Here is a 71,433-nt window from a genome sequence, read left to right as displayed (position 1 = left end):
ACCGCCCACTCCTATCCATGAATGTTTCATCAATATGCCCTTGCCTTTAATCCTTCCGTCCCTTGCCCTTGACCCAGCAAGCGAGGGCTGCATTTAATAAAATCAACGAAGAAAAGCGCCTCTCTTAACGTGCTTCCTAACTAATGCTTTTCGGAGCTGTTCGTAATTTTGCGATTTGTGCCTTTACTATTTGCGATGAAATGAAGCGACTACGCAACACCTGTGCTAAGCGCGTTCTGTCGGGTGCTCTCTCGTGACTGCCTCCTGGCGACTAACCACGGGATACTGACGTCACTCTCACGTGATGAAGCGCACAGTAACGTGGTCACGTGGTATGTTATGCCAGTGGCGCACTAGTGAGCTGCTAACAGCTTCGCTGTATAGAAGAGACTACGGCTTACTTTTGCAGGCCTCGGCTGTAGTTCTCACTGATGTAGGGCGTGCTCACTTCGATCTCCCGGCAGAAGCTGGATATCCCGCGCCACATGTCCGTCTCTATGGGCTCCGGGCAGAGGCAGCTCACCTTGACGCCCGTGCGAGAGTAGTACAGGTCGCTCTGGAACAAAGCACCCACATATGACACACAGCTTTCATAATGGGGCGACACATCTCTTTAACGAACTACGAATGGGCATTCAGTAGTGACTCACTTAATCACCGTCATCATCACAAATGTCACTACCACCATGATCTACGCTGAGTCACGTCCTATCAACCTTTGTTCTCATGTTCTTCAGAGTTGCCCTCATAATGGTGAGCAGGATCAGAACTTGTCGCACACAGAATCACAAGTTGCATAGGCAGAGCGCAAAAGCACAGCACTGTGAGTCTTGATTGCGACAAGATGAGAACACTGAAAGGTATTTGTAAATCTGTAAAGTTTGAATTGGTTTATATGGGTTTAACGTCCCAAATCGAATCAGGCTATAAGAGACGCCGTAGTGAAGGGCTCCGGAAATTTCGGCCACCTGGGGTTCTTTAACGTGCACTGACATCGCAGAGTACACGGGCCTCTAGAATTCCGCCTCCATCGAAATTCGACTGCCGCGGCCGGGATCGAACCCACGTTTTCCGGGCCAGCAGCCGAGCGCCATAACCACTGAGCCACCGCTGTGGCGCTAAATCTGTAAAATTTGTAATGCTATCTGTAAATTGTAGGGTCTACGGAGTGTTTTAAACTTTTACTCGAACACTCAGAAAGACCACCTCTACAGATTTGTTGTACTAAATATGAGCATAAAAATCATTTTAGGATCCCTTTAAATAGTTATGAGAGGCTGTAAGCGAAGAAATTTTTGTGTTTAAATTCATGCGCACGACTTTCCTGCAAATGCCTAGTGCAAGTTCCAGCCATTAACACTGGGACAGGAGTCAGCTCACGTTCGTGTTTATAGGAATATTCTGTCACGTGCGTGAATATTTATTGTGACTTCCAGATCTGTTTTCTCTTAATAGGCTTTGACGTTCGAAAGAAACACTTCGGGGCCATGAAGCAGATTGTAGTGCAGAAATGCTGACTACCTTTTGCCAAAAAAGAAAAAAAAGAACTTTCTTAATTCACCGTGAACAGAACTTTTTGTACACGACCGTTTCCCCATTCTGCCACCATCGAAATGCGGTCGCGACGTCCGTGCGACTGCAGATACTGAAGCACACGGTCTAGAATACAGGAACTTGCTTCATAGTGTGTAGTGAAAGGTGAGTGCGGCTGACCTACAGGCATTAAGGTAAAATTACTTTCAACCAACCTTGCTCACAGGTGGTGTGGTGTCCGACATTCGTGACAGCTCAGCGCGACTCGCTAACAATGCGATCACAGCGCCGCCTGGAACGATAGGCCTTAGTTTGTCGCCTAAATAAAATGAGCTGTTCGTCAATCTGCAAGGAATTAACCAAAAATGGACAGGAGGTCTGCCTTGTAAAGTGCTTGAATAAAGGGCGTAGTTCTCCGGCAGACATTGCGAGCAATTGTGCTCAGCTTTTTGCGAAATCTAAACATTTAGGCCTTAAAGTGTGGTTTTGGTGAGAAAGTCGCTTCTCGAATTGTAATAAAGCGAGGAGTAATGAATCACAAATATATAGTCTTGCCGATATTTCTGTTTTTGTAGAATTTTTTATCTCTAGGGCATTGAACACTTTGCAGCACAAGCATTCCATGGTCATTACTGGCCGCAAAAGTAAGGCACTGCAATTTTGACCTCTAAAATGCCCATTGAAACAATACGCTTGCAGCTGCTGCTCCGGTGGAAGAGTAAAACGAGTCTCGGTTAAGTGTCTAAGTGTGCTGCACATGAATTCCTTGCACGGCTATTGCTGGATATACTTACCCCGAAGGCTCTCGTCAGTCCTATTACTCCGTACTTGGACGCGTTGTATGCTGGGATTGCGGGACAGGCAACCAAACCTAAAATGCAAGGATTATTGTTACTCGTAGCCACACAGTAGTAAGCGATAATTGAGGGCCATATTTTTTTGTAAGTACCACTAGACTAGAGCCAGCACAATTCGGTCACAGTGCCAGTATTTGGCAAGCGCAGGAACAGCCATCGACGTCCGAAACTTCAAGAAGGAAAACGGGTAAAAAAGATTAACTTGCAGCGTGATGAAGGTGTTTTTATGCTCTAATACCACTCTTTACAGCCTGACAGAGCTTTAGCAGTGAGTGCGCTGAGTGACTGTCAACGCAAAACCTCCTGGTAACGAAGCTTACGCAGGTAAGGATGATGGGTGCAGGATGCATAAAAAATCATGCCTGTCAGATTCGTAGGCGAGAATTCTTGAAGTGACGTTGTGGTGGCAGCTCTAAGCTTTCCATGGCTTGAAGAAATTAAGTGCACCCTTCAGAAGACTGAAGTCTTCTGGAGCAAGAAGGCACTGGGATTGTCGTTGCAATCTAAACCCAAATACGCCTATATGACAGTATAAAGGGAGTAAGCGGTCCTCTAGCGCCCTCTATATTATAAAAGAGAGTGCTGCAGAGCACAGCTTACTCCCTGTATACTCATTTATGCTTAGAGTGTAGGTACCTTAGACGTGATCTTTCTAAACAGTGACGTCCTAAAGAAGTCAATCTTATCTTAATCTGCAAAACAAACTGACCTAGCTTCCAGCTTTATCAGATTCGCCGCTGGGCACAATCCATTTATTTTCGTAAAGGCAGACCTGTTGCTTGTTGATAACATGCTCAATGTTTTCAATGCTCGCAAGACATATCCCGAAAGGAGTGTGGCGGTTGCTTGACGGGCTTTAGTGTTAACAGCATGAAATAAGTGAAGGAGTTTGGATACCTTTGCACTATATGAAGCGTTTGAGCTGATTGATTGCTTAGGTCGAAATGCAGCCTCACATGCGGTATCTGCCAAAGTGGCGTACCTGCTATAGAGGCGATGTTGATCACGTGTCCTCCTTCGCCACCTCGGTCCTTACCCATGTACTTCAGTGCCAGGAGGGTTCCAAAATACACGGCCATCTGCGGGGTGAGCGGATGCCAATAATCAAATGATGAATAAATACAAATACAAATAACAACATTGAGGATGTTAGGATCTTACCCGAAAAGCCTATGAATGGCTTTACAGAGGCGTTCACCCCTGCATTCTGATAAATCGCGGCTAGATTATTAAGAATTAATTATTTATCAATATATGCGCTGTTTAGGTAGGCATAAATAGAGTTTGAGCAATGCCTCTTGAAAAAAAAAAAAACTTGAGAGGACACTTAAGGTCCTCCTTCCGTGGATGACGCGATAGCGTTTATGGGTCTCTTCAGCGGCCTGAGGTCGTCTTTACGGATCACTTCGCAGACATGGTCACTCTGCATTTATAGATCGTGGGGAGTTCTGATACCACTCTTGGCGCAGTGGTGCAGGTGGCCGTTTCAATTACAGCCACTGGTGGGGCTTGGTGAGGCCCAGGTTGTTCTCCGCGGGCAACCACTCGCGGCCAATCATTAAATTAACTGCAACCTGCCACAGTGGGCAGTTTCCTAACAATCCGGGGTGCAGGTTGCCATCTGTCACGATGGGCAGGTTGCGATCACGTCACAAAGTCACGTGGCAAGCGGGCCGCCTGGTTTTTCGCTCACAACACCGACGCGGGGGATTTTGTGCAGAACGGGAGACTTAACGATGTTGAGTTAAAAAAAAAAGAAACCGACAGAGAGTCGCTATCGGCAGTTCCAGCTTAGAAGAGTGGAGCAGCACAGAGGCGAAAGTTGGTGCTAAAAAGCTTGATAGAAATTGAATAATACTAAAGCGGCATGCCTTACCGTATTAATCTCGAACACCCTCCTCCATCGCTCTTCGCCAGCGAGTCCAGCGTTGTTAACCACGATGTCCAGGCGTCCGAATTTCTTCTTCACTCTCACGAAACAGTCTTCAATAAAGAGAGAAGATGACTTATCACGGTGTAGCACCCATGTCGGTTGTAATGTCTGTCCAAACACGACAGCTACCAACTTTACATTTTGTGTAAATGTCTGCTGAAGTTCGTGGTCAAGATTTTGTGGTCAAGATGGTCAAGGCCTCTCAGACAGAGAGAAAGATCAGCTTGTTTTAAAACGAAAGGCACAACCATTTTCTTTTAGTGTGTAGCCAGTATAACAGCAAGGCTCTCGGCCGATAGGAGAGATAGTGAAGCTGAATCTTCCAATGCGTCTTGCCGATAGATGGGGCCCCTGACCCGGCGTTTTGGTATCATCCCTTTTTAGTCCATAAAGGCCAAACGGCGCTGAAATTGACCGCGTCAGTGTTCCTTTCCGTCTCGTAAGCGTTGGTTGGTTGGTAATGGCTTTATTTAGACCCACTTCAGTGGAGCAGGTGCTAGTCTGCACCTGTGCGTTTGTGGTCTCGTTTGTGCGATCTTCCAGTGCGCTATGCTATTTACAAAATGCAACAACATTCGCTACTTTTCCTCGGTATTCAGCACTGGCTACAAGTGTGGGAATTAGGGTTTCAGGGCTAATAAGGAGGTATTGCTGAGGCGCGGAATTCATTTATTTATAAAACACCGAAATAGAGAAGGCGTTCGATGACGTTGGGGACGTCAGTCCGGAAGTTTGTGACATGGTGCACGACACGTGGTTTCTGGCATGCAGTTCGCTGATACACCTATGTTTCACACCCATAAGCTTGGAACCAGTATGGTCATTCGCGGAAATATTTGCCTTAAGCATGCGTGAAATTGCTTTCGACCGTACTTTCGAAACGACGCAGGAGAATGTTGGTCAGCTTTCTGCAAAACGGAGAAGAAACTGTGGAATTGGTGTATCAAACGCAATGCAGCGGTGCCGCTAAGAAATCACGCCAGCTTTGCTTACTTTCAGCAGATTCTCTGCTAAAGAAACTTTGATAGTGGTGCTGGTGCCGTTAAATCTTTCCCAGAGCACGTATCGAGCAACATTCACCGAACAAAATATAGTCACGGCATTGCAATAAATTAGGATTCTTTCGTCTGTGTCGCCTTAATACTTCTCTCATGAAACACTGCTGATCACACCGCAGGTCACAAATGGGTTGCCTGTGATTGTTTTTGCTCCAAAAGCTTACGCCAACAATTAAAGGAAATAGTTTAAGGGATGTTACCATAAGGGTTGATAATTGGGCGAGTTGGTGCGAATCCATTGTCAATTGTCATTGTCATTGACAACAAACTGTCAGTTCATAGCGAGCACTTGAGTTGTCGTCACTCCGTCTACATCCTTTTCCTTGTGGTGCCACAGAATTATGGATATTACCATAATCTTGTATGCGTTTCAGCGTAAACTGGTTAGGGGTTCATTGGGTCTCATGACCCGTCAATGTGGTCATGTACGCTACAAATGAGAATGAATCATGCGACCTCGGTTCGTGGTAATGTCATTTCATGGAGACGATATCAAAGAAAGGGGACGGGGGTGGCGCAAGTTTCATAAATGGACTGTAAAGATTTTTCTGACACGCAAAGACAAATTCTAAGCCTTCCTTCACCCTAATCGTTGAGCTGCATTATCGGGGGTTCATTTTTCATGTTAACATTTATTTGAGCACAAAATCAGTGGCAATCTATAACTCAGAGAGTAAAATTACTTCCTCGTAAGGCTAAGATTAAGTAGCAAAGGACTCACCCTCAAACGCTCCATCATCAGTGATGTCACATTTTATAAACATCAGCCGATCTCCAGGGAACTTGCTCTTCAAGCAATGCTCTGTTCTTATCCCAACAGATTCGTTCAAGTCTGCAAACGCAACCTGTAAAATATTCGTTGCCGGATTTAGTGTCATGGACGATGAAGTGGCGTAATATGCCGCTGCGCTGTAAACATAATTTGGGCTTGAAAACCAGCCTACCACGACAAGATCCTTAACTGACCCCACCATGAGTGCCTCACATGTGCCAGTGCATTCTCATCCTACCTATAAAGCCCTAATTGAACTGAAACTAATCCGCTCGAGCTAGATAACCGTAATGCGGGCCCCTTCATAGAAGCCTTTTTGCTATGTGAGAACCTCGTAACACAGAGAAGCCTATTTTCGAAGAAATACAGCCACCTGTCAGGTGTTGATTCCTTCAAATGTAGATTTTAATCCGGTAACCATACCACTCATTTAAAGAGTAGATGACTATTCAATCTTTTACCGGTTACTTTGAATACAGCTTGTTGGGAATATTCATTCTTCCGTGCATCATGGCAATTATTACCACTGTTCTGAAGGTTACACGATATCATGGTGGCCTTGGTGCTTTTGTTTTACCATAGTCTTCAGGTATCGCATTGCCGTCTGCTTTATCCATCGGGCCCTTACCCTTGATTAGCTTATCTTGTAAAATAAAGGTAGATTTTGCAAGGACTTATTCCTGCAACAGCTTAACAGAATGATCAACAAGATAGAAAGCAATATAGGAGAGGATATACATGCAGAAATATAGAAACGAAGGAACTCTGCAGCACGGTCTTAATACAATGACCTTTAGAATTATGTCATTTCTTAATCAGTAAATTTAAACCGGATAATAGTTTTGCACTGGGGTCTTGAGTTATGAATTTGTTGCTTTGTGAACAAATATTTGGGTGCTAAACTTCCTTTGAGTTACAAAACAGTTTACAAGAATTGTGCTTGCGATCGGTTTAGCCGACTTTGCGAAGTTGTGTCCACGAGTATTTATATCACTAAACTTACTTCAATAAAACCCTCCATAAACAAAACAAATGATATCATTAGTATGCTTATCTTACACGTATAATTCCTTTCTTTATTTTTAACAGCTGGTTTGGTGTTGTACCCCTGTCAAGCGCACAAGTACACTTGCGGGGAGAGCGCTTCGGCATCCCGAGTGACACTTAAGGCTACGCGGTGCTAAACGGGAAAGCAAAGTGCACTCGTAGCAAAGAAAAAGTGGCGACACGAAATGGGCGAAATTTTTCAAGAGGTCGATGGAAAAGAAAAAAAAAGCTTACAAATAAAGATAAGGAAAGTGCAGAGGGAAAGGCGCACACAACCCTTGCACTGTGAGTGGCTTGTGCAAAAGTCCCTGTCGCGTCACAGAAGTTCATAGAAAAAGAAGGCTTTGGACTCTGGGCAGGCTCACGAGTACACGTGAGACACAGCATATAGGGCACGTTGTTTCTTTCCGAATGGTCAGAAGACTAAATGAAGAAGCCATGCTGAATTATTTTAATTTTTTTTAAAGAACAGGTGTGGTATGTTTCCATATACTTGCTTTTTTGAATGGCGTGCTGTATTGACTCTTCTTAATGAGGTTCTATTGTTACTGCTGCTTTTTGTATTTGTGTTATCTTCATTGATTATGCAATAAAGATAATCATTTTAATTTGGCTATTTTTTAAGTACGAAAGTTAGAAACAGCTCAAGCTGCATTGAAAAGCTTTCGCCTTAACTCCTTTGTAATGAGCAATGAACGAGTAAAAATACAAACATATAAAAGCAAAGACCAGCCAAGACTATCCAGAATTTTGAGTTGCATCTGATCGCGTTTCTTTTGTTGTGTTGCTTCGCTTGCAGCTATAACAAAGAAATATTTTTAAAAAAGTGTTATAGCAGGTAAAGTAAACTTCTGAGCACTTTTAGTGCGCCATACATATTGTGCCTTTACAGTCGCTGCTACCGAGGTTACGCACTCGGCCCTCCAACCGCTCCAACGGGAGTGCACTCTTCTGCGAGTCACTTGCGACGGTTACATTTTACAAAGTGCACTTACAGCGAGCGACACTCTCCGTAAGTGCACTCAACTTTCCCGCTTGAGGGGGTATTATTTACAGCCTCTCAAACACGGTAAAATAACGTTGCGCTGACACAACTCGTGCATGTAGAAACAGCGCCATATTTAGGCGCGTTCCTTATCAGCAGTGTCAGATAAGTCGAGCTGCAAGCCATTACGTGTCTGTTTGCTAAGCGTGCTTATCGCGGACACGTACACACGAAAAAAGTACAGCCTGAATGAGGACGTAAATGGACTAAAATGTTGCAACAAATGCGGACACACAGCAGCATTTCAGTAGAGAAAACTGGTCCAAGATAATGTTACTACGGCATCAAGCCGTTCCTTGCTCTCAACGAGACCACATAGAGAACTGAGCAAAAGGATACAATAAGATACAATAAAGGTGGGCTGATTTGATGAAATCAAAAAGTGAACGATGATATGGACCCTGTGTCCAGGCGATATATGAATCCGGATTCCTATATTGCTCAGACACAGGGTCCATATCATCGTTCACTTCTTGATTTCATCAAATTAGCCCACCTTTTTTCATTCATTTAAGCATCTTACTCATCTGTCACTTCATAGTTTTTATGCCCTGATGCAATAAACATCGCTTTAAAAAAAGATACAATATTTTAGTTTTAGAATTAATTTTTGTTAGCGCACTAACCATTGCGCGGAATCTTCACGGAGAGAAAATATCACGCTATTTACACCATAGCAACCAATAATTATCATCGTATTAAGGCACAATTTGTTTCAGCTGAAAATTTATTGAACTGTTTTCTGTGGTACGTGAAGGTGCCGGTGATCCTACAGGTTTTTCATTATATAATGATGAACAGATTAAAAAAAAAAGTCTTCGCAATGATATAAAATTTTCTATACTTCGCCCGCAAGATCTTTGCATCCGTCATTGGTAGCCAACGTCGACGCATGGTGGCCAGGAAGCTGTCGATGAACGCCTAGTCTATATCCCCCCACTCCTGGAGCTGCTGATTGAATTTCTTTACGGCTCTCCTACCTTTCCTTCTTTTGGTATGGCGTGCGAAGCTTATACAAATGTATTTATTTTAATTTTTGTAAACATACCAGCCTGCCACATTAAGACCTCCACTGTCATCTTCTTAATAAGTTTTTCACAAGCGCAGGTGAGTGCTTAGGGTCGCTGTTCTGCTGGAACGCATGTTCTAACCCTCAATTCTTGAGCGTTGAAGAGCCTTTACCTTACCAATAACTCCCTGATAAACCTCTTTTGTAAAGGTACTTTCAATTGGTGAAGGAGGCGGTCTTCACGAACGCAGAATCTGCCCGGTGACATTACGTTCCTGCCCCTACAGTTTAATGTAGGAAGTTGATAACGAGGACCAAATAAAGTTTATTTGAAGCAACGTATATAACGAACCCATCGCTCCCACGGAACAACAACTTCGATGCTTTGTACGAAAAAAACTTTTTTCCTTGGGTCACATGTCCACATCAGGTGTTTGCTTGCATACCTCATCCTGGTAGCAAAATTCTCTTCACTAATATGCAGAGTTTGAGCTGGGTTCTCGGAGTATTGCTGAACGCATTGCACCTGCTTCCTCAGAGTCGGTGGTGCCACTCTACAGCCTGATACAGGGGTTATATTTATGGCAATGGCGATAACAAAAAGTCAAGAGTTTCTCCGTCTTGCCCGAACAATGTGATTGTAGACATTTTGGTTGGTCACTCTGGCTGTTTCAGTAGAGATAAAGAAACCAAACACTCTCTGAATTAATCTTTTCCTAACTTTCAAAGCAGACGACTGTGATAGTCAGAACCAGATGGAAAGCTGGTGGTGTTTCATCGCAGGGTTGAGGTCGCGGATAACCACCACTTGAACAATCTTGGTGGCGTTACGTTAGAAGCAACAGGCGCACTGTTCCTGTTGCTTCTGAATACATGCAGCAACACGTGCAACTGCGGAATCTCTCACTTCAAAATGACAGGAACTAAATAATAATTTAGATTGGAAGGCAAATTAACACAACGGAAAATGAGCAGGAAGAGACGAAAATAAAAAAAAACTGAGAAGGTAAACAGTTACGCCCAAAACAACTCCTGGCGGACAAAGATGTTATAGCATAAAAATATACTAAATAAAGCATAAACCATTTTTACTTTATTACTATTTTGAATTTATTGAATAAATTACAAATATCGTATGTTATGTTCATTACTGTATTCGCGTTATTAAAATTTAGGTAACTAATGACGTAAAGACTGCACCAAGAAAAAGATAATGACCATTACTCGGAACTCAATACACAAGGCTTTATACAAGGTGTAAGTATTTAGTAGAGTCCAGTAGTTCACATATTTAGTTTTTACCCTTGTAGCAACAGAAAAGAATGAAAGTAATTGCTATTCGTGCTATTCGTTTATTATTCTGTTCGCGAATTTTTTTTTTGTTCTCTCGTACCCAGCGATGTAAGTAAAGCCTCGAGGCTGGCTTTTACTATTGTGTACTAAAGGCAAAAACACTACCCAAATCTCTGACAACATTATGCTTCTTTTTGCTGGACCCTTCGGCTTACCGCCACTACTCTCACGTAAATGATACGCCATTAGTTGCATTTTGCAAAGAACAGTCTCAAGCTGAAGGAACGGGGACGCCTGGAGCTGTCCGACACCGAACTCACCTTGCTGCCTTGCTCAAGCAGTTGCTCAGTGATGGCTTTTCCTAGCCCCATGGCACCACCCGTCACCAGGGCAACTTTTCCATCGAGAAGATCACTCATCGTCAAAGACCTTCAATCGTACGTTGATGCAAGGAGAAGCAACACCGTCGGCGGCCGTGGTTTGGGAGCGTGTTCACAGACGTCCCACTTTTAGCAACTCTACACGGACTATCTTAGAGTTGGTCGCAAGCGCGGAGCGGAGGCCCCGCCGAAGGAAGCGCTATCCTTCGGGGCTGATAAGAAGCCAGCGTGGACTCTTGTCTCCAAAGGCGGTTGCGTTTGCACCATGACCCTACGCGTCACGGCACACGGTTGTTATCGCTGTTGTTGGAATCGTCGGCTGCCTTCGGGAAACCCTCGAAGTGAGCCTCACAGAGAGAGGGAGGAGATAGACATTTATTCAAACACAGTGTGTTACGCTACAATGGCTTTCCCAGATGTGAAGCATTGCAAGCTTACTGCGGTATCTCTCCCAAGATGGCTCGATGATATATTGTGTCATTCGGTCGCCCTCTCCTTGCACCATTTGCTACATTATACTTCGCACTTAAGACTGGTCTTTTCAACGGAAGTGCGTTTTCTGCCCAGAAGCCTTTTTATTAGAAGCCTTATTATTTTGGTTTTTGCTGGTATATTATTTACTTTCTCACTCTGTATTAATGTTATTAAATTGAAGCGGTCGTATTGCACAGAATTCGTGTCTCGATAACAAATGCTCTGGCTTCCTTTCTCGTGCGTTAGGTAACGACTTTTCAATAAATGCCTTGTGTTGACAGTACTTTGTAAGATGTGAATGCTTTTCTTCTTTCTAACAAATCCGTATTTTTAAAGCTAACACACCACACTGCTTCCTTTTTCTTCTGAGCGTTAAAATATTAACGACAATGTTTTATATATTTTTTAGACTTTTGATGCTTACACAGTGAATTAGAGAGAAGTTAAGGCAGAAGGAGTTTAATGCAGCTTAAGGTGATTGGAACTTTCGTACTTTAATCGGCAGAGCTTGCAATAAAAGCCAAAATGCAATAATTAGGCATATTGTATAAAAATTGAAGATAAAAGAAATGCACAAAAATCAGCAGTAATATTAAAACGTGACCAAGAAAAGAACAAACAGCATGCCATTAAATTAGCAAACATGTGGATAACATACCACACCTGTTCTTAAAAATAAAGTGTAAACTATTCAGCATGGTTCGCTTTATTTAGTCTTCCATCCTGCCGGGCGGACACAACGGGCTCTGTGCTGTGTCGAGGTTGCCCTCGAGAGCCTGTACAGAGTCCAAAGTCTTTTTTTTCTATGCAATTTTGTAACCCGGCAGGGACTTTTCCACAAGCCATGTTCAATGCAAGGGTTGTGTGCTCCCTTCTCGTCAGCATTTTCCTTATCTTTATTTTTGCTGGTCATTTATTTATTCTGACTCTCCAGTCATTACTAATCTGCCCCTCCCACTACTATCACCCTTTGCCTTTTCTAGTTTATCTCTACGTTCCCTTCGCACTTTCTTTCCCTCTCTTTCATGTCTGCCCTCATGGCCCGATAGCAGTGTCCACTGTGGTTGAGGCCGATAGCACGATACCTACTTCTGTGTAAATTTGTCCGCCTTATATTTTCTTTTTAATTCCAATAAACTGGTTCCGGTTCTGTGTTCTTTCACTCTAACTAAACATTTATACTAATGTGATGTAACTGCACAAGAACAGTGTTCTTGTGGAAGAGTGGTCGACACAGAATCATTCAAATCAGTGGCTCACACGGAGCAATTGCCGACAGGCCGCTGTAAGGCTAATTCCGCTTGTACATTTATACCATCAGCACTATCTCCATGGGAGACCAGTAAAGGAGGACGCGGATGATGAAGAAGAAGAAGAAGAAGAAGAAGAAGAAGAAGAAGAAGAAGAAGAAGAAGAAGAAGAAGAAGAAGAAGAAGAAGAACAAGAAGGGCGCGAGACTAGGACTGCCTCTGTCTCTTACAGTTCTTCTATCGTTCGGTGCGAGTGCCAAGGGATTCCCGTTAAGCAGTGTATGCGGCTACCTTCACGATTACATAAGTGCAACTAATCGATTATCCTGTTAGCTATACACAAATTTCTTTCGCATGTCCAAAAAAGGCTAGATTGATTCTATTCCGGATGCCTCATACCTCTTGAATTCATTTTATTTTTCCCAATTTTTTTTTATCTTGATTCAGTCTTCTGACGTTTCCTTCCCCGCGCAAATGCTTCATTGGCATTCTACCCTATACCTTGGTCAATCCCCCCACGTGGGTATGTGCCATATTACTTGAGGAGAAGAAGAAGAAGAAGAAGGGCGCGAGGGAGCAGCACGGGCACTGTTAGAAGAAGTGAAGAAGATCTTTGCGTTCAGTCGCGTCGTCTACGCTGCCGTACTCCTGCCTAGTCTCATCGCCAGACACAGTTCAGCTCGTCGTACTGTGCAGCCCCGCATCATGGCCCGCGAGTACGATGGCCGGCTGCACCCGGTGGAGTGGGCCATCCTGGAGGCCAACCGGCAGCTGGCGGAGGAGGCCGAGAAGCCGCCGCTGTACCTGCAGGCCTTCCTGGACATGGTGCAGCTCACCATCACCTTCGTCACCTGCTGCGCCGAGGACGACCGTGAGAACAAAGGCCCGCTGCTTTCACCCTTCGCCGCTTACTGTTAGAGCCACTGAGGGCGCATTGAGTGCCCGCTGGCTTTCGCGTAGTTTTTACTTTACGCCGCTGCTAACAGCGTCAGAACACGCCGAAATAGCAAGAAATTATTTCTACTCATTCGATGCAGCCTATGCAGCGTCTCCTTACCTGCTGCTGCATTTCGGTAAGAGAAAGGTTACGTGCTCTTGGAGACAACTACGTGTAGGATTGATTTGAAACAGGTAATTTTCACAGGCGCCCACACAGGCGCCCACAGCAGGAAATGCCATTGCAAGCATGAGAAGGATTACGCAGAAAGGAGAGCAAAAGGTGACCCATTTGCCCAGTCGACTTTTCGATGAAGGAGTGTAAATGCGTGCCTGATTACAAGAACACGCGCATCCTGTTCCGATACAGCGATAAGCTAACATGAGAGATAATGGAGGCCTTCTATATTCACCCCAAGAATACCATGTGTATCAGCAGCCCTTCCATTGCGTTATCCGAGAGGGAATAGAGTTATCTGACCTCCAACATGCCTTTTAGATAACTTTTGTGGTATTGATAAGTAGTTGAATGTCTGTACATATACTCCTTTCGTTCTTCAATAAAAAAAAAGAAACAGTTGGTAGTCAGCGCTTGTTCGTGTTAGTCTTTCGTCTTGTGTACCGTTCTTGTTGCGCTGTGAGCAAAATGATGAGTACAGCGTGAAATCAGGCAGCCATGCTCAGATGTTTCCATGTCTTAAAAAAAATGTTTTCATCTTGACTTCACTTGCGGATTGCTGTTACTTGACGAATTTGCTTTTTCAGCATGAAATTGATGAAGCAGGTGTCTGCGTGGAAAAGAAAGCAGGTCTAGGGCAGCACAGTACACGGCTCAGCGTAAGCTACTCTGCATACACAAGTAGCGTCCATATTTGGGATAGGTCACCAAATATTTACAATACAGCAAAGATAATTACATTGTTGGTTCAGAGTTTTGAATACACGTATAACTTTTTTACTGTATCACGCACTTTTGCACAATTCAGTGTTCAAATGATTACATTTAGTTCTAGTAAACAAAAAACAAGTTCGAGGTATACTTAACCTGCTACTTTCAGGGTATGACGCGGTAGCGTCAATAGGCCCTGTCAGTAAGTCCACTTAATCTCATTAGTATATTACCCGATAATGCGTTCTGCCATTTACAACGAGGTCGCATGAGACGCCAACGTCACGTAACACAAATATAAAGTCGTTCTCGTACGCTAACCTGTCACCAACATGCACTTTTCTTACATGTTTAATCACTACTCCTGCAATTAGTGTCTCTTTAATCACACACACACACTCATTAGCAAACTGTCGTAAGCTGCCACATTACGTGAAAGGCGACATGGCATACATATAATGCTTCGCTTTAACCATGTCGTAAAAACGTGCCTACGTGGCCTAGGAGTAACGAGTCTGACTCATAACCTATTTGCCAGAGTTTCGCTTTGCCACTCAATACCCCAATTTTCTTTTCCGCACTATTCATGTACTGCACATATTTACATGTGGCAGTGACGTTTCAATGATGTTGTGGCCTTGTAATCACAATTTGTGTTATGTTTTAATCACTTTTCAATTCTGCCGCTCAACCTGTGATGTCGATCCTTTTCGACCAATCCGGAGTTTCGCGACACAACGCCGGACTCCCACGGCACGACGTCTACTTTTTCATTGAACGGTAGCCTTGAAGCTATGGCTTTAATGAAGGCTGCCGTACAGCGTGGCAGAACACTCAGGCTCAAGAAAGACTTCCTGTAGTTGGGCAAAGCATGGTTTAACGCCTATAAACTGTAATAGTCGCATACGTTCGAGTTAGAAACTACAGTTAGAACTAGGAAAGCTGCTGGGCGGTTTCCGCTTCATTGTTGTGTACTATGAAAGCTATAGTGCCACCAGCCTGGGACGATGGCCGCACTGCCACATGAAAAGGGTACCACTACCGCAAAATTACTTTCATGGGCCAGTTAAAGGAGTGCGTAAATTTTTTAAAAGCTTGCTGACAAGAGTACGAATTTCCATGAAACTGTTTCTATGGTTGTTCTTTGCAGGTTTTATTCAAGACATCGTCGCCAGCAAGTCAGAAGGCGAAGACGCGTACTATTTTGCCTACTTATCGGCAGTGAGTATAAACGGAGCCTCTAAATATTTTTCTTGAATGCGGTGCAAGAGTAAGCTACCTTAGTCGTGTTAAGCCCCAGGCAATTCGTTTGGAGCGTGTTAAAAGCAGGTGACAAGGCGGATGCACCCCCAGGGGCACAGAGGTAGAGATATTGGAGTCCTTGATACGAAAGCCACTACGAATACAAGTACTTGTAGCGGTCTAAGTAGTAAATCGAACCGGCGCGTGTACGTTATTGATAGGAAAGAATACCGTGAACTAGATGTTATTAGTTGGAACAGCTTGAAAACTCCATTATGGCAGATTTGTTGCTAGGGAACGGGAAAGTATACTGTTTAGAGGTGTTGTTTAGATAGCGGGCGTGCCTTGCATTTTCTAGTAGCGTGAAGATAGGCTGCATAACTTTTGGAGGAAGGAAAGTGACCGAGAAGGAAATCCAGATCTCTGAGGCGGGACGTAATTGTAAGCTGAAAAGGGTAACAGTCTGAGAAATTAGGTGAGCTGTTGAATGTATTTGGTCACAGCCATGTTGGTTGAGGGGTGGCCGCTTTGGACTGTACTGTCTGAAGTCACGTGACTGGAGCGCAGCTTGTTGTGTGCGAGCTCATGGAGGTGGGATATCGCTATCGCTGTCCCTTTCACAGCGCCTGGGGAGCGTGAAGCGTCACATAGTTGTTTGAATGCGTTGCGCTGAAAAACTTGTGCCCAATTCTTGTATCAGGCTGGTGGGATTGTAGGCGCATAAGGTAAGCGATTGAGAAAATGGATATGGGGCGGAGGCTTTCGTTTTATGTGAAATGTTTTACTCATATCTGCTCTTTCTTGCGTCTAAAGCTGTGTAATGCAATGCCCCTAAATTTCCTTATGTAATGCTGCAGAAAAGGGGATCTTTAAGAAAATGTAAATGAAATGAAACAACGTATAGCAAAAAATAAGAGTAGCCCTTTAGTGCCCTTCCATACTTTGTGAAACCAACGTTGGTTGTGTACTCCGTCTATTATCAGGTTGTTAATCTTCTACTTACGCAAGGTTAGAGTAACCACAATTAGAGAGTATGAATGATGAAAAACAACCAGGAAGCTGTTAGCTGTGGGGTATACATCACATTTGATTGTAACCAAAAAATTTCAAAAAGTTCACGCTTGTTGAGTAAACCGCACTTTTAAGCTATATTAATGGCTTCTCATACCGCACCGCCATCGTTGCCCTCACTTGCGGTTCCCGCACATTTTCCGCCCCGCGATGTTCAGGATTCGCTCGCAATACCTTTTCCGCCCTTCGGTTTCGGTGTGGCGCACTGCTGAAGAGCTATCTCCTTCGATATGCAAGAGCAGAGTGACGGAAACCTTAGCTCGCCCACTGTCTATATACAGCCAGCTGTCACCTGATACCGATACACCAACGCCCTTCATGTCAGCATACAAAGCTTCGAGCACTCTTACAACCAGTCGAATGCAGCAATTTTTGTTCATGAGCCTGGAGGAACAGGCTCACTGTTATGTGTTTTGCACCGGAGAATGCCTTCCAATTACCCAGAACAGCAAATAAAACCGCATAGCTTAGCTGTCGAAAGAGTGACAGCGGCTAATTTTTGGCTCATAAATGAACTCGAAAGGATATATTGCTTCTCATATCTCATAGTGAAACTGCTACTCATTGCCCGGCATACCGCAGCTGTTTGAGTACGAGTTCCTGCTGGGCTTCGTGTTTGTTCTGTCGGGGTTCCTCTGCCTGGTCTCGGTCTTCTGCGGCTTCTTCTTCGTGCTCATGCGCATGGTCGGCGCCTTCGGAGGACGCAAGGTGCAGAACATCACGGCCTACTACATGCTCGCCCTGAACCTGCACACGGCCTCCATGACACTCACAACGGGACTCAACGCGTGAGTGAGCAGTTACGGCGCTGTGGCCTCCTTCAGTCCGTACTTCAGTTTTTAATGCGTTCGCATAAGAGCCCATGTCCTAGCACCCTAAGTATACAGTCCGAAGGGTTTGCTACTGGGCCAAGGTTTGCGGATCGTTATTCATTGTATGCGTTTCAGGATCTTCTCAAGGGGAGTAAAACTCTTGTCCTCGACCTGCCGAAAGTTATGACTTCCACAAATGAACCAATAGTCCCCAGACATGAATTAGAAGCAAACCTCTTGGGCGCTTTAGTTTTGAATAAGGCTTTGCGATGCATATTACGGCTATACGTCACATATTCGTCCCCTGGTCGTTAAATGCGGCGCCATAAAGATGAGCCTTCCCGTCTCGTCGAGAATTTCCCCCTACTATCAAAGGAGCTGTACTTTTGTATCCCAATAGAAAGTTTGGCTAATTTCCATGTCGGCATCATTTTGCGCTGGCTCAGTGGTTAGGACGCTCGACTACTGATCCGGACTTCCTGGGTTCGAACCCGACCGCGGCGGCTGCGTTTTTATGGAGGAAAAACGCTAAGGCGCCTGTGTACTGTGCGATGTCAGTGCACGTTAAAGACCCCAGGTGGTCGAAATTATTCCGGAGCCCTCCACTACGGCACCTCTTTCTTCCTTTCGTCTTTCACTCCCTCCTTTATCCCTTCCCTTACGGCGCGGTTCAGGTGTCCAACGATATATGAAACAGATACTGCGCCATTTCCTTTCCCCAACAAACAATTATTATTATTATTATTATTACTATTATTATCATTCCGCCGCCCTTAAGGCTTCGTTAGCCGCCACGGTGGCTCAGTGGTTGTGTTGCTCGGCTGATGACCCCAAAGTTGCGGGTTCAATCCTGCCCGCGGCGGTCGCATTTCGATGGAGGCGAAGTGCTAGGGGCCTGTGTGCTTTACCACGTGAGTGCACTTAAAGAACTAAATGTGATCGAAATTACCTGGAGCCCTCCACTACAGCGTCCTTCATAGACTTAGTCGATCTGGGAGGTTCTAACCGTTAAAACGAAGCCAAACTTAAGGCTTTGGCTCTTTTGATGCGCCATACTTATCAGAGACCACGTTGGAAAACATTCGCTTTGCTGCCGCTCTTCCCTCCTGGCTATTTTAGCGACGATGGTGACATCTACCTCGTCCACAGAGATGTATTTAATGTAGTGTGTAACTCCAACCAAATAGCATACCCTGAACTAAATTATGAAGCGTGCCAAAGACGTGGGCTGCACTCTTGCAATTTTTGCGTTACATTCACTAAAACTGTGCCATTATCAAGTTGTCCACGAGATCTTTCTCACGGTATACGAAGACATGCACCGATTTTTGACATGATGGGCGCGACAGTCAAAATCTTCATTCAATAATAATAATAATAATAATAATAATAATAATAATAATAATAATAATAATAATAATAATAATAATAATAATAATAATAATAATAATAATAATGATGATGATGATGATGATGATGATGATGATGATGATGATTGGTTTTGGGGGAAAGGAAATGACGCAGTGTCTGTCTCATACATCGGCGGACACCTGAACCGCGCCGTAAGGGAAGGGATAAGGAGGGAGTGAAAGAAGAAAGGAAGAAAGAGGTGCCATAGTGGAGGGCTCCGGAATAATTTCGACCACCTGGGGATCTTTAACGTGCACTGACATCGCACAGCACACGGGCGCCTTAGCGTTTTTCCTCCATAAAAATGCAGCCGCAGCCGCCGCGGTCGGGTTCGAACCCGGGAACTCTTCAGTCCATAGGGTTTGGTTTTCGGCTGTGAAGACAATCTTTGCTCTCACGTCTCAACTACATTGCTCTCTAGGAGCGGCGAACAATGCGGTCCGAACACATTTCTCTGAGGTGCTACCGTGCCTACGTGGACCCTCTATTTGCTTCTCGCAGAGTGTCCCTAGCCTGGCTGTACGGCAGCTCCAATCGGCTGCACATGGCACACGACTACAGCGTCAAGGTGATGCACGAGGGTCACGGCATCTTGAAGTCGCACATAACGGATGGCCTCAATGTGAGTTGACCCTGCAACACTCCTCCGTGCGGGGTCGGTCAGAACAATGGCGATTGGCTGCGGTTTTCGCCAGAACCAGACTAAAATCTCTCACAGTTTTTGGGCGGTGACTTAACTTGCCGGATAGCGGACTGCGAGAAGGAAGTGGCTTTCCGCAACGGCTTCTTTTGGCACTTCTCTCTGCGCATGCCTGAGCATGGCTGGGTGAGAGAGTGGTGATGGGAGGAGGAGGAAGGATACAGAGCGGTGCAGTCGTCTGTTTCTGTAGGAAATATTCACTGACGTCACAGCGGCCGCCATTTTGTTGTCTATGGAGCACTGCAATAGCTGCAGACGTGTCTAATGGGATTATCACCGCCTGCTCCGGCGATAATAACAAAATGGCGCCCGTGACGTCACGTGATTTCCCCCTACTAGTGTCACTGTAAGCTCTGGTGTCTAAGGTTGGCGTTTACGGACCGCGTTGCAATGCGGATTCTGACAAAGCGTTTCGCTTCATAGAGCTTACTCGACAACCCGGGCTCAAAGTCGTACTGAATGGAAAACAAAAAACAGAACCGGAAAGAAGAAAACTAAGGTAGTGGCCATTTTCGCGACAAAGAGGCGTCGGCTCAGTTCACCCTACGTGTCGGCGCCAAAAAGGACTGCTCAACGTCACTGGAATGAGTGCTTCTCAGGTCAGCCTACGTAGAAGAGCGCTTATTTTTAAATTTCAGGATAAAAGAAATCAGAATGAAATTGAATCGGAATGAATTCGTTATATCTCCGTTCGCTCTCCGTTGACAACGAAGCATCACATGACTACTCACGCATACTGTAATAAGGCATGCGTACAAACATAATCAGGCACAAAGCGCTCCGCGCTTGAACTGTGCCTGTTAGTCATGTGTGCTCAGCAATGTTTGTTGACAAATACCATCTCGTTATTACTGTAACCGTAACAAGTTTGCTCTTGGCCTAACGTTGGCGGATATGTGTTAACCTGGTAGGTGTTCTCACCATTTTTCCTTTCTTTCGCAATCAGAATCTGAAGAACGCCGTGGAAAATGCTCGATTGACCAGAAAGGAACTCGCCGATTCTGTTGACACTTACCATAAAGGTGAGCGGACTTTCCCGATTTAAGTATACATCAAACGAGGGGGGTAATTAGCTTCATTATCAGCCCGGCTAAATCCGCTGCAGGACAAAGATATGTCATTTTCTAAACGTCGCCCTGTCCTCCGCCAAGCCGTACCATCGCATACTAGTAATGGGGGCTTTTGAATTCATTGTATTTTTTTCTTACGATCTTACGAGATCTGTCTTTGTTCTGGTGTTGAGAACGAATTAAAGAAGAAATTCGCGAACCAGTATTGTTCACTTCAATCCAGCAAATACCATGTATATATCATGGGGCTCGATGGGACTTGGAAGCAGAAAAATGAGCCCTGAAAGAGACTGCAGCCTTCGATGCCGAGAACCGTGCTTCACCTATACTCTTTCGCTGACATGGTGTTGCCTGCCGCTTATTGCGTCTAAAGGAAAGAATAGATTGGCGGCGCTGATACGGTTGCGGCAGCTGAGGAATACAGAGGTGTCGGTAGTACGCTCCCGGCTGATAGCGCTGATGAGAGATAAAGACGAGGATAAATAGGGGAAGTGATCACTGTCTAATTTTAGTTGACTACCACGACGCGGTTTAGTGAAATCTTCACAGCAAAGAGCATTTTTTCTGAGCAGGATGCACACAGGAGTCATCTAAAGACTGAAAACACAAGAAGAGCAGCTGAGAAATAGGATCGCAGTGTTGGGACATCGGCTTCGATTTAGATTATGAAAAAAAAAATCGTACGCCAGCTATTTGGAAGAAACGGTGTTAAATAGAAGCTTGTATAGGTTGAGCCAAGGACAGAAAGGCAAGGGCATCTTTGAAAATTTTGAAGAAATACTTTCTAGTGTGAGAAAACGGAATGCCATCCTCTCCACTGAAAAAGTATGACTCATGATATACACCTTTGCAGAATACTTGAACGACATCCAAAAGCACTCGAGCCTAGTCCTCGAGAAAGCCGGACTTCCTTCGGAGAAGCAGGCCAATGATCTGAATGACTGTACGTAATAAAATGAATTTTTTGCCCTCTTGTCACTTAATGATATTACACGTGGGTTTAATTCTGAGCAGCCTTGCTTATTACTGAAAGACGGTTCGGTCCGCAGTTGTGCAATGTGATTAGCTTATTTTGCAGGCTTGATATAAGGAGGGAGTTTGCTAGAAGTTTGAAAAAAAATTGGTACTTTATAAGTTTTGGAGCCTGAGATATTGCGAACAGTGTCAACCGAAAGGCAAGGTGAGCTCCAGACATGTCATAGATGATAAGAATAAGAAGATCATGATTATAAGCGGATAAGGATTATAACATATGATAAGCATTGGCATTGTGCACTACTTTTCTTTTTTAAGTAATGTTTGGCAGTTCTGCGATTATTATTTTCCTCTGCAACGTTCACTATTACAAGGCAGTGAAATACACTACATTAAGAATCACATCGTCGATTTCTCTCATCTTTTTTTGCTCGAATTGTACCTTTCTTTATTAAGCTTTAATTGACCACAGTAGCATCCACCTCAGGATCAACTCACATTCCATATGACCGACCACGCTGACATCTGTGACCATGCAATAATGTTTAACATTTTTCAACGTCCACTTGTATGGGACCAACTTTGACTTCTCTCTTTCCTTGCAGTCTGCGACAAAGTCAGCCAGGTAAGTTCTATTATTGTGTGCACGTTATCATCGCTTTCCCTACACTGTTACGATTGCCTCTTTTTCTAAAACATTTCATATTGACCACTGTGTTTGTCGAGCCCCGTGAAAAATACTTTCGCGTCTGGCACGACACCTAAGTGCCTAAGCCGCTCCAGTCTTCAGTGGAAGCTCTGACAAATTTTTCTTCGGTGAAACTATAGTTCTTATCCACCCTATAGTAAAGGGTCTGTATGTTCAACCTGATCCCCTTAGAGTGCGATTGGCTTATCCTTTAAGCTCTTACTTGTGCGTAATAGTAGCTATAAAAAAATTCTAAGCTAGGCAAGGCTCCGCTAAAACAATTGGCGTGAGATGGTAACCATTTGGCGGCGACGGGTGCGGTTGCTTTACGCTGGCGCATCCAACGCTCTTGGCCGTTCTTGTTTATATCTCTCTTCTTTCTCTTCTGGTCAGTTCTTTTATCTGTTCTTTCAAGCCCTCTGTCTGGAACAGTTTCCTTCCCCATTTTCTGCCTACTTCCCTTCTGTTTGCCGTCGCCACCCGTCCATTCGTTACGTCACCTTTCTTGACCATTTCAATCGTTGACCTTGGACGGGCTTCATCAACGCGTCGGCTGCGTATAACGGCTCAAACCATTCACTGGTGATCCTAAGGTGCAGCAGGCCTTAGTAACCGATGGCGAACGCTTTCCTTGGCGTTTCAAAAACTGTCGTGGTTTGAACGCCACAGTACGCCTACAAAAAAAGAAAAACAATTTTACGAGAACGCTCGCTTTAGTTTTGTATTTTCGTTTTCTCCGGGCAGTAACGATATTCCCCTGTTATCGTTGTTCTGAGTAGTCGCTACGCTTTTACTGCTGTAGTCAATTTTTATGAATACACGGTGTCTTGAAGGATGACCCAAGATCATGTTGCCTTAAAACCTGCGTGCAGTAATTCAAGATTTTTTATTCGAGTGCATACTCCGTTTCCAAGATACACTTACATTTCTTAATGCAATTCATGAGTCACCCAAATCGCATGAAGAATGTTCTATACCGATACTCAATTTCTCTGCAGGTTGAACAAAATAGGCGTTCTGTTACCGTTCCAATAGCAGCTGTAATGTTTTCTGTAATTTCTGTGACTTTCATTGAGTGCAGCATGTGTGCCACAAGCCGAAAGATCTGATTATCTGTGTGTAATCAGTGAAGGCTAGTTGCGCGCAACACCAAACAACCAGTTTTGTAAGCGATTGGTACCGTTTTAAATGCCCGAACGCAAATAACAACTTTGGTACTTGTTTCCAAAATTTAAAATTTATGCCACCCGCCCCCCCCCCCCCCCCCGCACACACACACACACCTGGAATAGCGGATTCGAGCATATAAATCCCCCATCTTGTATAATTAATTACTATAAAAGAAGTGGAAATGCTTCAAATGTTCTGAATTACGGCGGTTTTGAAGTTAGTATTTCCGTGCGCAAATAACCGCACGGGGTATGTAATTGGTTGTTAGTGTTATTCCCCACATCAATTCTGTCCATCCTTGTAGTTCATGCGGTCGTCGTTTATTTTTTATTTCTTTTTTAGAGTTGGGACTGGTTTATTTTTCTGCGGGTTGTAGTCGAAACACCCAAGGACATGTCTCTGGCCTAATGTGTTACTTCTCAATATTATCGGTCAGGTTCCAACCGTAGTGCTGCGTCTACAAATTACTCGCTTTCGAATGTGTTGCAGGACCAGCAAGTGCCTCAAGAGGACCGCTCAAAGTACAGCTCGTGCGCTACGGCCAGCGCGGATCTCGTGTCGGTAGAGTGGATCACCTTTGTTGGTTATTTATGGACACACGTGTCTACCAAGTGTTCATTTCATACAGCTTGCCTACCAAGTGTTCATTTCATACAGCTTGCTTCCTGTTTAAATGTATTTGGAATGACGACAAAAACCATGTAGGGTTTTCAGCGCACACGTATTAGCCTGCTAATTTAAAATCAATACCTTCTGACTCAAATATCCGTTCGCTTATAGCAAATACCTGTTCCATTCAATTATAGCACACAGATTAGCTTCAAATAGAACTTGAATTGCATTAGCAGGTCTGACGGCATCAGTGTGATTTCGAACCCTGCTATTAGAGTCGTGATGTTATCGTTTGCCTATTTAGGCGCCGCAAATGACTCTGGTTATTTTAGTTTATGAAGTAATCACAAGTCTATATTTTTCCTTTCCTATTTCCGTACATCTTATCCGATCCATCAGAACATGCACCTCAGCTAAATGAGATTGAAGCTATTGTGGATAACAATGCAGATGCAACTTCGAGAGGACAACATTAAAGAACATTGGTGTCTCGGTATGTGTATGTCGTATGCGTGGTCATGTGCAGCTTACAGGGCACACACGATCGTTAGGTAGGAAGGCAGGTTATTCAACTTTTATAGGTCATCTTGGAAAGCGATGAAAATAAGGAAGTAGCAGTCTAGCAAGGATAGGATGTTTGGTTTATGGTGTATTGGGTTTAACGTCCCAAAGCAACTCAGGCTATGAGGGACGCCGTAGTGGAGGGCTCCGGAAATTTCGACGACCTGGGGTTCTTTAACGTGCACGGACATAGCACAGTACACGGGCCTCTAGAATTTCGCCTCCATCGAAATTCGACCGCCGCGGCCGGGATCGAACCCGAGTCTTTCGGGCCAGCAGCCGAGCGCCGTAACCACTGAGCCACCGCGGCGGCTTAAGGATAGGATAGACCCTAGGAAAAAAAACGCGATGAAAGCGAAAGAGAAACGCGATAATACGTATCTTTTCCTCCTCATAAAGACGATAGTGGTGACGGGCTAGAAGACTACACAGTGGCTGGCAGTGGCGCGGCACGGAGCGCTCGCGTTAGGCCCACCGCCATTAAATCCTTCCATCGCCATCTGTCATGAAATCCTGTCTTCATCTGCTTGCCGTAACGTAACATTTGGGTGAGCTGCTGGGTACTTCATCGTCATCCTGGTCCCAGGAGCATCGCCGCCTTCTGCTCGCCTTCGTCGTCGGTCGAGGAAACCTGGACTCCGCCGCCCGGCTGAACCCTAGCTCGAACTGACCTGAACCGACCAGCCGCGTTCCCCCGCCCCGTCCCCAGCCCCGACCACAAGACACGACGACAAGGACCAGATGAACTATGACTCGACGGTGACCCGAACTAAGACGGCACTCCCGCCCAAGCTGTCTGCCAAGTCCATAATCCTTGACCTTCGACCGCTGGGCTTGAAGCTTCATCAGATCATCTGGCTCATCTTGGTGGCAAGCCCTTCATCTTCTTCTACACTTTCTGGTCATGCTCATCATCAGCTCACCGATCATAATTCAAGAAATCGATCGGGACGATCGCTCGGCAGCCCCGGTTAGTGTCACGGGCTAGAAGACGACACAGTGGCAGGCGAGGCACGGAGCGCTCGCGCTAGGCCCACCGCCTTTAAATCATTTTTTTTCATTTGTCATCATGTCGTCCCGTTCCTCGGCTTGCCACCTCGTAGCATTTGGCGTGAGATTTCGAAGTTCATCCCCATCCTAGTCCTGGAGCTTCGGTGTCCTGCGTGTGCCGTGGTCGTCGGTCGTGCGTTCCTAGCCGCACCGCCCGGCAGTGCCCCAGCCCACCAGACCAGAACCGACCACTCCGTTCAACCAGCCCCGTCCCCCGCCCCGCCCAGAAGACATGACGACGCCGCCGAAACTCGAACCTATGACCCCACCGACCCTAGAAGCCACCAATATATTCGAACACAGCCCCTGCCTATGCCGTTCGGCGCGTTCATGGGCCTTGGCCATCGGCTCAAGGTGACCTAGCTAGCTACGGCCCGGAAGCTTCCTGGACCAGCACTCACACGATCATCTGCTCATCTCTATCATCGTGACGGCAAGCCCTGAAACTTGTCTTCTGTGTTCATCCCTCCTGTCACGCCCATCGTCACGTCCTATGTTTCATCTTCACTGCAGTTTTTCTAGTTCACGCTATCGGTACGATCGCTCGGCAGCCCTGGGTAGTGTCACGGGCTAGAGGACGACACAGTGGGCAGTGGCGCGGCACGGAGCGCTCGCGCTAGGCCCATTGCCATTAAAGCATTCCATGCAGTCCTGTCTTCACCTGCTTGCCGTCACGTAACAATACGACGGTTTCACTCTAGTTATCCCTAAAGGGAGCTAGTGACTAGCGCGGCACCTGCCATGTTGCCGCATCCACCCTGTCTTGTGATCTGTAAACCGCTGGTGTCTTGACAGCCTCGTCTTAGAGAACTTTTGCCTAGTAAAAGCTTGTGACTGTGTGGATACGCATGTGAACTGAGGGAAACCGAAAAGAGCGGTCGCATTGAGAAGGTTGGAGTTGGGGAAAACATCGACCCGTACAACTGGCCGGCACGGTTTGCGATGTACATGACTAATGCCCCGCGTTGAATTTACAGATATCAGGGCCTATGTTGCGCACGGTTTAAATTCAATGGCATGAGAAAAAAATTAAAGCATACAAATGAAAGTGCTCAGTGTCCAAGAGCTGCGCGTGAGTGTCGTCGGCCAGCGCGCCGTTTTCGGAGAGCTTAGTTAACTAAAACTGTCATTTCTTTCTGATTATATTTGACTTTTTACAACTAAATCTAGCAAAATCACTGCACAATGCTGTTGCATCGAACAAAGATTGCAGGTCATTTGGATTCTAAGCAGCCTACGTTGCGGCAGTAACAAAACTGCAGAACATTCTCGCTTGGTCTGCAGTTCATGCTTCGAGCGCGTGGCAGTTTTCGCTCGACTGCTTTTTGTTGCACAAATAAAGCCCCGAAAAAACACCGCTTTCCTGCTGCAACAGCACCTATAAAGCTTCGTCGTCTACAGCCGCTGAAAATATGCCTTTCTAAGCGCGAGTTCTGGAATTAGGGCTATAACTAATGTGCTATTTGTCGACGATATCCACCCAATAAGCAGCAGACAGTTCTCAAATGGTAAGAACGGCAAGTCGTGCTGTTGTGTACGGTGTGGTCAGCCAACTTCGCTGTCGAGCTAACGCGATAAGGGTACCGGCAAACCGCGACGCTCAGTAAATAGCCCGGTTACATCATGGCTTAGAAATGTAGTGCCGCGAATTTCTTGCTCGTAGAGTTAGAAAAATAAAATTCGACGTGGAGGCATCTCACAGCATGTTAAAATGTTAGTTTCCGAAGCAGCGTGGGCACATTAAGACGCAATCGACCTTATACGCGAGTGACCTTATAAAGGGGGACGGCGAACAAGGCCAGCTAGCAATCATGACGGTTTGGTTTGGTTTATGGGGGTTTAACGTCCCAAAGCGACTCAGACGATGAGAGACGCCGTAGTGAAGGGCTCCGGAAATTTCGACCACCTGGGGTTCTTTAACGTGCACTGACATCGCGCAGTACACGAGCCTCTAGAATTTCGCCTCCATCGAAATTCGACCGCAGCGGCAGGGATCGAACCCGCGTCTTTCGGGCCAGCAGCCGAGCGCCATAAACACTCAGCCACTGCGGCGGCTAGCATCCATGACGCTCACGCCTTATGGAAGCACGATCTTGGTGGTTTTGGAATAAGATTAAACAGTAGACTAAATATAAGATTAGGCAGTAGACTAAAACTAAGACTGGCCAAGTTGAATACATGCGATTATATGGGATTCCCCGCGACGGTAAAACAACAGGAAATATTCACAAATTATTCTCCGCTTTCGTCCAGCTCTGCGCCTCTCACCTAACTTGGTGTGTTCAAAGATAATGCTCGAGTTTTGTATGCATGACAGCACAACGCAGCGTAACATGCGTGGATTTGTGCTATTCGGTGTTCGTGCTGACATAACTGACAACTCGGATGCTTGCTGGTAAAGCGTTTCTGGAAGCAGCTGTCCTGTGGGCACCGAAATACTCTCACGAAAATCATCCCGTGGCGCAAAAGCTTGGCGCCGGCTGAAATTTTTTGCTCTCTCTTCGCAGGTAGCGCAGACCGCGGCTCAGCAGATCGAACCTCTTTTGCGGAAGGCCGTGGAAGACTACAACAGGGGTGCGTGGTACAGCGTATCTGGCTTCGCCTGCCAACATATTACTGTCAATAACGACGCATGTGTTTCGTCCATGGAGTTCTTACCGCCTAAAGGTTTTCATGAAAACAACACATTGATATTGAACCTTCGCTTTTGCTTCATGAATGTCAATCGGCTTTTAAAACGTCGACAAGGTACAGTCAAGTACCACTTCTAAGAGGGTCAAGGAACGTTCAGGAAAATTTCGGTTCAGTGAAAGCTCACTGAGCTGAAAAAAGCAGACGGTCATTAACTGTGATGAACGGACAAAATTAGAAGCATTGCGACGGTTTTGTAAAGGCAATGATTTTACAGTATTGAAGGATTCACGCGCACTGATTACTGGGAACTTGCGGTAAAATGCAGCCTTACCTCTGAAAACATCTGTATTCAAAACCCCCAACTTCCTAAACCGGGGTAATTAGATGTTTCTTTAATATTTTGAAGTGCCGATTTTGTTGCAAAGTGATTAAACTGCTACGAATAGTATAATGCTTATATTAAAGAAATTCTTAGTGCATTTACTTCAAATGTATACTGAATTTACCACGTTTCTTCATTCTGTGCAGTATGATTTTATTTTTCGTGTCGTCCTTTAGATACTTTGCCGGTGCAATATAAACGCCTGATTCTAGTCAACAGTTGTCCTGAATTCATCTGTCGCCTTTTCCATGTGTCGAAAGATGCGAATATTCCGCAATACCGCATGTGGACTTCATTTTTGAGCAACGAAAAACAGTTTGGGAAGTGCTTATAGTAACACTACTTTTCCACGCCTTTCGCAGGTGGCCCGGCCTTCAAAGATTTGCAGCCCAGCAACGTCTGGAAAGACTCCACCAACAAATTAGTCTCCCTAATCTCGCAAGTGAGCCGGATAAATAACGGACAATATCTTTCTTCGTGGAAATTGTCGGAGGAACGTGCAGAATTTACCATCGGGGTGGCTCGGTGGCCATTGTGTGCTATGCTGACACCAAATATGACGTTAACTTATTTTGCGCTCTATAATTATAAGAACTGGAACGATATTATAGTCAGATGCAGGTCAAGAAAAAAGCGGCCTTTTCTATAGTCGGATACAACTCAAGAACGAACCGGTCTTTCCCCGTCAAAGGACCCCTTTCAAGCCAGTGGCGTCGGCCGATTCCTAATACCCTGCTAGCCTGACGAGGAGCGGCGCCACAATAGAGAGAGGTGTCTATCCCCGGCAGAAAATTGTCCCCTTTCATCTACCACTCCCTGATTTGTCACACTAGCAGGGTCATGAGAATCGGCCGACGCCATTGACTGGAACGGGGTCCTTTGACGGAGAAAAGCCGCTGCGTTCTTAAGTTGTATCCGACTATAGTCAAAGCCATTCCTCCCAGCCAATTGTATCGGCCGATTCTCATAGACCTGCTACCTTGAGCGGTGTGACAATGCAGGGACTGTACTCTCCCCGAAAACATAGGGAGAGGAATATCCGCTTCCATACGACACTCCCTGCATTGTCACGCTACGAGCTTTGAGAGAATGGGCGGACGCCATTGGTTGGGAGGGTGTCCTTTGACAAAGAAAAACCGCTTTTTTAATTGAATCCCATGCTAGCTAAACTAAGTTTAATGTGATGCGTAGGAAAAACTTATCAAAAGTTTTTGGCTCTCTACTTTACTGTTACTTTCGTTTATTGAGCGCGAGCGTTAATTATACTGTGGGTGAATAACAGAATATTTAGTTCGCAACTTGGCCCGCCCTGACGACTTCCTTAATGGATGTTAGGTACATCCAAGATAGAGAAGTTTCTATAACGCATGAAATATGCTGCTGATTTTTTTCCATTCTTCAGATTTGAACGGCAATTTCTCATACTGCACGCACTCTGTTCATTATTTTTTTTTCACTACGATGTCTATGTTGGCAGTCAAGGAGTGTATGAAGTGGTAGGAAGATGATGATCCGTGAAGATTGCCTTGATTCACAATTAAACCTTTTGGGGACATGGACGAATTAGGCTCTTACGACTTCCACTGCGGACTGCCATTTGTGGTTCGTGACGAGTGCAGCCTGTGGTGTCTTTTCTGGCACCCTGTGCCTGTTGTAAGCCAATGGGGTTCGTCAAAAGCATTTTGTTTGCCGACATATGGCAACACTGATACTAAATGACCATTGTGCTACCATTTTCGGAAAATGCGTCTGTTAACGGGGAACAACTGAACACTTGCTTCTCTTTGTTTATAGATTACTTGCACCTTATTCATAAAGCAACGCTTGCAAGCATTCTGCTCAAAACCTTGTTATTTGCGCTTGTCTTGCGGAATAAGATTAGAGAAAGATAGTTCCAGTTGTCTTGGTTTGTTTCATCACCAAGCACTCATTCATATATCGAATAATGTGAGCTCCAATAGTGATGTTTGTTAATCAACGCTGATTTTACACATTCATTAGTCAACTGTTTCTCGAGCAGAAACAAACAGCTATCTGAAACGAATGTTTTTATGCTCGTCATTCCTGTATCTGTGTCCGATCCGATTCACGACCGCCCCACATCCAAAACAAGAAAAACATACAGGATTCTTTTTGTCGAGGTTGTTTAAGTGGTAAGGCTTCCTAAGTTAGGTTTGATTCACATCCACAGGGAATCATGATTCGCTTTATGGAAAGGATATGTCAGTTCCGATTTCCTAGCGCTTCCGGTGGCCACACGGAGTTAAGAATGATGGCTGCCAAATGAGGCCTGATATGAATTTTCAAGAACTCAAGCCTTGTTAGTCCATGTAGAAAAATAGTACAATGTACTCAGAATAGTTCGATATTGCCATATGAAAAAAAAATGGCTGTAAGAGCCCATTCCTAATGAGAATAGATAACCATGTTCAGTAAAGGTCTCTCTTATTGCATGTGAAATAAATAAAGGTATTTCTTATTGCATGTGCAATCGTCAGAGCAATCTCTACCAATTTTTTTAAAACTTTGAAGCAAGTGCAGTGGTTTGGACGCAGACCCGATATGTGATTCTCCTCAGTACGCTGAAGTCATGAGCCAGACGAGAAAGCTCTGATATCGTCGTGGTGCACACTTCATTAAACCGAAAATTTAATGGGATAAGATATTAGTAGGGTATGATTATAACTATTTAGTTGTTTACGTTGAGGTTGCCCTGTACTTCCAGGTCTCGTCGGCGAAATTCCCTCTCATTTCCGACTTCGATGTCCTTGGTCGGCTAAGCCTCTACGATGGCATCTTTGAGTACGGGTGAGAGACTCGCATCTTTCGTCTCACACTGTTCGTAGAAATCTTTGACAATAGGAAAGCAGATGCTTACGTAGTGCTGCGAACTTAGAATGGAGCAGCTCTGCACTTGAGAAAATGTAGCCCAACACGTTGAATATATTTGCTGTCTGGGTCGGTACAGTGCAGGGATTAAATTACAATTTATCCTAATACTCTTTTTCCCTCATTCGCTTTTTCAAGCAACACGACGCTATATCTATCGCCGGAATCGGCCACTCGGAATGGCGGGCAATAGGAATGGAATATAACAGATATGATAGGCATCATTATGGCATGTCGACTGTCGGCTGAGATAATGTAAGAAATCCGTATCAATTCCATCCGACCTTAACTCTTGTTTCTTCCTCTTAGCGAAAACTTCTACTGACGCCACGTTTCACCTTTTGCATGAATTACAAACTGCGCAAAATTGAAAGAAAAAAATCGAGAGCAGTAATATTTTGCGCCAAGAAGCATTTTTGTTCGTTTTATTCGCGATTTTATTTATGGTAGGTGCCGCCTCCCAGGTAGCGCCGAAACTGAGATAATTTTATGAAGTTTTGTGTAGTTTGCAAATACGATACATTATTCGTTTGAACAATGTGTTCATATAAAGTTTAACAAATAACTGCATACGTTGTACTGTAGATAATAAAAATTTAAAATATACAATATGATAACGCTGTGCTGTGAAAAATATTCTAACGTTCAAATCATAACTATAAGCTCATTAAAACACGTTGCAAGCATTGTTCCCCAGTACTTCTCTCATTGTTGCAACGGTGATTTTATTCAGCTACCGGAATTAGCCATAAGTCTCACAGATGGTGCCTCTCACAGAGATTGCACACACATTGCGCCAAAACTTCATAAGGAAACTTGAAAGAAAAAATCGAGAGCCGAATGTAACAATGTAACAAAAAACTTACACTGTTTTAACGTTTCGGTGCCACCTGTTACACAGCGAACACTACCGCTTACGGAACACCATTCCTGCCTGCCATCAAAAAATTGAAGCCATGCTATGCTTTCGAAGGTGAATATATAAGTGTTATGTACTGGCTGTATCCTAGTGCTCAAGTGTCGCCCTCAATGCTCCTTGCTAAGTGTAGCCTACTTTAAGATTTCGCTATCAAGACCTGCAGGGTTATTCTAGCGGAAGCTTTATATATGTAGCCTTTAAGTGTTCAATTAAGAAAAAGAAAAGTCATTACAGCGTTTGTTTCAAATGCTCTACACGTCAGAAAAACGGACATCAGGAAAAATGTAAACGTTTAAGCAGACAAAGAAGTTACATCTTTTTAACGTTTCGGTGCTAGTTGGGCTTGGGCTGACAACTGGCAAGCAATGTACAGCTCAAAAATTGGCGCAAAACAAAACAAGGCCCAGCCGCCGTATTTCGTGACCATGTTGCTTGACTCTATCATTCCTCGCAGCCTGGACTACATCAGTCAGGTGTGCGTCGGCGCCTGCCTCCTGCAAGCGCTGGCCGCCTTCAGCTACGCCGTGGGGACATGGGTGCACGACCCCGAGATTCCGCCCAACAAGCGAGGGTTTGTCTCCAACCAGGCCGGCATCACACTCGTCGTGTGAGCTGCTACCTTCTTCACTGACAGCTGTGATGCGATGACAAAAAAGAGAGAAAAGTAATGAAATGCTTGAACTAAAGCAAGGAAAAGCATCAGCACAGATTTTTGATGACTGATTGTTTCACGCACTGTCAGGTCTTTTGTTTCCACTCGTTTTACTGAGACAGCAGTTATGGACGCGGTTTGTGTTTCTGTTGCGTCGTTGGCTTTAACGGCTTACCGCACAAAGGAGAAACGCTGAAGAACAACAAAAGTATTAGGGTTTTCACGTAATTAAAGCGAGTAGACGTAGAAGGCAAGAGTGCGAAAGCACCCCTTGCTTCAAAGGTGCGAAAACATCTTGAGGGTGCCAAGCTTACTCTTCCATTGTCTACAGCTGGTGCGACGCTCCTCCGAATTTACCCGAGCTCCGTTCCATTGGATGCAGATGGCGCGACTCTCCTAGGGAACAAACCCGAGCTTATCCAAGTTATTGAGTAGCTTCATAGATTTGCGTTTCGAACCTTGTGAAGTAGTGTTTCCGCACTAAACTAGCACCCAAGGAGGTTATAAATAATAACCTCCTTGGTAGCACCGCTCGTCGCGCGACTAGGGTGCCTGGATGCGCGCCCTCGCCCCGCGCATCCAGGCACCCTACGCGCGACGGATTAGTGGCATCCACTGTTGACAGCTGCGTGAACTAGCGCTTGCGCCATTCGCGCTTCACAAGCAGAGAGGGCAGCACTGTGTAGTGGGGCGAACGGGCGCGTTTGCCATCGCAGAGACATTTTTCAAGAGTCTCGAGTTATAGAGGCGTGATAACCGCTTGCGAGTTTTAATGCGAAAGCAATGCTAGTCCAAATATGAGAAAGGGCGGCGGCGTGTGTGTACTTACAGATGGTACAGAAAATCTGAGCCATGACGAGCAAAATATGGTGACGCCATCAAGCGGCCGTATGACGCATACATCAAGTCGAGAACCGCTACCTCAGACGATTCTATACATGTCATTCGTCTATATACCAGGTGTGTCAGGGAAGGTGATCACTCGTGTCTAAAAATAGGTTTTTGAGGTAAACAGAAGGTTTTTTCGGCTCAGTAACGCCAGCATTGGCGGACGTCAAAAAAGAGGCTAATCATTTTCACTAGCTAAGTGATTATCTGAATTATAATAGGAAACTTTTTATTAATGATAGGCCACAGGCTACAATTATATATTTGTAGCCGGCCGTTAATAATAGCCATATCAGTTTTTAGAATTTCGAAAACCATTAATCTCGCCGCTGTGGCACGACACAATTTGGCTACATAATCCTTAATTACACGCTCTTTGGAAAAGTATGTAGGCAAACCAACGCCTCCAGTGGTCGTAACTAGTCTAAATAGCCAAATTTTGTCGTGCCACACAGGCCAGGGTAATCGCGTTTTCGAAATGCTAAAAACTCATATGGCTATTACTAATGGCCGGCTACAAATCTGTAATTGCAACCATTTGCCTATTGGTAATCGTTAAAAAGTTCACTATTAGAATTTTGTTAACCACTTAGCTACTTAAGATGATTCGCCTGTTTTTCGACGTCCGCCAGCACTCGTATTAGTATGCTGCGGATTGTCAAAAATCTTATTTTTAAAAATTAGTGATCACCTTCGCTGAAACACCTGGTATTCTCACCACTGGCTGACACCCATGTGGCGCCAGTTTTCCCGACATTCGTACCAAAATTATGACGCAACCGTTTGTTGTACAGCTTTCCGGGTGAGCGTAATATTTAGTGTGGCGTATGCTTACATGCGTTAGTCAAGTGAAGGGCTTGCTTGCGACAGGAATTCGAACCGACGGCATATGCACCTTCAATTGTTTGCTTTCACATACTTGCGCATCAAATACGCGCGTGTTTGTATGTAGGCGGTGTCATATATCGAAAAAAAAAAAGACTCGCCGCCTGAAATAAAGTGAGTCCGCAAACCTAAGCCAAACGTATACGTCTTGAATCCATGACAGGCTTTCGCATTCCCACACATAAGTAGTCTTAAGTGTGTCTGCCAATTTTTTTTTTCTATCTCGTGTTCACTCGGTTTCAAAGGTCAGTAATTCTACTCTGAACCTATGCTTTTCTTGTGCACAGGTGCACCTGTGCGGGCACCGAGTGTGGTGAACATCTCTTGTGCGCCTAGCAGTGAAATACATGAACTTGAGTGGAACTCCATCTAACCATTACAGCTCCAAGCTCGTCAGGATAGTCGAGTTGCATCCATGTATATAGAGTATAAACAATAGCCTCGAAGAATGTTTCGGACTGGATAGCAGGTCCGTTTGGAGTAGCGCAACGAGATTGTCTTCACTGCACCAATTAATCTGCTACTACATTTATTGAGGTGGGATATATCCAGCTGTAACGCGCATTAGCATGCAAGGATTTGCGTGCTAAAACAACGCTGGGAGTTATCTCTCATGCAGAAAAAATTGAGTGGTTCGGAGCATGAAGTTAGAATAGGTTAACACCATGGTCCAGAGTAACTAATAATAACGAGGGACTTGTATTCAGGTTCCCTCGTATTCTTTACGGTGCAATCTGACCATACGCGTGCTAATGTGATTCGTCTTGACCGAAGGGCGGCATACGCTGCCAGGACAGCTCAGCCTTGCTTGGGCTGAGGAGCCCAATGCCAAGTCCACTAAGCCACTGATCCCAAAATACGCCACAGTGAGGGCGATCAGTGGAACTGCGTAATATGTTTAACATGAGAAGGCAGAACACGCACCTTTATTGGAAGCTTATTGCAATTAAGGAAAAGTCTAGGTTGCAATGCTTTTTATGGTTTATGGGGGTTTAACGTCCCAAAGCGACTGAGGCTATGAGGGACGCCACAGTGGAGGGCTCCGGAAATTTCGACCACCTGGGGTTCTTTAACGTGCTCTGACATCGCACAGTACACGGGCCTCTAGAATTTCGCCTCCATCGAAATTCGGCCGCCGCGGCAGGGATCGAACCCGCGTCTTTTGGGCCAGCAGCCGAGCGCCATTACCACTGAGCCACCACGGGGACTTTAGGTTACAATGAATGACCTTAAGATGCGCCTAATGAGCATTATAGTTAACACTTCTGACTTCGAGCTTGAAGCGACGAGGTAAAAAACACGTGCTGTACAATAAACGGCGTCCAAAGCGATGACGTCAATATCATGTGTCTTTTTTCCCGACGCTTGAGGGTATCTCGTGAGCCTATTATCCTCCGACTGTCACAACAGGAAGGCGTTTTGAGCACGAGACTAAGAATGCGGTCAACTCGGTCGGTTTTGCCTGCAGGTCCACCCTGTTCATGTGGGTCTTCACCACCTTCATGATTCCCGCGAGCATTGTCTACATGCTGAGCGGTGTCATTGCTGCCAACTACATATGCTACCCGTACCAGTATGGCGGCGACGGGGGCCTCAGTCTTCTCGACAACGTGAGTGGCGATATTTCGCGAATGACACGTTTTTGACCGGTGGATTATTAAATAGTGAATACCTCTAGGCATGATCTGCATTCTCTTGCAAAGCGGTGGAGGAAGCTTGTCGCCAGTTGCAAACAAATAACGCAGCGATTTTCGAAATCCATCGACAATGTGAAGACCCTCCTGTCTTTGTGCTGACATGTATATAAAGCCCTTGTGAATCGGTAATGCACTGGCAGTGAAAAAGAAAAAAAATTCACTGGGAAACCTAATTTTATTATGCGTTGGAAATGCGATAGCACTAGCGGCTGTTGATTTCTCTACCGGATGTGACGTAACTTCCGTTCTGGTGCCATCACTTTACTTCAGACAATGGGAATGCTCCGGTCTGGTGACGTCACTTCGCCCCAGGAAATCAGCGACATAGTTTCATCCGTGAGACTTCTAATGCTATATGGGGTACCTGCGCTGCCAAGGTGGCACTGCAATTGTTCCATTCGGTCACTCAAAACTGCTTTTGTCTGCCGCTTGGGCCGCTGCAAACGCGAGAACACATTCTGCGCGATTAGATGCCCGCGTTTGGCTGACAGCAATCACTGCCTAGCTTATCTCGGCGTAGCCCAGATAGCTGACGCACGGCACGTGCGCCTTCGACAAAGCGCGGAGGCTCACGCCAATAAGCGCCTGAAGGTGGCGCGGAAAAGTACTAAGAGTACTACCCAAAACTGCTTCCTCTTCTCGCTAGGCAGTGTGTTATGGCGCTGCAATCGGCACCGCAAACTTCAGCGCAAGTTCCTCATTGGATCGATAATCCGACACGGAGCGCCTAAGCAACAACATCTGCCGTTTGCTCATTCACGTGTTTTGCTTCTTTATATTGTCTCATTTGGTACCACACCCACAAGAAATGTGGAAGAGTGTAGGGCGGGCCTGATACCACTGACCTTGATGGCTTCAGGGTAAACGTGCCCAGCTCGGTTCCTGTTATATGAATGAAGCGCCGAAATGTTACCAGGGTGAACAGTTCTATCACGATCGACTATGTTTAAGGATTGATTTCTTTGCTTTTTGGGATTAGATACCAGCCAGAATAGACAAGACTAAAACACGAGTTGATAAAGTTTCTATGTTATTCTCAGGTGCGGTAGAAGTGAGGTGGTACCACGTTCTTGCCGGAAAAGTAAATTTTGCACAATCAATGAAACTTCGCTGATATTAACTGCAAAAGGGAGGACTGTGGGACCAGTTGGCTCACGATTCAAGACTGAAAACGGCGCGAAAAACGGCACAAGATAGAGAGAAGCAACACACACAGCACCGAACTTACAACTGAGTGTATTTCATGCGAAAGCGCAATAAATACAGGAAGTACACCTAAAAAGTAAAAGAACACCATGAAATAAGATTGATACTATTGCAGGTCAATATCTAAAAAGGCTATCTCTTTTCTCGATAAGCTAAGAGACCACACGCTCAAGCAATTGTCACCTCTCGTGTGGATGACGAAAGCTTCGTACAGTTCTCGTTTTTGTTGGCTTGCGTACGTGCACAACACTTTGCTTTTGTTGAACTGGGGAGTGCATTTACATGTTGTCACATGCTTGGCGAGTGCAATAGTATCAATCTTATATCATGGCGTTCTATTAGTTTATTTTATGTGTACTTCCTGTATTTATTGCGCTTTCGCATGAAATACACTCAGTTTTAAGTTCGGTGCTGCGTGTGTTGTTTCTGTCTATCTTGTACCGTTTTTCTCGCCGATTTCAGTGTTGATTTCGCTTATATCAAGCGGTTATGAAGCGGATTGCTTAGTGGAACTTGGCTAGAAAGAAATAGCTGGCTAGGTCGGGAGACTGATAGCCAACGCGAGTAATTACTGGAGCGTACGTAAGCAGCATGACCGAAATAATCTGGATCCTTATGATGGATCCAGGGGTGCGGCAGAATTTGACATCCCGTCCGTAATGCAAGAAGTAAAGAAAGCATTACATGGAATTAAAGGGCAAAAATTGGCGGATGAGCATTAAATAACAGCACATTCTTTGAATGACGGTGAGTTTATTCTGCTAGAAAGACTTGCCACCCTGCACACGAAATGCATCGTCACCGCAAGTGTCCTGGAATCTTGGGAGAATATTACGATGATGAGAAAGATGAGAAAGGAGAATTAAACGACTTGAAAAATGACACACCGATTAGCTTAGTGTTTGTTGTTTACGGGTATGTACTAAGATGATCGTTAGTCGATTTAGATCAACCTTAGACATCCGTTGGCCAAAGTACCACCCTGGCTTTCGGAAACGTGACTCGACCATGAACCGTATTCAGATCGTAAATGAGATGGTAGGAAAAAGGGCGGAATATACCCATTATATCTATATAGCCTCCGTAGATGCCAGTCAAAACTTCAGCAGTCAGTGCGTAGAAGAGGCATATATCGCGGCTTTTGTAACTATTTATATCGCGGTTGCGCAGAGGTGCATCTTCCTGCACCGCGAAAGTAATAAAATACTCATCAGGAAGGCTGTTAGGGACGGAGACACAATTTATTCAATGCTGTTCGCTGCTGTTTATAGTACGTACTAAGATATTTTATTGGGAAGAACTGGGAATAAAAGACAGTGGAGAATACTTTATTATTATTGGGTTGAAAGTGAGGGGACAAATTGGAAAGCATGATCGCGGGCCTTAACGGTCAAAGCTGTAGGGTGGTTCTAATATGTAGAAAACTAAAGCAATGTCCTAGAGTCTCGGAAGGGAACACGTGTTTACTATAGGCAGCTTGGCGTTGGAAACGGCAAGGGAACGCATCTACTTAGGGTAGGTGGTGACCGTACACCCGTACCACGAGAGTGAAATAATTAAGAGAGTAAGAATCAGTGGACTACGTTTGACAGGCACTTTCAGGAGATGAACAGCAGTTTACCAGTATAACTCAAGGGGAAAGTTGTAGCACGCGTATCTTATCGGTGCTCAGCTATGGGGTAGAGACATGGAGGCTAACGGAAAAGATTGAAATTAAACTCATGACAACGAAGGCAGCTTTGAAAGAAAAATCATATCGGCGGAACGAGAACGAACAGAGAGAGAGAGAGAGCAGAGTCTCTGGAGTCAGGTAAGAAGTGTAAGTTAATGACAACCGTGTTGATATATAGAAGTGGGTATGAGCAGCTTATGTAATACCAAGACAAGACAACCGATGGTCATCTAGGGTAACGGAATATATAGCGTAGATGGGGGTGGCTGGCCGTCAATTGTGCGGATGAGTTTATTAAGTTTGAGGGAATAAGATATCCGCAGCTGGCATACAAGGCAGGGTTAACCGGAGGGATATATATAGGAGAGGCCTTTGTTGTGCTCTGGGCGTAGTTATGTTTGGTTTGGTTTATGGGGGTTTAACGTCCCAAAGCGACTCAGACTATGGAGACGCCGTAGTGAAGGGCTCCGGAAATTTAGACCACACGGGTTTATTTAACGAGCACTGACATCGCACAGTACACGGGCCTCTAGAATTTCGCCTCCATCGAAATTCGACCGTCGCGGCCGGGATCGAACCCGCGTCTTTCGGGCTAGTAGCCGAGCGCAATAACCACACAGCCACCGCGGCGGCTGGCGTAGTTAGGACTAAGATGATGATGAACCATATGCCACTGAATAAATGATTCCAACAAGTGGAACGAAAAAGTGGAACTAAATGGTCCATTTTAGCTCAAACTGAATGTCTCATTTTACATTGATTGCTGCTGCACGCTGCGTCACGCCTGCCAAGAGAGCACTGGGGTTCCGCTCCCAGCAGCATATCTAGACTGCTGTTAGTTTCATAACCCACAAAACGGTAAGTATTGTTCTACCCGTAGGCGACGGAGGGACCACTGATTTATAGCTCGCCATTCTCCGTCCTTCTTGTATACCGACGACAGTTCTAAATTTTTGTGTCAACTCACAGGTCACGGCGTCCTTGTATGTTCAGGGAGAACGGAATTACATCCGAAACACAAATTACGCCCTTTTCAACTCCACCTACAAAATGGGACAGGTGCTCAGGTAAGGAATATAATCCAGCCTTTATATTGCATCAATACCTGTATGAAACGCTATCCGATGTAAACAGCGCCAATGTGACTGGCGGCGTAGTATCGCGCGACGCAAAACTGCCGCTTTCAAGTACTAGTAAAAATGCACAAACCAATAAACGTGTTCCTTGTAAGGATTCTATTCCCGATGCATTCTTTCCATTGCCAACCATTGGTTTGGCGATATGTGACACCTTGAGTGCAGCTAAGCATGTGCTGTAATTTGCCGATCATGGTAAGGTAGGAAGAGAATCACCACAGAATGTGGCCTCTGGTATCTCTGGGAGTAGGCACTGTCGATGATGTAGCGCGTGACATGGTCACGGGATGCATACAGGACACTGAATGGACGCTCATATATGTGCCCTGAGGGGGAGGGGAGGGCTTGACGCCGCTATCAAGTCGCTTGCCTTTTTTCTGGAGAAAGGCTCAAGTGGTCCATTAGTTAGTTCTTGTTTTATATTGACACCTTAGTGGCACAAGAGCGCATTGAAAGTATTTTTCCTATTACACCCTCAGAGCCGTTGGCACTAGAGAGCGGTAAGCTTAGAGTTCAGTAGAAAATAAAATATCGACAAGCAGTAATTGATAGCATAAGAAATAGTTGAGCTCCTGTTCATGCCACGTTTAAAATATGTTGTGGGCACGAATTCTTGCGACCTGGACCAGGAAGTGATTCCACTCTTCGGAGGTTCGAGATGAAAAGGTCTGTAACGAAGCGTCTGTTCCTCATTAGGGAATCCCAACTTTGAGACCATGATGTACGTAAGATAAAATATATCGGGGAGGAAACATGAGGTCCTCATACTATGAAACACGGTTAGAAACTACGTGATCCAAGGAACAGTCAGTTTACGATAATGAGCAAAAGCAGGTTAAGGCTGTGTATCATGCGAGGTTCCGCTAGCAGTTCTCTAGCAGTTACTAAGGATAAAACGAACAAAGCGGTTTTAGACCAGTTCTAATAAATATGTTGAATAATTTTGCTGGGGTCCCAAATTAAGGCCTCGTATATTCGAGTATAAGAAGTTATTGCGCACGGATGATGCAGCGGCCCCAGTACCGTGCGCTGTCACTGCAGGTCCGTTGTCTCTTACAAAGCCGGCAGCTCCAGCAATATGTGCTGTCACTGCAGGTCCGTTGTCTCTTACAAAGCCGGCAGCTCCAGCAATATGAAGTTGCTGACGCGATTCATGGGATGCGCGCTCTTCGGAAGCAAATCACCATGACATAAGTAAAGCAAGTTTAGTACATACAGTTGCGGTATATTCGGAATCCTCCGAAAAGTGATTCCACAAAAATGAACTTAAAAAGCGGTTTAAAATGTAGAGCCCTCAAATGTGGAGTACTTCGTTAGTATGGTAGAGCAGGATAGGCTCCAAGTCGCTGCTGGCTCTGGTATCAGATCATGTTCTCTAATAGAAATAACCGAAAAGAAATAAGAGGGAGACAGCATAGTCGAAAAATACAGTCGCAACTTAAATATATCCCAAAAGCACAGGTAATTGGCCTAATATTGGAAATTTCTGGCTTCACTCTGGTCCACTGTAGGACCAACATTTGCCAATCTATCTCCAATGTTGGGCCGATCAGCTGTGTCGCCGAGGAGCTAGCTGTAGCGCTCTTTTTGACATTTCACTGACCTCACCTCCTTCCCTCCCAGGAAATGCAACATCACCATGCCGCTGGTGAATCTGTCGACGCACCCTGACATTGTCATGTCTTCCATTGCCTTCACGGCTCACGTGAGTGTAATGGTGAAATTCTGAGGAGGATATTTCAATCCCAGCATGCGGATGTTTGTACCGAGTGGAAGACTAAATTTCCTTTTCGTGTAGCCGCTGTTCTCCTAACCCATTGAACCCTGAATTTTTTCCATGACCAGATATTTTTCCTGCCTTCTATGTCATAACCTTTAAAAACCGTTTGTGCACGATTCTGAACAGTCAGGCCAGAATGAAACGCGAATGCGGGATTAAGCCATAGCTTTCTATTTCGCATCCAGATGTTCCTTTACAACTGGTTCTTGAATGTGTACTTTGGTAGAAATTTTACCTAGAAACATGAATCAAGCTAGTTGTGTACTGCAGCTGAAAGTAGAGAAATAAAATATTTTGTTGTGCTCACTGGCACTGTTCGCGTTTCATTCCGATCTGTCTGTAAACTGTCAAGTGACAGCTTTTTATCAGCGTTTGCTCTAACTATAGCACTAATTTCATGGTTTTAGGTGAGTTCAGAGTCCCTAACATCGCACATGCGCTTTTTTATTCCAACTAGCGAACGCATCAAATATATTGCGCAAAAGAGTTAGCTTAGTGGCGAATGTTCCGCCATTTCTGGCTGACAGATTCTACCACCAGTACAAATGTCTACTTTATTTTATAGGATTCTTACGCATAGTGCACCTTTAATAAAAGTACAAATGTTGCTTCGGTCTTTAAGGTGTTTAATTCCTGGTGTTCTAATACTTCAGTTTGCAACTATTTTGACAGGTGGCAAAAGTCTTCAATGTGCCTTTAGAAATCGACCATCGGCGTTTTCATTCTATTGGTACGAGAGTGGGGAGAGGCCAGAGCGTTGTCAGTGCACGTTAAAGATCCCCAGGTGGTCGAAATTATTTCGAAGCCCTCCACTACGGCACCTCTCTCTTCCTTTCTTCTTTCACTCCCTCCTTTATCCCTTCCTTACGGCGCGGTTCAGGTGTCCAACGATATATGAGACAGATACTGCGCCATTTCCTTTCCCCCCAGAACACCAATTATTATTAATTTCATTTGAAAAACGGTGGGCAGATTGTGGCGTCATCTCAATCTGCCCACCGGATTGCGAGCTAACTGACCACATTTTCAGGTGGCAGTTAAACTAAAGACGGGCCGCGAGGGTTGCCCGCGAAGAGTTATACCTGGTTGTTCCATTAAATGGCCAGGAGGCGCTCTTACCGTCACCAAGTCGTCAGCCCAAGCCACTGAGGATTACAACCGCACCCTTTCCATTCACCCCTTCGCATACATAGCGTTTAATTCCCATTAGAAGTTTTTCAACTGAAAGGTCTGGGTGGTAGCGACGGAGATGATGACGACATCATCAGTTACGGCAGAGACAGTGACGTCACCGTCGATCTTTGCCGATCAGATCGGTTGAAGATTGGTGGGGGGGGGGGGGGGGGGGGATAGTTTCAGCTTTGGAACCCGCACCGATATCATTTCCTTCCGCTTCACAGTGCATACTGAATCAGCGGGAGTAGCGCTTGTACTCAACTTCCCGCGCTTCTTGAGTCTCACTTTCGGTTTGGTGGAAAGAGAACTGGTGTTTCTTGCGCTGCAGTACTTTAGGGAACGACATTTACTCGGTTTCAAAAACTTACATTGCGTAGTCTTCTCATTGCCTTCGAACTCACCTTTGCCACTAACTGTCGTTCCGCCAATTAAGAAGTTAATCAGATAATTTGAGTCAATATCTAGCTAAACAGTTTAATATTTATTGAGCAGACGGCTGCTGTGGCAGAAGGCATGTTTGTACAATTATTTTTTTATTTCCACCTGTTTTATGAAAAATTGGAAAGTGTTCGTATAAACAACTGGTATATCGGTCGAGGGGCATATGAGATAACAGTAGCAAAGGCGCAGTGGGAGAAGTAATTGATGTGATACCTGTCACGAGAGGCGTTTGAATGCCTTTACAGCAATACTCCACTTACGCAGATGAGGGAGTAATACCACTGGTCAACAACATCGAAATCGCCCTTGTTGTATTCATTTCTTCCCTTCCCACTAGGCGTACCCCATCTACTTCACCATGCTTGAGGAGAACAAGGCCCTGAAGGCTGATAGAGGCATTCCCGCCCCCAGCGGCTTGGTAGTGAAACTCAATGACGCGAAGAACGCTCTTGACCAACTGGGCACGGAGAAACGATCGGCCACTGTAAGTGAAGTCCGGGCTCTCCCCTGTTCGCTAGCCTAAAACTGCTTAAAGGACTACAGATGCGTAATTTTAGTTGCATGTTTCCTTCTTTGAAGTGATGCGTTAGACATTTGAACACATTGTTAACCACGTGACATTCGTCTAGGAAGATTAAAGAATTTATAACTGAATTTTTTCTTTCTTGCTGTTTGAGTTTCATCAACTGAACGATGGCTTTACGTGTATTTCGGTGTTTAGATCACGTGAGGCACTAAAAGCCTGAAATATAGCCGCTGATACATAGTTTATTTCTCCATAACCCTTAAGCCCTCCTGCTTGCAGATTTGGAGTGACAAGAAACGACGTACCATTAATTATGTAGCCGTTTTTTTCATGGGTCACTGGACCTAAACACTAACTACACGTCACAGCTATTGTTCGACTGATGAAACCGAAACAGGAGCGATAAAAAATTCAATAATTATTTAGCGGTCGTATGCGAGTATCACGGGGTTTCTTGCATAATAATGTCTAACACACCATCCAAAAAGAAAACATGCCAGCGCAAATTTGGTGTCTATACTCCTTTAAGGAGCATGAAAACTGCTGTACCATGGATAGAGTAACTGATGAACTGAATAACTGTTGGTGAGTCCGGGCAAGGTTAGGACCAGGACAGAAAAGGAATGAATGGAGAAGAAAAGGACAACCTACCATTCTATCTCAGTTGCTTACCGCTCACGCCAGTATTATGTTCCAAGACTCGCGTTAAATTAGACCGGGAAAACTAACAACTTTTAGCATTTTGCGTAAATTCAGTTGTAGCTAATGTAAGCGTTGTTAGTTTTTTAAAATATGTCCCCTTTCCACCCATTCCTTCACGGCACTGCAAGGGTGTCCACTTACCGTAATGGCTCATAACGAGGCCTTGTTGGCGCTTCGTGAACTAGCGACGAGAGCCAAATTGAAGATACAAGAGGTGAAACAACACCACTAATCTATATCGATTCATGTATGCAGCATGTTAAGTGGTGTTAGGTCGTGCTTGGCGATTGCTGTGAGATCCTTGTGCTACTGCTTCACCAGGCTGGGCATTGCGTAAGCGTCCGCTTCTAGTTTATGTCCTTCGCCGCAGTCGTAATCTGGGGGGGGGGTGTTAAAGGTACCCTAAAGTGATTTTGATGGGCATATTCTAGTGCAGCAGATCTGAAGAGGTGGTTTTTGTGGGTATTCCAGTGAAATTTTAATGCTCTGCGCGCACCCTGTAATATAGAAATAATCTTTAAAATCGCTGCTCGCATAGTAGCTCGCTACCGATTAGGGCGACACACCTCACCTCGCGCCCCTTTCTCCTATGACGTCAGTGGGCAGACGAGCAGTGGCGCAGATGCTAAAATTGGTCGATTGGGATCCTTGTAAGGTCATTTTAACATCCTCAACATAGTTTCTTTTTTTTTTGGACACACAGACCAGCGGTTCTATCAAGACCACCGAGGACGCCAAGGTAAGCCACGGTGCGAGGCGTATACATTGCCTACATTGCAATGTATAGTACATTGAAATTTTGTCAATACATTGCAAATTTGTCAATAGCCAGACCACCTATTGTCGTAGAGAGAGCTGTACAAGAAATGCACTAAATAAAAAGGCAAAAAGAAACGATATTCTTAAATTGTATTTATGTTTTTCGCTTTGTTCAGAGCTGCAGCTTCAGGCGCCAGAAGAATCCAGATCGAAATATATGAACGAGGGGCAAAGCGCAAGGCTCCCCTTTTCTGGATTACGTTTAATGCCTTTGTCATATGCGTTTTTTTTCTGTTCAATTTATAGAAAGTGCTTTGAAACATCGAGGATGCAACGGGAAGCTAGGACTGAGGAGGAAGCCACAATGTTTTGATAAACAAATTTTTGCTGCGTTCATTCGTCAGCTTTTATCCGACATTCCTGTAGACTTCGGTTTGATCCGATATTAACAATGCGGTAACACTAGCTCGGCTGGAGCCCCAAAGCTCTTAGTGTGGAATTGTTAATTCTTGGTTTCCATGTGCGGCTGCGAATTGCAAAATATAAAAAAGACCCTATAATAAAGATAATTCTCCCGGGCGTTTCATTTCCTGGTTCTACATTTCCTAAACTTTGCGGAAAAACCCCTCGCTCTGGTTACGTTTACCAATGGACAGCAATGACAAATTTTTGGTAAGCATGCACTATTAGGTTGTTTTTCTTTTACAGTATTTTGCCACGGAAATGGGAGCCGCCGCGATGGCGCACTGGTTATGGCGCTCGGCTGCTGAGCCGAAATACGCGAGCTCGGTCCCGGCCGCGGCGGTCGAATTCCAATGGAGGCGATATGCTAGGGATCCGTGTGCTGTGCGATGTCAGTGCACGTTAAAGAACCCCAGGTGGTCGAAATTTCCGGAGCAGTTCAGTACGGCGTCCCTCTTAGCCCGAGTCGCTTTGGGACGTTAAAACCCAATGAATCAAGTTACCTTGTTGCAGTACACAAATAAGATATTTTAAAGACAAGGCGAATGGTACCTTTATAGTATTTGCACCTTACCATACCCGTGATGATGCCTCAAGTGCAGAACTTCTGCTATATTTAACCCGCGGATGGACCTTTAAAAGTTGCAGCTGGCATTTAAAAGGCAAGACAGTGCTAAAGAAATAGCATTCGGGGCTATCGCACACGATCTCCGCATTGTTCCGTCTGTGACGGGGAATGGGGGAGGGGGGATGCTGTTTTCCCGAGGCAATGTGGGGGGGCTTTGATGTGGCTTTGTTTCTAGATGAGTATTATCAATTTATAATATGTCCAGTAAGAACGAAAAACAGCCACACTGGAAATTTTAATTCCCTCCGGCCCTGTTCGAGCTGTAGACCGGGCCCCGTCTTCTATAACTACGTAGAGTGTATGAATAAAGCCAACATTCACTGAAACAGAGGTAAAGGTAGGGGAATGTTATTTGTGGTTTTGGTTAATGGGAAATTAGCAGTGCACTCATTCTTTACATCAACTATGAGTGATAAAGTAGAAGAAAAACAACCAAATGCCCTAGGTGGGATGCAAACCCAGGACCTCCGTATGTCGCGTGCTGTGCTCTATGAACTGAACTATACGGCGGCCGTCTAATCTTATACTGTTGAGTGTATTTACGTTGCATATAAATTACCTTGAGAATGTCCATCTGCGTCATCCCGGGTATTAGCGGTAGATTTAGGAGTGTCTGTTACACGGTACCAAGAATACTAGAATTGATGCCCTCTTGAAGGTATTAGTACACAAGGATAGGGAACTGAAGGGCGCGTAGCGTCAGCTGCTCACGCCGAGTAAAACATAGGGGAAGGTTTAAATTTTTTATGATCCTGAGTAGTTATATTTAATGTGTGTTGCTGCGTATAGTTGTATCTTATTGAGGCCTTTTTTTGGTAATTTGGTAAAAAACGTAGGCCAGACAAAAGCATTGGTTGAAAATGAATATGATTAAATGTCTTATTTTGCCAGTCGAGGCTGTCCATTACAGCTGCATGTGGGAAACGGTTACGGCACGAGTGCTTTATGGGCGTTAGCCATCTGCAATACGTACGTGGTCCCAAAAGCGAGTAGTTGACACAGGCATAGAAACCGTAAGTGACTTGCTTTTAGGGACATTCCTTAGAGCGAATTTCTCATAGGTGCACTTATCCTGAGTGCGTAAAAGCTCCCCCTTGCTCAGATCGAACGACAACGCTACATTTTGGGCTACGATTTTCAAGTTATCTCTGCGCCAGGAGACATTAGAAAATGCCTTTGCCTTAACTGCGTCCTAATTTCACTCGTGCGAAAGCCTTTATGCGCGTCTTGCGTCTTTTTTCCGTTGTTTGTAATTTTTTGACGCCAAGAGTCAGTATACCTGCTTACATATTGGACACCCGTAATAATTAGTTGTGTGCTTCTACCGTCGTCCCACTTTCCATTACAGTTTTAAACCATTGTGCACGAATTCACTCGCTTAACAATGTTCGCTTCTGGTTAAAAGATTCTTTACGCCCCAGCACTGTCTCACCCCCAACTTGCTCACTTGCGCCACTGCCTAATAATTAAGCTCACCGCTTACTATTCTGTTCATCTATCCATCGGTCCACCCATTAATTTCGCCGCCCGCACACTAAGAGCCCACCCATCCACCGACCACGCTTCTTCTGATTGTCTGATCTACTGCTCCGTTATTTTCGCTCTTTCCCCACCACAGAAGGTGTCCGCAGCTTGGCGGGAAGGTTTTAAGGCACTAGCAAACGATGCAGAATACAAGGGAGCCATAGAACGGGCCATGAACAAGGTTAGTAAGATGTCCGAGCACTCTAAGCACCCCAACTTTGCAGATAATATGAAACAGCCTTCCTGCTTTGCATTGGAGCACAAACTGCTAGCATTCGCGAGTAAAAGCTTTTTTGAGCTCCTGCAGTAGTACTGCAGTTCATTGGTACATTTATTTTTCAGGAATATCTGGGGTCCTTGCATCAATACAGCGAAAAGCATGTGAGCAAACTAGGGAACTTGACGCAGCAGGTAAGTTCCTGCTACTATTATCAAACCAAGGCACGAAACATGGCGTATTACTCGAGACGCGTGCAACCTCCTTCACAGAGTTTAAACAAAAGACGGCTGTGGATCATCTTTCTTTGCTTAGCACTGCTAAGGCATTGGTTAGCTGGTGCTGCTTCTGCGCATTACTGCACGCTACTTGGACACAGAAAACTCGCAGAGTATCAATGTGTTTGATGCGACAGAGTATGCGTTAGCATTAGTGTTTCCCCCTGACGCTAGCGGGTGCCGTTATCCAGTCCATCAATCACCGTGTGACACGCCGAACTCCCTCTCTGCACGCCCCATCCAGTGCAGCATTCGCAGCGCGGGCCGTTGTGCCCTCTCACCACTTCCTCTCACTCTCACCCGTCTCTCTCACTCTCACCCGTCGGCCCTCGACTCTGATCGGCGAGCGGAGTTTCATCTCTACTCGTCGGCTCCTACCGACTCGCCCTGATTCCACTTTCTCACTGCCCTAACTAGCCTTCCTCCCTCTTCCTTTCCCACGAGGTTTCACACATTGCCGCCCAACGCCGGACACGTTTTGTGCTTAAGAAAATTCTAAAGCTAAAGCAATAAAAACGGAATCGAACACACGAATAATGCTTGATACAAGTTTTCGCCATTTTGATCGTTGGCGGCAGCTTTCTGTTGGAGGTACTACATGTATAGCGAAAGATACGTGGGCCTCAATTGACAGAAACATATATTCTGCTTCCGCCCAGGTATTCGGCACCGTTGGCGACTGCAAGCCCCTCCACGATTTCTACGAGAAGTGCCTCGATGCCTTCTGCAATGGTACCTTGCTCAGCATGGTGAGCAGCTTGCTGCTTTACTCCTGGTATTTATTAGGGGCTGTTAGCACACAGGACTTAAGCAGTCCCGTTGGCATGCGGCAGCGGAAACGTGTATCTAGGCGCAGTTACGCTTGAATTTCCTGGTTCAAGCATTAGGTTAAGCGTTACTGCGCAAGACCACCACAGTAAACTCGATAACATGTGTGTATTTAGCGGGAGCATGGATTGGCGGGGTGAACATCCGGCCCGTAGAAGTGGGAACACTGGCCTAAGGATGCTTATTGTGCGATTGATTTTCATGCATTGCTTGACCGTTTGATCATGCCATTCTAACAAACAGGTTATTTGCAAGAAGACAAAAATACAGGAATGTTGGAGTAGAATTAAGGGTACGTGCTTTGAGGGGCTCTCTATGAAGCTCGCGTACTCGTTCTTAAGTAGGGATAGGTCACGAATGACGACCATCTATTGTACAAGAATAAATATATGCCAACCATGAGTAACTCACATTTTACCCTAAGGCACGGTGCAAGAAAATTGGCGGTGGTTTAGCTCTGGTTATACCTGGAGTGACGCGATAGCTACAGCTGGCCGAGTGGAACTTGGTCATGTGACCAACCACGGGACGAACCACGTGATCAGCCACGGCGCCGCGCCGCCGGAAGATGCTCTGCATCACGTGACCAATCACGCGTGACAGCGTGGCGGCGCAGCCACAAGGTGGCAGCGCCGCCACAGGGTTGCAGCGCCGCCACCGCCACGCCGAAGGCTCGGAATGCTACCGTAATGTAGCTATCGCTACATTATATAGGTGGGCAGACAACACGCGAAACGCATTGCACGCCAGCGGCCAGATAAAGTAGCAGTCGTTAACCTCCAAACCGGACCTGTGTTCGCAGTGTGTTCTATCGGCTAAGCGTTGAAACATCGCAGGCTGGGAGACAAACATACACCAGCTATCTCGTTGCCACAAAACCCGCATGCTAACGCGCGGCTCGTTTTTTGTCGCTTGGCCAGCTGCCAACGTTTCATGCCATCCACGCCTACAGATCCGATCGCAGCATTTTTTTTCTAAGCTGACATTTAGACCGGGCGCGCAGGGACGGGTGCAAGAGGCGGCGACGAATGAGCGGCACAAAGATGGGATGAACAAAACTACCAGAGAACATCAAACGAGAGTTACCCGTTTAACTGGCTCAAATAACGTACGAGAATTGGCCTCTCATGCGGGGAGTCATCTCGTGGCGCATAGAGGAACTAGACCTTATCTGCCAACGTCGCGGTTCACTGCGTCGTCATCTATATATCTTATACCGAGCAACGCAAAGCCCGCTGTTTACAGGAACTTAGCCATACGCATTAGGAGGCGAAGCTGGCTCACACAGAGCTCTCCCTTCAGCGCCAGCTGATCGGCCTGGCATGGAGGGCCATATTTGCAGATGGTTCCCCGGACCTGCCTGGGTGAACCAACCGCGTAATTACTTTATGTTAATGAAGTTTATTCTCTCTCTGTCTTATGCTGTGCCTTAAAACGAGCAGCTTTTCGCTCGCTAAAGCAAGAACAGAATAGTAGAAAAGGGTCGGTATTGTGTTATTTGCCCGTAGTGGTCTTTTAAACGAATACAGTTAACACCGTTTTTAGTTCTTAAGAGATTTTTTTTGCATGTAGAGGAATAAACATTCAGTGCCAGGCACCACATGACGAATTTCTGTAAAATGAAAGGTTTGATAGTTGTCTGACAAATTTAAATTACACTTCGCGCGAGTTCAAGGAAAGAGCGGGTATTAGTTCGTTGGAGGTGAAGCGGAGAGTCGAAATGGGCACATTCCCATCCATCAAAAATGTTAACACGTGGAAGCGAATTTTCTGTTTGCATAGACGATGCAGACTTCGCAATTACCTAATGAAAATTTTCTAAATGGCGTGGCAGCTTGCATATGCGGAGAAACACATAAAAATGCTCTTATGAGCTCTGCCTGTTAAGGCAGTAGTATAGCGGACAAGGAAATATGTGGTTTTTTTTTCTTTATGCCTTAATTTTTTCTTTCTGTCTGAAGGAAAGTGCCATGTATTTTGTGGCGCCGCATTTTTCTCATGTTCACGTGGCTTGCTTGCCACAATGAAGAACGACAGAGAACTTATGCATTGTACGTTGATCTGTGCACTTTAGTTGGGCAGATCGCCTGAGACTTGAACCTCCCACGCTTGTTGAACTCGCGGACTTAATTGTTCAAATTGCGTGCAAGAAAAATATGGTGTAGTTTTTCCACATGCGTTGTCTACAGTTTTAAGAGCCCGAAGATGCAGCAGACGGTTGTCACGAGCCTGTAAAATTGATTTCACAAAAGATTGCGCTTCCCCACCAGTGCGGCGATGCATTCTGAGAGTTGTGGTACTCCGGTCGGCGCTTGCGCTGGTGCGGGGCATGGTGCACACGACGGAAGCACGCCTGTTCGAGTCACGCCTCACGGTGTTTTCGCTGCCTGTAGACTGACTTTGGCGGGCAGACGTCTTACCCTGATCGGCGTCATAGGCTTTTAGAACAGCACAAAGTGGAGCGCCCCGGATTTCGCGTTTTATCGAAAAGAAACCCGCCGCGGTGGCTCAGTGGTTAGGGCGCTCGGCTACTGATCCGGAGTTCCCGGGTTCGAACCCGACCGCGGCGGCTGCGTTTTTATGGAGGCAAAACACTAAGGCGCCCGTGCGCTGTGCGATGTCAGTGCACGTTAAAGATCCCCAGGTGGTCGAAATTATTCCGGAGCCCTCCACTACGGCATCCTTTTCTTCCTTTCGTTTTTCACTCCCTCCTCTATCCCTTACCTTACGGCGCGGTTCAGGTGTCCAACGATATATGAGACAGATATTGCGCCATTTCCTTTCCCGAAAAACTTGTTATTATTATTATTATTATTATTATTATTATTATTATTATTATTATTATTATTATTATTATTATTATTATTATTATTATTATTATTATTATTATTATCGAAAAAAAAGGTTCTCAAAAGAGCCCACAATTTTGTCAGACCGCCGGCTGAGAAGTATGTTAAGTGCCTTTACTCGCCCATTTACTGATGTACCTATAGATCGGTGCACATTAAAAATAGTAAATTTCTTAGGTCTAGATCATAACGGCTCCCCCCCCCCCCCCCCCCCCCCCCACCCCCGGCATTTAAGCGTGTAACAGGGGATGAATTTAGCGGGGACGCGGTCGACTGTTTCGTCAAGCCATTTCTATGCCGATTTCTGCGTTATACAAGGTTGTGGTGAACAATTGCGCGTATAGTTTCTGTCATATTCTGGATTACAAAATGCGTGAGTGTTGGATGTATGTACGGATTCACTGCTCATAACTCGTCTTGCTACAGTAACCTTACCACTTTTTTTTAATTGAGTGAGAAAGCGCGCGGAGATAAACGCGCGGAAACAGTGAAAATATTTCCGAATAATTTGTCGCACTAATGTTTTTGACTACTCGTGATATTCACGTTTTAGCAACTTCCATTCACGTCAGGTTATCACCTACGTCCTACCCAGTATTTTCCACAACAACAATAGAGGGCGAACATTTCAGTTTGGTAACGCGATAACATTAGAAGCCTCATCAGGCAAAAATGCGTCGTCGCTCGTGAAATTAGTCCATTGGCTGAAGCGAAGTGACGTCACCAGGTGGGAGCATTCTCATTCGCTTGAGAGAGTTGACGTCAACAGACTACAAGGTATGTCGCGTCTGCTAAGTGCATCAAAAGCTGTTAATTCTATCGATTTTGCAGATAATGGATTTAGGTTTCGCTGTTAACTTTTACTACACCTATGTTTAGCCCTCTGTCAATTGTTCGGGCCAGGGCTGAGAAAAAATGGAGTAGGATGAAAGAGCCCGGTTGCTGCAGTTATGTTATCCTTGAAACAAAAGAAAACTCTGTATCTTAGGCTCGTAGAAAAGCCTAAGTAAACGTTGCGATATTAATAACCATTCCACTCAAGCATTGCGCACTTAAGATCCCTCGATTGTTTCTTCCTTTCACAGTTCACGCTGAGACGTGCGTTTATAGCAGCTTAAATTATGATAGCTCGCTCGTACACCTGAGCTTTCTTCATCATAAGCGGCCAAAGACTAAGTAGATATATTAAAATATTTCCTCCTGTGAGAAAAAAAAAATTGTAGCTCGTAACTTTTTTTTTATAAAAACCGAGCAATAATAGAAATTTAAACGGCAAGCATGTAGGATATAGGTGAATGGCTGAATGGATACTGAAAATTAACGCGGCAAATCAAGTGGCATGAAATGCATTAATTTTATGATAATACAAAACGCTGCATTGCTATGTGTAGCAATGTTCTGCTGGCGAAGTCCGCGAAGGTGACGGTTATGCTCAAAGTGCGTCGAAACAGAGATTCTAAGCGGATAGAAAGCGCGGTGTTTTCAGTATTTGGCAGCATTCTATACCAATCCTTGACTCATTCATCAATCTTTCTCTCCATGTTAATTATGTTTAAAAATGTCTGTTGCAGAACGGCGTCTGGTTCGCCCTGTGGCTTGTGTGCGGGATGTTCACCTCCCAAATTGCTGTCGGTCTGAAGCTGTCCAAGTACCTCATGAGGATGGACGACTACCTGTACGAAGGAGTCGAGGTTGAGGAGTCCGTGTGAGTACATGGGGCAAGCACTGTGCCCGAGAAAGCTGTAGTACATTTTTGCCCCAGCAGGTGTCGGTGCGATCGTTTGCGATTATTTTCGGATATTTCGTTTCGATCGGCCTCTCACCATCACACCAGTATTCGCTATTTAAGGTACAATAGCTATGCATAATTGCGTCCAGTTAAAAGGGACACAATCGTCGCGCAGGTGTTATGTTTGGTTGTGCGTGTTCTATGGCCCTTTACGAAACATGCATTTTTTTTTCGCTTCCTTGCGACGTTTATATTTGCAGTGCCAAGTGCTAATCTTGTTCCATAAAAGCAGATAACAAATTTTGTTGTAGTTTATGTTAAATAACAGCCTTTTCTTCTCATTCACCTAGTACGATTGCGCGAACGATGCAAGGAGGACTGGTGCCAACAGCACTCGTATAATAAACCCACTTAGAACAGGCGTTAAATAATGAGGACGTTACTAGGATATTAAATTAATCGTTAAAAGAGCAGCCGGGTATGTCACGTGCGAAATGTCTTCTTAGAACCGACGTGCTCGCAATTAGCCGTTTCTCACAAGACCTGAGATTTCAATTCAATTCACCTTTATGAAAATTCGCGAAAATTGACTGCGTGAATTCGTGATTGCGTCAAAATTATTTGCGCTAAGATTTGCGTGAAAATTCGCCTGCTGCTCAGAAAACTGCTTCGAAAGAAATGATCGTGGGCTCGGTAGGTGCAATCCGCTTCCGGAAGCCGCCATAAGCGCTTGCGAAGTGGAAGTTGTGTGCCTACAGCTGACGCTTGCATCGGATAGCCGACACTGACTTTACATACGCACCACAAGCTGTTGGCTTTTTTTTTTAAGTGTTGGAGGTCGGGATATGACAGAAAAGGGGAGCTGCTAATGTGCAGAACGGCCGCGTGAAAAAAAAGATTTTTCTTTTTTTTTTTTACAGGGACAGCCCGGAAGACGACAAGTCTTCAGGATTCAGCGTGAGTTACGCACCGAGGTAAGTATTTTGTCGAGTGTTTGACAAGTTGACCGTGTAGAAACAGCGGATAAAATTACACCACAAGAGCTGAACGGCAGGGTTGAATTTAGTAGAGGGCCGACTGAGATGAGGCTGAACGATATATTCGGAAATGTTTATCTGGTCTAAAAACTGATGCACAGAACTCGGACGTATGCAAGCTTTCCTTGAATGAACGTTGAAAGACACTTTAAAGTGGCTTTTACGCCTGACTATGCACATTTCACACATGTCCAACATTCTGGGACAAAAGATTTGAATATTGGAAATTTGCATGGTACTGATATGAAAATATTGAAGATAATGGTCCATTCTTCTATGTAGCAAAATGTTTCTTCTGTAGTGTTTCCATCGCCCGCATCGAACAGTTAAGACTCCCATAGGAAAGGAAAGGGGAATGCTTTTTGCAATAGCAAAAGCGTTATTAGTAAAACAATGCGAGTCTGCCGACGGGAGATCTGCGCATATATTGATTGGTGTAGTTAAAAAATGCTTTCGTCCAGAATAGTTGGGTATGAACACGTATTGTTGTGCACAATACGTCTACTGTATCAGGTTCTACTGCTTTGTGTGCACATACCTTGCGCCACGTTACTCTCTGCAGTGAGTTAGCGTGTACTCTCACCTTTACACCGTCAGGCGCTAGCTAAGCTTGGGTATTGCGACCCCTTACAAAAATTTCTTTTGACAGTCCATAGACTGTCATAGACTTCAGTCTATAAAGACTATAGACTTTCTATACGCAAATTCTATAGGCTAGTCTATATACAATCATAGATTTGTTGCCATACACTTTAAGTAGAATTTTGTCTATAGTGTGTCTATATACCTATCTCCACTGAAAGTCTTGAAAACACAGATCTATAGACAGTCTATGGAAGATCGATAGACTTTGGCCTTACACTTCGCGAGCCTGCGCTGGTCAAGTTAATCTTTCGTCCTTGCCTGTGTGTGCGCAGTATCCTTTATTGAAATGTCTGACCGACTCGGCCAATAAGCTCTCTCAAACTTCCTGTTGATTGCTGTCTATAGACATCCTATAGGCAAAAGTCTACTGGTCCAGTAGACATAGGTCTATAGACATTTCATAGATTTTTGACCTGGCAATGCTACGGATCTTTGTCTATAGGCAGTCTATAGACCTTTCCTACTAAACCATGAGTAGAGCATTGAAAAAAAGCCACAACACTGTCTTCACAAATAACATGACGATAAATGTACCCACAAATTTAGTTTATTTCCAAGCTATCCTCGCTGGAAATATGCAATAGATGCACCACATAAGAATGCACCACACTATGCAAACAACAGTTGAAAGTAGCGGTTCGACTAGTTTCCTCAGAGGCATTCTTGCAGCCTGTTGTCTGCAGTAAATGAGCCAGTCATGTTGACGTGTACGGTACAAAGGAAAAAAAATATAAAGGGAACTGAAAAAATCCACTCTATCTCTACACACGTGCTTAACAACGGAAGTGGAATCTTGGCTATCACTCTCTAGAAAGGTAATCGATCTTTTGGTTCTGTTATATGGGGTTCAAAGACCCAAGGTGGCTTAAGCTATAGAAGGACGGTGTAGTGAAGGGCTGCAGGCAATTTCGTTCACCTGCGGTTCTTTACCGTGCACCGCCGAGGCCGGAATGGAACGTGCGTCTTCAGGTCACCAGGCGAACACAATAACACCTCAGCATCGCGTGCCGGCTTCCTCATTTCAGTAAATATGCATAAGTGGTTTTCATAAACCATTGTAACAGAGATCCATGATTCCTGGAGCACTCTCACTCTACACTGAATACCTACTGCCAATATGATCCCTGTATGACATTCCATTTAAATTAATTGGAAGAGAAGACTTCGAAGAATTGCGCCACATATCAGCATTGACTCATTACGAGCTGTTGAGAATGGCACCTTGACAAAATGCATGTACAATGCTCCTTACACAGGCATCCCACCAGGAGAATATTGCTGGATTTATTCTTATACCCGCTATTAAACAAGCGCTTCAAAATACTCTGCCTGAAGCAGGATACGTACGCCGATACTCAACGGGTACAAGCCATGCGAAACCTACCAGGCAGACTGCGAACCAGTTCACCACAGTTTTGCGCCCCCATAACTTCAAGCGCAAAAACGAAACAGCATAGTCATACAACAGCGCGCGCATTATCTACAGAAAACTCAAACAGAACATAATGGCTGCAGCTGTGCCGTTTCAAAAGCAGAAGCGACGTTGAGAGAACATACGCATTAATGTCACGATGAAATGGCCTCTCAAATTCACGGTTTTTTATTCAAGTGCAGCCCGAACATAATTGTAAAGTGGTGGTTTTGCATGCAGTACCCTAACCTAACGCTGCTAGAAAATTCAACAAAAGCAACAGACGCGCTCAAAGTAGGAACTATTTCAATGAAACAACGTGTTCAGCAACATGCGCAGCCTAAATAACACAGCGCGAGCTGAAGTGCATTCGTTTGCGGAAATAAGCGCCGAACTACATTCGCGTTTTCATAATGTACCAGTCTGAGATCAGAAACGCATACTCTGCCTCTCGCAGAAATTCTGGTTGAGAAATTTGTGCACGCGTTAGCAGGGTTGATGACCGAGCCTCTTGCAATGAAATGTAAGCCATGTCTTGTCGAGGCGACATTTACTCAGCTTTGAAAATGAAGTGCCCGCAGGCCAGCGGCAGCGGCCAACGGCTCGGATAACAGGGATGGACGAATCCATCAGTGTGCAACGAAAGGGGAGATGGGATGCAGCTCGTAGGTTCTTCGCGGTGTTTGTACACGCTGGTCACTAGCGCGGGCAACTTTTATTCAACCATCACATTATCAGCATTCCTCCAGCGCCGCTTGACCAACTTTTACAGACGTCCCGCGCGTCAGTATCTAGCGTTACAAAACATCTTTGGCAAAACGTAGCAGTCCACTTTACGCGCATCGAGCGATCGTCTACACCTAACAAGCAATGCACACCTCTCAATGAACAGCATTCCACTGTCCGGACAGGCGATAACACAAAGATTAAAAATAAATGTGTTCCACCTTAGGACATGAGTGTGCGTTTCCGAAAGTGCCAGTAAATCGAGCTCACAGGGCGCTGACTAACGCATTGTTCCATTTCGGCCGTTATTCACGGCTGAGCGATATTTTGGCAGCGCATCTAGCTTGAAACACGAAAAAAACAGTAAACAGCTCGCGAGGAGCGGCATACCATCACGGGTTTCACACCGACTGCTTTTGCGCGCGTACGGGAAAGACAGCGGCACAGTCATAGGCGGCATTAGTCGGGAACCTGGTGGCTTCCGCCGCTAACAACGCCGCTTACAAACGAAGGTATAAGTTGCCGCTGCGCACATAATCTGTTCTGCACACACTGCTCTGCTTAGAGTGGTTTAGGAGACCAAGTGAATAAAACATGATCGTGTAATCTTACCGTCAGTGGGCGATTTAGCTGGATTTCGTTCGAAACGTAATCCACGGGAGAACACGCCGTTGACACTGACACATCTTCGCACACAGTTGCTTGCAGCCGAGATGATTTTCCGCCGTTTCGCGGTAAAATGAGTAAAACGTCAAACAGAAACCCATTTCACGATCGCATCTTTACCGCTCGCATTCTTGCCGTGTGTAGCTTGACCTGCTATCCAAGACCACATAGGGCAATTGGTTTATAAGCTTAAATTCTCCACTCGCGCTTTAAAAAATGAACAGTGGTTTAGCTTTGGTTAAACCGAGGGAGAAGCGGTAGCTTAGGATGGTTTAGCCTGGCAAGGTCTTGTTATGCTATGCTTTGGTCGTCTGTTTGTGCTTTGCCAGACTAAACCATCGCGAAGCTACTGCTTCTCCCTCGGGCGAACCAAAGCTAAACCACCGTTAACTTTCTTTTACTGAAACGTCGAACTAGTTACGTACTCGGTTTAGGAGGCCGTGACGTCGCGGCCTAGCACGTGAACAGCGCATGTCGACTTCGTTCCTAGGCGCACCGACGCTCCTCCCGTTATGTACTCGGTTTAGGAGCGCCCTCTTTCGAGGGCGTGGGTTCGAACCGCCACTTCTGACAGCACGCATCGTTGGGTTCCGTAGGCGAGGCGTGACCAGAACCATTTGCGTGGGGAACAGAAGAACGCCAGTTTATGGGGAACCTGCGCTTCCATGGTGGCACTGCAATTGTTCCATTCGGTGACTCAAAGCTGCTTTTGTCAGCCGCTTGGGCCACTGCAAACGCGAGAACATATTCTGCGCGATCAAATACCCGCGTTTGGCTGACAGCATTCATTGCCTAGCTTCTCTCCGCGTAGCCCACATAGCTGACGCACGGCACGTGCGCCTTCGACAGAGCGCGGAGGCTCACGCCAATAAGCACCCGAAGGTGGCGCGGAAAAGTACTAAGAGTACTACCCAAAAACTGCCTGCTCTTCTCGCTAGGCAGTGTGTTCTGGCGCTGCAATCGACAGCGCTAACTTCAGCGCAAGTTCTCCATTGAACAGCAGTCTACTTGTATACTGGAGTGGGAGAGGGAGTGTTCCCTCGCCACCACGCTTCGTTTGCGATATAGATATCGGCCGCGTCACCCGCGCCGCTGATGCGAGGGCCCGGCCGCACTGGATGCGATGCAATCGTTTCGGAGCTGGCTCCTCTCCTTCAGGGATGACAGGGGGTTGTTTGGTTTGTACTTTAAGTTGAAAGACATGGTGGTGGAAATTATAGGGGAAGGCTGAGAATGGTGTGTGGAAGAGGTAGGAAAGGATGCTGACTTGTTCTACAGCTGTGACTCACCGGCACCGTGAGTCACAGATTATGTGTTTCTATGCTATGTTTTTCTGATGTGACAATTTCGCGCATTATTAATAAACTTTACTAAATTTGTCAGTTAGCGCAGCACGAATGCTTGCCGTATTATACTTCCTGTGCTTCCTTGCGGCGTCGCGAATGTAACGTTCACGTTTTCAGTGTTGGATAAGAAATTTAAGTTAATCTATAAAAGACAGAACTGCGCGAATAAGACAGGACAAGAGACAGAAATGAAAACGACACCATAGCCGCATACTTCCAACTGTTGAGTGAAAGCACATTCTACATAAGCACGGAACCGAAACTTGCAACCACTTTATTATTCGCTCAGGTAATGATATATGGTTGCACACAACGATCACAGTCTTTCTTTCTCGAGCAAGAAAAAAAATGAACAGAATAACCAAAACCCGCTAGAATGTTCTACTCAAGTTAATCTCTCTTCGCAGTTATTGTGGCGCCACATATTCGTAACGGAAGGTAAGAACGATGTGAGCTTCCAAGAAAAGTCAAGAAACATCTCTTGTCTTTCGCTGTGCTCAGACGAAAAACTGAAGGTAATAACGATTTGAGTTTCTAAGAAAAATTCAAGAAACATCTGTGGTCCTCGGCACTGCTCAGACGAAAGACTCGGAAAGTCCCTTTGCGCGAAATGTTCAACCGTTTCGCTCTCCTAAAAACATTCATACCAGTCATTACTTAACGTGCCCATCGTGTTTATTTATTTATCTGATGATATTTCTTAACTATTGCTCATTCAGTGTCGTAGCAGCACCCAGTGGCCAATACAAGTGGAGGTAAGTGCGCACTGAACGTTTATCCAAAAAATAGTACACTAGCTATGTGCTTTAGATGGCTGCAAATGCTTATATTGACTTGTAAGATTTGCTGTGGTAGCATTTATCAGCAGTTCCTGTACCAAAGGTCATGCCTGGCCTAAGTGCAAAAAGCATAAACAATAACGCAACAACACCACGTCACCGCGAACTTCACAGTATGGCGAAACAGTAGATAATAGGTTTAGCTATTACGTTGCCTCGCATAGTCAGGCCCACTGGTATATAATCACCGCATTGACTGATGCACTGAAATACATAAATGTGTCACCTCTCTAGAGGAAGATGATACAACCACTGCTGCGCATTTGCAGCTCACAAATCTTTCAGTAGCGCCTTGTTACAAGAGAGAGCAAATATTTAGGAAGTTTTGAGCACTGAATCGTATTTTCTTCTATTCTTCGATCATAATTCTGAACACTCATTACGCTTCAAAAAACACGAATATATTCTTTAGTTTTCTATAAGTCTTTGAGTATTTAGTTTGAGGGAATGCCGCAGTTTTGTTCGGCGACTATTTTAAAAGCAGCAACACTACGTCTGGTCACAGAGGAGGGCTCTGCACTGCACCACAACCCATTCGTGTGGCAGCATAAATAATATTCATCAATGAACTACAACATTGGGCGGCGCGACAATTAGTTCCCTGTGCTGATGGCAGGATGGTGTTGCGTCCCCTAGCGGAGGTCATCAGTGCTGCGCCTGTTGAGTGTTGTATCCACAAATGCACTCGTTATAGCGCCATATGCTGCTGCACTGTACTAGCGCTTCGCTGTTATCGCTCGCTGCAGCAAGCAGCCAATATTATTGGACTTATTGGAGCAGTATTCCATGTTATTTTTACCTACAAAGTTCATGTTCGATTCGGTTTTGAAAAACAAACTAGAAGGCGCACGCCTCTACTTAGAGCAAACTCAAGACATTTTACTTTCATGCAGAAAATTCGTAAAGCACGTTGTCATACATGAAATGTTTGCTTTAAAATGACAGTATCACTATAAGAAAAAAGTGTCCTCCCTGTAACCTCAGAGCCAGCAAGTGATGGATGGAGGCGTCTATAACGTAGTTTTTTTGTGCACTCATGCTAATTTACTGCACAAATATTATGGGATGGATGACATTATATAAAGAAATAATGAATAGCAACCTTTTCTCTACTGCAAAACATAGGTCTCTTCGATGATACTGGCTAGAGGATGCATTCGTATTATGAAATCGCTTACTTTAGTTCTTATTCTGCCAGCGCCGATAAGTGTGTCATAATACTGCGGAAAACAGTGAAATACATGCGCTGTAGAAAAATAGGGTACCTTGCATGAAATGTAGGGCACACGTGTCTCTCACTGTTCGACATTGTTATCCCATTTCAGGCGGCCTCGATATGATCCGTGAGTACCGTCATTTCGGACATTCTTTTTCAGTTAATTTCCTCCTCCTTCCTTTTGTGACAATAAACTGGTAAAAAGCTGAGCCTGGCTGTCTGAGTTTTGCACAGATGTTAAGACTGTGATTTGGCAGAGTGCCCGTAGATTGATGGGAACTTGGGTCCTATTTTTGGCGCTTAAAATATAAAAATTGAGGCAGCCAGAAATGGCAAGGCATAAAAATTTTCACAGCACTCTGCACCCTAGCGATAACTACACAGATTCCAAAACATAATGGTTGCTATTTTTTGTGAATGCACGACCAGCTTTAGTTTTACCGGCCAACACTGCAGCCATGCCGTTAGATCTATGTGGCCCACAGCCTACACCGCATGCGCAATTTGTGCAGCGCGGGGGTGAGCACCTGTGACGTAACTGCCTACGTGTATGTCCCACTATTCATGTAAGCACAGAAATGCTTAAGACAGAAAGAAGTGTCGATGGTTTAAAGAAACTGCGTATGTTCGGCGTCGTGGTAAAGCGAATTTTTACAGCTGGACTGGTTAGGATTAGTGGTGCCCTTCGGAGCGTTTAGTAACCCTGGATGTGGGTGTGGAGGTGGAGCATGGGGCTAGGGGTGTTGGCTAGGCCTGCGTCACGTGTGGTCGCCCATTCATACCTCTAAGCGTGAGGTGGGGCAGGCGGAACGGGGGAGGGTTTTAGAGAGGGGTTGCGGCGTTGAGAGTGTCGATGCCGATAAGCAGTAATGCCGAGGATGCCGATAAGCAGTAATGGGGTGGGGCGTTGAGAAATGGTGGTTTAAAGGTGAGGCGGGGGGGGGGGGGAGTGGCGGCATGCACGGACTGCACCGCTGCAGACGAACGCACCACACTTTGGTCGTATGTTTCCTTTGCAGTTGTTGCTGTAGCAAAAAAGGAAGCACTCTAAAGAACGATATTTCGGCGGAAACCAATGGGAGCAAACTGACATCTGCAAGACACTTAGAGTACAGGACTGCTAACTGGTGCCGTGTCAACGTTGCAAAGAGTACAGCATAAGAGAGCAACTGAAAACGTGTGCTATAGGGCAGAAATGAGGAGATGAGATCAGAGATTAGCCTGGATAGGAGTGGCGCAGCACAAGCCCCAGGGTAAGGGTAATCGGGGATCAATGGTAAAGTGTTTTGATGAGTTGCGTTGAGCTGCCTGATCAAGATGATGGAAGCATTTGTAAGATGGTCTAGCCATGCCTTGCTTATGAGTAAAAAAAATGAGCGGTAGTGCAACCGGAAGAGAAATCCCCAAGTGTCACATACAGGAGCTCAATAAAATGGGTAAACATACACTAGGATACAATTGCACGTGCAGTGCCATGCTTGATATTACGTACACCATCTGTTCGCGTTGATTTGTACTAAAGAGCTCCCTCACACGTTTTCGACAGTCATGGCACTTCTGCTAAGCCCTATGGACGGGCTTTGATCGCCACCTGAAGTGGAGACGTCACGGCGCTTGTGTCGAGTGAGGAAATGGAGGCTAACTTGCTATTCGGAAAATTTAGCATCATTAACACAACTATGACAATGACCATGCCTAATCCAGGAGGAGCTCTCATGCAAAACACTAGCCAACTCACTAAGGAATCATGCAAAATTATGTGCAAGTTTCCGATCTCTGATAGCTAAAAAATAAAAAGCAAGCAATAATACTAAAGACCACTGTTTTTTACCTTTGGCGTAGCTTTGCTAAACTGAGATTTTCTCCTTGGGACACTCCTGGACCAATAGCGTCCCCTTATGAAAAAAATCTGCAGTGGAAGCACCCGGCTTAATGAGAAAGGTTTCTAATGAGAAAAGGTTCCTTCAACAGCAGTTTTTAGTGGCATTAATCACATATGTGTTTTAACTCACTGTGTGGTATAGCATTACCTGACGGTCTCTGATATCCACGTCTCACCGGAATAGTCAAATGCACGTCTGAATATCAGAATGAGAAATGCCCTGACTCAAGCTGTTACCGCGTTGTACTACATGTTGTTTCCTTTTGCACCATTTCAGAGAGGGGAAATTCCAGTAAGTCCTTGTCTTTATATATTGGAGTTTGGCACCAGCTCAGTTGTAACCTCAGCTGGGTGCTATGACAGCAAAACTGAGTGCTGTCTAGAACATAGCAGCCACTTACACGTTGCATAAACCGACAGGCTTTTCTGACTTTTTGTCGTTTTCAGGAAATTTGAAAACAACCCCTACCACATGCCGTAAGTCAATTTATTTCATGCATGCGATAAAGTTCTATGAAATTAGGGACTTCAAAACTAGTGCGTACGAATGTAGTGATGACATACAAATGTTTAATTATTCGTTAATGAAGGAACCTAAATTTATAGCTCGTCTTAAATTAAAAACAACTTCTTTATATATTGCTTGCCACTGTGGCTGAGTGGTTCTAGCTTGAAGTTATGAAACATGAAGTCGCTTATATAATTTGCGCTGGGCAGCCACATTCACTAGACGAAACGCGAAATGCAAAACCGCCTGCATATCTATTGCCGCCGTTGTTAAATGGACGAAAATTGTCGAAATTATTTCGGAGGCCTTTACTGCTTCGTCATTTATTAGCTGGGTGTAAGCTTGGTACGTAAAAATAAAACGAATGACATGATAATGCCTCACTTAAGGTCAGTAATCTCCCAGTCGCTAGCAAGTGCTTCCCCTGAATTGATGCTATTCGGCCTAAATGGACATTAGAATGTCTAAACAATTGAGAGTCCCTTGCACTCCTTACGCGTATTGCAAAGCAGTCCATCACCGTAAGAGCACTGCATGTCATAAAACAGGCAAGCAATGCAATTAGAAACCAGCACTGAAACATTGGCCTGTTCAGACCTGCTTTGTTGAACGGCCACTTGCAGGCCCCTTCAACAAAGCGTTTGCTCTATGCCAAGAAAAAAAAATGTATTCTCATTCTGATACTAAACACCCGCCGTTCCTCGCGACAGAGAACTCGAAGCCTCCGCCATGTAAGTACAGCTCGTGAAGTGTTTCTACATCCATCGAAATTATAGACACATTTTTTGCCGCCTATGGCATTAAAAGAATGCGACTAACCAGTACCAGGCGCTCAGTTCGTTCCAAAAATGGGTTTCTTCGCAACTTACGAAAAAGCGGCTTCACAAGCGGAGAAGGTTCTCGACGGCTTTATGTTGCGTGCTGACGGACCAAAACAACGAGAGCGAGACATAAACTTAAAACTCATTGATGACGAATTAAGGTTTGGCTATAATATTGCTTATGATAATGCTTATGATTATATGATAATTGCACACATTATCGAATACCGATTTATTTCCGCATTTTTAAGACAACGAGTCTACTGGCACGGAAAACAAGTTTTACATATTACAATGTTGCCCGAAGCTTAGCTTATGTTTGAGGCTGGTGACCCGTGCTTACATAGCCACTAGGCATTTTTCACAATGTGTGCGCGATCGCTATACTCCCCCCCCCCCCCCAACCCCTTTGTGATAGTAAAAGAGCTTTTGCCTCATTAGAAAGACAACTTTTTTACATCTCACTGGTATATGTTGTGAATAGCAGTAATTGTAGACATGAGTAGAGCTAGCAAAAAATGTACCACACAAAACAATATTTTTGTTAGACTTGTATACTTGGATGCAGTGTTTCAGAAAAACTACTTCCCCAAAAAGAAGGCTGCTTCGGTATCTTCTAAATGAAATGTTAATCTAGGTATGTTAATAGCGATTTTTGGCTCCAGAAAATAGTTATTTGCAGCCGGCGGAATAAAAAGATCAAGAATTACAAAAATGGTAAAATGGCACACATTTGGGTCGCGCATGTTTAGTTGAATATGCAGAAATTCCTGCAGCCGCACTTTTTAGCTCTTCGATGTTCACAATTAACTAAAATCGCGAAAACGCGATCTAGACTGATGACTGAGTAGCAGATAAACATCTATTTATAGACGCAACTAAAGGTTCCCATAATTATTCCGAAAAAGCGAACAAGTTCGCCGATTCTGCGCTAATATAGTTACATTGCTCGTAAATAAATCAAATTAAAGTGACATCTTTCCTATCATCAAGAACAAAACAGCGCTGCATTACGCCCAACCTTTATGGTTGCGCCAGTATTGGCCTTTCACTGTGGAACTTTTCCTAAGGGCGACTTTCTTCCGGTGCTCATGCAAGAAGTGAGGCTGACGCCGGGCTCGTGCACAGTGCGCTAATATGAATTAATTGACTTGTGAGTTAAACACAGCGATGTTACACTAGAGGAAATTTGGCCACTTATCTATGCTTCAGCGTTCAGTTGAGAAAGATTAATTCACAAATGTCAGTAGGCGATAAATGCTTGCGCTGCAATGAAGAAACTGTGCAGCACGAAGCCCACCTTGCAAGAACCTCCGTTCCTTTTTATTAAGGCGAAAGCCTTTCTTGGCTCATGAGTGTGTGCAAGACCTGTCCGCAGGAAAAGTGCACAACATGTGTCCGCTCCACCTGTCAGTCAAGCGAATAGAGAAAAATCAAAAGAAAAGAAAATACAGAATAAAAAGAGAATAGAAATGAAAAGTAAAAGATAATTAAAATGCATAAAATGAAAATAAAACAAAAATCGAAATAAAAAAATGTGAACATGATATAAAAAATTAAAAATTGACGGAGAAAGAGAGGACCGGGAAATGATTTCGCATTTCCGCTTGTAAGCAGCCTTAAGTGCAAATGAATTTGATTTCAATGCGAAAGCATTACATGGCCCAGCGGCAACGAAACTCAGCGTCGTTAACCTCTAAAGTAATCACAAAAAATCCTACGTGACGTCACCGTGGTATCAAAGAAAAATAAATATTTCTTCCGAAAGTGCGCAGAATATTAACGCCCGGGACTTTCAGATTATGAGGTTACCACGGAACCAATAGGTCACAAAACCGCAATGCTTGTTGACGAGGAAAGGTGAACCTACTATATGCGTTGCCTTACGGCTGTATGCTAACAAGTAGGTCTGTCATTGGGAAAATAAAAATAAAATGAACTAAAAATGCAAAGAAAATCAAAATAATAAAATCTGTTTCCCATTTAATGCGCGTAAGTAGTCCTAAGTGCTCTTCCTAAGTGCTCTTCCTAAGTTTTCTTTTTTTTTTTCGCTTGTGACCCACTTTCACGTTTAGCATAACTATCAAAAGCGCCTTTGTCGGTCGGCAACACCAAAGTTATTGCGAAATTCTGCTACGCGTGCCCTGCCGTACATGAAATTCAGCCCCCTGCCACGTGCGCCTTGCCATACTTGACATCCAGCCCCAAAAATTGACCTCCTCGCATTGTAATTGCACAATGCCTGTATTGTTTCGTAATCGGCTTTTTGTTTCACATGAACATCCTTCCGGCAGGATCAACAGTGCCGACGACAGCGACTTAGACACGAGGCGCTGGAAGAAAGACAAAAAGAGGGAGTTCGTCATCGATTCAATGTGAGTGCTGTGAAGCCAGTTTGCCTGAAGTTAAGCTTTCCGTGCTGAGCGGGCAATTAAAAATAAGACAAGCACTCCGACTAAGGCCGGGCTACTTCAAAGCGTAACACAGGTGACACATAAAGAAAAAAGCTTCCAGGCCAAGTGTCTACACCCAACTGTTTATTTCAAACAACGCGTGTAACGATATACGGTATGGAAATGTTTCACGAGAATAAACAAACAAAACATCACACACATGTCAGCAAACGTGTTGTCAACGTTTAAAGCGCACTGACGTTGCACTGACGCATTCACCAGCACTCTCTCGGACAAAGAGGGCTTCAAGGAACACGCCCCTGCCACAACATCGCAACTTCTACCCAGGATGTTTGTATCCGTGAATATTGGTTCACAGCCCCTACATTTCTTGCAGTGTTTCGGCAGCTGTAAATTATACTCCCTTTTCTATGGATAGCTCAAGCTCGCGCTCTCTATCGTTAACACATCCACCAGTCTGTACGAAATACTTTTCCGTCCGAAGGAGGTAATTCGTGCACAAAGCCGAATGCGAAGTTCATATCCGGCTGGACATGTCGCTTCCCAACACAACTTTCTCTGTGTCGGCCTGTGGAACACAACACTGTTTCGGCCTATGGAACAGCCCGCCATTAACCGTGAGGTTGTCTCGCAGTGCATCGAGCGAAAAAAACAACAACATCGAAATGCGTTATAAAGGGGCGTTCCTTCTCTCCGTTCGCATTAAAGAGCGGGCGGTCATATGCCCGATTTGATGCAATGAAAATGGTTTTTTGAAAACTCATTCACAGCATCCATGTCAAAGAACAGGTGGAAAAAAATTGCTGCGAGCACAAGAAAAAACGCTAATCAAACCTGTCGCCATTTATGAGTATGGGCCTCTTTGTTTTCTGGAAAAATCACGCTGTTGCCTGATTCGTGGACAGCGAAAAATGTTTTAAAGATCCGGCTAGACGTGATACCTATCGGAAATTGTGCCTTCTATATATAGGAACGCACTTTGCCCGTGCGATGATGACTGTGCAAGCAAATCGGCGGATATCGCGTGATTACTTTAGTGCGAAGTTTTCACTAAACTAATCATTTTGAACCTCTTGAAGCGATTATTATTTGTGATGCTGCTTAACTTCCAAAAAGAAAGTTGTAGAAGCCAGAGGTCAAAATACGGTTATCGACCAGATGTCTTACCATGTGTAAAGTGCTACCCACGCTTATGACGTACCGCCCCTAAAGGCTGTAGTGTGTCTTAAATATCCTCTGCGTCATTGAAGGAATGTTTTCAGAGTGTATATAGACAGGCAGGTCTTTCACGGACATGTAGGTACTTGGCTGGAGGTAGTATAGTGCATGACAAAATACTTGTAAAAAGATAATAAACAAATAAATGTGTGATATGCCGAAAATACTTTTGTATCTTTCACTTCCCTAACTTTTATAAAAATAAACATAAGAAATAAAGAATTATCAGGGCAACAATGCACGCTATTAGTAGGTTGTCCTTTACTGCGGTAAAAGTACCCGGGAAAACCTGAATTATCTAAATGTTTCCTGAATAGCCCGATAAGTACCTGAATTGAGGCCCGAAAAACATCGCCGCATTTTTGACTTCCAGAATTCTGGGGAAAACAAAATAGTCCGATTAGAACATATGCTTGACCATCGCGGTCTGATAGAATGAAGAATAATTTGGCTGCTCTGTCAGATCGAATTATTCATCAAGAGGAGGATTCATGCAAAAAACAACTTTAGTGCTTAGCTCAGTGTTGGGTTAACGTGTCTGTCTCTTAATACGATCTTGCGAGTGGTAGATCAATCAATGGTAGACTTATTTACTCGTTCATTCATTTTTGTTTTCTTTTTCTTCATGTTGCCTTTGCAGTGCCGACGAAGTAAAGCGAGCAAAGGAACTTCGTGCCCAGGCGCCGCCGCCTCAGCAGCACCACTCCTCAGGAAACAAGTAGCTGAAGGCAGGAGCCCCCCCCGCCCTTCCCTCATTTCCTCAGATTTCTCCTTTTTGCGTTATTTATTGACTCTCTCCATCGTATGCATTTCTAGGAATCACCACGCCATCACCCTTTCACTCCTATGCCTGATCGTGCACTCGCTCTTCATTTAGAGAGATATTTTTTCAGTAGTAGTTTTCATTGCAGCCTTTGGAAGCCACGCAACAGCACGTGCCGATTATTCTCTTCTATCGTAATACAGACGGGTGCGGTCTGTATTGTGCTCTACCGCCTCCGCCTTTGTGGTGCGAACTGATGTGTCCAATTGTACAACCGCTGTAGACCCGCGATTTCCTCCCGTTGTAGATGCATTGCCTTTGTTTTGCATCCTACGGACAATACGGACTTCGCAGTGTCAAAATCGCTTCACCCTTGTGTGACGAGCTTCTTTCCTAGGGTGCGTAATTCTGGCACGCCCAATCTGAAGGGAGCGCGAACCTTGAGGTCTCTCGTGTTCCTTTATTCGGACAACAAATTAAACTATACCACTCCTGCACAAAACTTTCGCGACCGAATGGGATGGCACGAGAGCTGAGCGCTCGCTGGCGCTTTTTGATCAATTATTTTTTTTTGGTTCAAATCGGGGATGGCGTCGATTCAGAAAAGGAAGGATCAGACACATGGAGTCGCCAACCAGACGCTCACCTTTCACGCTCACTGCAGTTAAAGATCTCATGCCTCTGTACTCGCTCTTTTAAAAGAAGTCCTTCTCTTCCCAACTCTACTCTTCCATGTACACTGACTGGAGTGCTCTGTGGTTTCTGGAGCTGAAGAGGAAAGACTGGGCTGTGTTAATTCGACGCAGGAAAGCCTAAATGAGTTGATGGAGTCGCTTCGTGAACAACGAGGCGGGAAAAATGGAAGGATTGAGTAGGATCGGAATCGTTATCACTACAGACCAGGTCTTTGAAATCCACTGTGTAAGGTTCGTGCCCGACGGCAGTCTCTTTCTTTAGTTTAGGCCTTCCAGTACTATTCCTCTACAGTCTAAAGAGTGTTTCAGTGTCCCTCGCAGACGCGCAAGGCGACTGCGCAACTCTGTGCCGAACAGGTGGTTTGAATAGGAAACCAAACTCAATCAATCTGAATAGCAAAGCTATTAAAATAAGCCCATTTCATCGCCCTATGCCTTAACTGTTACGCTATGTCGTAGCACGCATCAACGTCTGAACTCTACACTTGAAGTCAACCTATGACCGGCTGCCAACATGGACATATGAGCATCTGTGGACGCCTTCAGTCAT

The 71,433-nt window shown here is 44.9% G+C and overlaps 3 protein-coding genes across 3 annotated transcripts in view; 2 read left to right on the top strand and 1 right to left on the bottom strand.

Annotated features, from left to right (window-relative positions):
- The window catches only part of LOC144104373 (15-hydroxyprostaglandin dehydrogenase [NAD(+)]-like), a 12,746-nt gene extending 1,645 nt beyond the window's left edge, over positions 1 to 11,101 (bottom strand). The window contains exons 1-6 of the mRNA XM_077637331.1: positions 10,868 to 11,101; positions 6,103 to 6,226; positions 4,267 to 4,373; positions 3,373 to 3,469; positions 2,328 to 2,404; positions 402 to 556 (exon numbers count right to left, since the gene is read on the bottom strand). Coding sequence (XP_077493457.1) covers positions 402 to 556; positions 2,328 to 2,404; positions 3,373 to 3,469; positions 4,267 to 4,373; positions 6,103 to 6,226; positions 10,868 to 10,966 — 659 coding nt within the window. The 5' untranslated portion in view covers positions 10,967 to 11,101. The remainder of the gene's footprint in view (positions 1 to 401; positions 557 to 2,327; positions 2,405 to 3,372; positions 3,470 to 4,266; positions 4,374 to 6,102; positions 6,227 to 10,867) is intronic.
- A 4,382-nt stretch (positions 11,102 to 15,483) lies between these two features.
- Positions 15,484 to 42,526, top strand: LOC144105120 (uncharacterized). Its single transcript, XM_077638298.1, has 15 exons — positions 15,484 to 15,508; positions 15,627 to 15,697; positions 17,372 to 17,577; positions 19,513 to 19,633; positions 20,658 to 20,733; positions 21,635 to 21,724; positions 22,362 to 22,381; positions 24,104 to 24,175; positions 28,345 to 28,411; positions 29,216 to 29,295; positions 31,579 to 31,661; positions 33,116 to 33,268; positions 36,555 to 36,696; positions 40,631 to 40,728; positions 42,421 to 42,526. The coding sequence occupies exons 1-15, from the start codon at positions 15,484 to 15,486 to the stop codon at positions 42,524 to 42,526; spliced, it is 1,410 nt and encodes a 469-aa protein (XP_077494424.1).
- A 2,011-nt stretch (positions 42,527 to 44,537) lies between these two features.
- On the top strand, positions 44,538 to 70,178 carry LOC144105522 (uncharacterized). Its single transcript, XM_077638644.1, has 14 exons — positions 44,538 to 44,678; positions 46,126 to 46,161; positions 48,890 to 48,976; positions 49,138 to 49,206; positions 49,950 to 50,039; positions 54,539 to 54,672; positions 55,617 to 55,670; positions 61,247 to 61,282; positions 62,692 to 62,709; positions 64,742 to 64,756; positions 64,912 to 64,941; positions 65,683 to 65,703; positions 68,088 to 68,168; positions 70,066 to 70,178. Exons 1-14 carry the CDS (start codon positions 44,553 to 44,555, stop codon positions 70,145 to 70,147), a joined length of 879 nt encoding a protein of 292 aa, XP_077494770.1. The 5' UTR covers positions 44,538 to 44,552; the 3' UTR covers positions 70,148 to 70,178.
- Positions 70,179 to 71,433: the final 1,255 nt, after the last annotated feature.

This window comes from Amblyomma americanum, chromosome 9, assembly GCF_052857255.1.
Source record: "Amblyomma americanum isolate KBUSLIRL-KWMA chromosome 9, ASM5285725v1, whole genome shotgun sequence".
Taxonomy (NCBI): domain Eukaryota; kingdom Metazoa; phylum Arthropoda; class Arachnida; order Ixodida; family Ixodidae; genus Amblyomma; species Amblyomma americanum.
The sequence above is the reverse complement of the archived record's forward strand: the minus strand, read 5'-3'. Positions and strand labels throughout refer to the sequence as shown.

Coding starts and splice junctions, on each gene's coding strand:
- LOC144105120 (XM_077638298.1), top strand. CDS start 15,484: ATGGCCGCACTGCCACATGAAAAGG. Junction 15,509..15,626: donor CGCACTGCCACATGAAAAGG/GTACCACTACCG, acceptor TGTTCTTTGCAG/GTTTTATTCAAGACATCGTC. Junction 19,634..20,657: donor ACATAACGGATGGCCTCAAT/GTGAGTTGACCC, acceptor TTTCGCAATCAG/AATCTGAAGAACGCCGTGGA.
- LOC144105522 (XM_077638644.1), top strand. CDS start 44,553: ATGCTTGAGGAGAACAAGGCCCTGAAGGCTGATAGAGGCATTCCCGCC. Junction 46,162..48,889: donor AGACCACCGAGGACGCCAAG/GTAAGCCACGGT, acceptor TCCCCACCACAG/AAGGTGTCCGCAGCTTGGCG. Junction 49,207..49,949: donor TAGGGAACTTGACGCAGCAG/GTAAGTTCCTGC, acceptor GCTTCCGCCCAG/GTATTCGGCACCGTTGGCGA.